General features: G+C 36.8%; 1 protein-coding gene and 1 long non-coding RNA gene across 2 annotated transcripts; both read right to left on the bottom strand.

Moving 5' to 3' along the window:
- Nucleotides 1-40,877: 40,877 nt before the first annotated feature.
- LOC132106727 (transcription factor SOX-11-like) lies at nt 40,878-43,438 on the bottom strand. The gene has a single exon (XM_059512686.1). The coding sequence runs from the start codon at nt 43,366-43,368 to the stop codon at nt 42,274-42,276; it is 1,095 nt and encodes a 364-aa protein (XP_059368669.1). The 5' UTR covers nt 43,369-43,438; the 3' UTR covers nt 40,878-42,273.
- Nucleotides 43,439-62,134: 18,696 nt separating this feature from the next.
- LOC132107271 (uncharacterized) lies at nt 62,135-62,989 on the bottom strand. Its single transcript, XR_009424261.1, has 3 exons — nt 62,759-62,989; nt 62,619-62,665; nt 62,135-62,464 (listed from the first exon to the last, which is right to left on the bottom strand). It is a non-coding gene; the product is annotated as an uncharacterized LOC132107271 (long non-coding RNA).
- Nucleotides 62,990-72,089: the final 9,100 nt, after the last annotated feature.

The raw sequence follows: 72,089 nt of genomic DNA, 5'->3' as shown, positions 1-72,089 counted from the left end.
AATGTCTGGACTCCTTTATTAATGGAGTATATAAACAGACGTTTCAATATATTGGTATTAAATGCATTTTCTGAGAATTCCTATTTTACGCTTTTACTGCAAATGTCGAAATACGTGCTCTTTGGTCCATCAGTGCTCGAGTCACTGATCACATTAGAATAAAATATATCATATTAAAATACAAAATTGACTGATTTATGAATGTATATGAATAGTTCTCTTCAGTTGGAAATACAGATAAACGCTTTCATTTGTTGTATTTTTGATCCTGAAAGAAAAAAGAACAACAAAAGAGCGAATCATACCACCGTCTGAGGTTGTGCTTCAAATCGAACGCACCCATTTTTAAATCGTCCACAGCTGAGCACCGCGAGAGGCGGAGCTGCACCAGAAGACAAAGTCATTTTCAGATGCATTTAAAAAGAACCAACAAGCCTGGATAGCCTAGATTACGCCCATATTCACAAATGTGTTAGCTATGGAATGAAATATCTGATATTCCGATTGTCAAATACATGCAAGTGGAAGTGTATTGTTGTTTAAACACCTTTATAACGATCGCGGTATAGTTGAGCTGTATGCGCGATATAATTTTATGACACAATTTTTGAAATAGGCTTAAATCAAACACATTTTAATTCAGATTCTATATATATATATATATACATATATGGAAAACAAAAACAATGAAAAAAAAAACCAGCTGGCTGATCTTTCACATCTGTTAACTAATGACTCATGCAGTCATTAGCGGTTGTGATTTTTTAAAAGTGGAACGTAGGCCTGTTTTTACATTTGCACGTGACTTTTTTGAACCCATGTTTAGACCCGTGTTTCCCCTGTGTCCGACCCGACCCGCACCCGTATCCGACACAGTTGTATATTTTTCACCGGTTTCAGCCAAATTTGTGCAGGACTCTAAGTGAAGCCACCGGAAGTGTTCGATCCACCATCTTACTAATCCTTACCGACAGAGAGCACCATTGAGTTACATTCAAACCGCTGTCCTAAAATCACCCGATTTGAAGCAAATCAGTCAAACGGAATTATTTTTTATGTTATGTGTATGTAAATAAACTTTTACTTCAGGTGTTATCTGCAATGTTTATGGTCTTTTTTGGCCACGTTAAGAGATACATTTAAACCGTTTAGGTGGGTGTGTCTGCTGCGCACTGCTGGTACAGGAAATTGATCCAACACAAAATATAACCAATTTCTTAATGAACATAATTATTCAGGAATTATTAAACATAAACGTATTAGTATCAGAAATGGATTTGAATATATTACAATGAATATACGGCATCTGTTAATATTGCTATATTCTGAAATGAAAAGATTAACTTACTACTGTATCTTGGAAATAAAGCCTTTAAATGTCTTTAAATCCGTCCCGTATATACGTTATTTCTCTGAATAAATTATGATGTGCATATTTTTTATGTCCTTATTGAGCAACATCTATTTCAGACTCTTCAAGATTGTGCAAATATGTTTACTAGCATTAACGTTACCGTTTCCATGTAAAATACTCTATGCTAAATTAATAATAATAATAAATAATAAAATAATTAATAATAAATTTAACCACCGTTTAAATCATTACCTGCTTCAAAATGAATGCTGTTAATGAAATCATTGTTGAAACATTTGCACTTAATGCCGGATTAAGAATAAAAACACTATAACAAAATTATATAAATAATGAATAACTGTATCCTATTAATTCAATAGACCATTTACGCACACTAGGGATTACCAATTTTGCCTATTTAAAAATAGGCAAAAATATATTACATAAATATATTTTGAAATATGTGTAGTTTTGTTAATAGTGTTTTATAAAAAAAAAATGTAGTATTAATATTTATTTTCTATTATTTTTTAAAAGTACTAAAAGAATCATGAATAGAACTATGCAAAGCAACCATTTAGTTCAGTGGTGGTCCACTGGAAGTGACTGATAAGATAGATACATACTAAGACAGTACATTTCTGTTAAAAAACTTTTATAGCAAGCTAAGCAGAGTACACACACACGCCCTCTTATTCTTTCTTAACCTGGCAGCTACCTTTACCAGGAGAGTTCTGGGTGATGTTTTAAGACTCTGAGGGCAGGAATCTGTCAATTAATGGAAGGTCCTGTCACGAAAGACTTGTCAGGCCTCTGCTAATCAAAGACCTGTTCCTTAGCAACAAGTCCAGGGTCTCTTCCATCAAGACATTTTCATTTGAGCACATAACATCACAAAAACTTTAAGAGGTCAGAACAGACCCCACAGTAAATGAGCTGTCGGCTACTTGAGATTGAAAAGTAGGAAGAAAGCTGAGAGAGAGTCTGTAAGTGAAAAATGTGACCATTGCAGTGATTTTAAAGAAAACGAAAAAAAAAAAATAAAATAATAATAATAATGATTGGTTGGATCAAACAGATGGGGCTCCATGTTACATTATCCTTAGTGTTGATTGTAGTGGGGAAAGACAAAAAAGCAACCAAGGTACTAATCAGTAAGTGAGAGCTATTCATTTATATGCTGTTATAAAAAGCACCAAACACATTTTTCATTTCTCATCCATTCTCTTCCTGCCTTGTTGGCTCTTGGTCTTCATGATTGTTTCCACACATGCAGCTACAACATGGGCTTTTGTAAACCATTTTGAGCACATTGTCATGTGGCCTGCATCATGTGACCCACAATCTAAGCATGAACATGTGGCAAGACTCACACTGTAAATAGCCTTTCAATGTAGAAAAAAAGCAAACATGTAAATAGCCAAATGGAAATGAGCAGATAATCGCTTGAAAGCATTTCAGTAATTTGGGTCATACCTTCAAGTGCTTTTACATGGATAAATGCTGTCAGAGCTGTTTGCATCAATCTCTGGGGGTTTGTTATGCCTGCCCATTTGAATGCTTTTAATAATTTATCTGTCGATATTTACATTAATTCTCTGGTTTTTGGTGTAAGATTAAGAAATTACCATAATGTTAATGGAAAAAGACTGTAAAAAGGTTTCGGTAAAAGCCTGTTAATTGGTTAAGTTTTCTTACTCTAGATACTTCATGTAATTTCACACTAATATACTGTTAAATATTCAATTTATGTAAGTGAAAAAGAAGTCTTCTTATAATTTACTTAATTTACTTAATAACTTACACAGATTTTGGTAACACTACAACAAGGGTACATGAATAATCATATACTAATGCCTAAATTAACACTTAATTCATCAAATATTAATGATTATGATTTGATTATCTATCAAACAGGGGGGCAAGTGCTGCATGTTTTTCTATTCTGAAAGCTTTTACAAAACTTATTTTTGCACGTCCATGGACATTTGCATGCTAAACATATTTGCCACATTGCATTAAAATTGATTAAAATTAAAATTGTGTCATTATGGCACATACATGTGTGTGTAAATCTAATAAGAAATGACATTGAATGAAATGTCAGAGTGTCCTGAGGATTTTTTGTCCTTCCACAGCACTCCACTGAAGAGATATTTAACCTGCTAGCAGTAACAATTTAATCTTGATGTTGCATGCTTATCTGAAAGAAGAATAACTGTTACCAAAGGAACATCCAAAGGCCAAATGTCTGGACCACCTTGTCTGGGTAAGGATATCTGAACTAAGAAGAACACACTGTCCAAGAGAAGCACATGGTTCTGGGTTGAGGATAAGGTTGAAGGTAAGTGATGTTAATGATGATAATCACAGTGATCTGGCAGTTAAGACCCAGCTGCACAAACAGAGAACAACCAAAGAAAGCTGTTTGTGGGGCCAGCAACAGGATCTCTACTTCATAGTGCCAAGTTCTATTGTGAGAGCTTTGATAAGAAACACATGGAGCAAATCAGCCTCGTCTTCTCACCTTCCGATTACAACATGACCCACATAAGATGTAATCAATAGAACCAAAATGGCTGCTTTAATTTATTTGATAAAGAATGTTCCCTGGTATATTCTTTTATCACATTACTTTTGGCCAGTAGTGTATACTATATATGTGTGTATAAACATATATAAAATGAAAATATATCACTTCCTGAAAGAATATGTGTGCATTTGTATTAATTAACACACACACACACACACACACACACACACACACACACACACACACACACACACACACACACACAAGAGAAATATATAGGTACATCATTTCAGCAAGTGATCACAGCCATTAACAAACAGCTATATCTATGTGACTCTACTACAGAATGGCCTTTTGAAGGATCTAGTCTCAACTTCAACCTATATTGGCCCCTGACCTCTAGACTATAATTATAAGGACTGACCTCTGACCCAGCAGACAGACAGAAATGGAGCAGGATGGGGTGACTATAATTATAGACAGGATGCCCAGCTCATCAGCCAAATGCACATAAGGACAATGGAGACAAATTTTTCCCATCTATGGGCTACATCAGTCTTGACTGTTAAACTAGCTGGACAAGTGCCCCCAAGTGGGTAGATGTGAACTGCTGGATAAATGTTCTGATGGATTCCCCCCAAAACAAACAATCGAACAAAAATAGCTTTGGCTTTATTGCTGTAAGGCAGGACACTTTTTTGGCTGGAAAGGATTTTTATGTGCACTTCAACAGCTGGAGCCAGCGCATTTTTAAACAGTTCAAGATGCGTTTGTTTTTGTTACAGGTAAATATTAAATGCAACAAAACAGGTAATCATTCCCCCAGTCCAGACTTTGAGAAACAAGCATTAAATATAATTGTATTTTATTTGTATAGTCTAAATACATTTCACACGCATTCTTTGATCATAAAGCCAAACCCAGAGTTAAAAGTTACATATCTATAAAACCTTGCATAGTTTTCCAGGAACACACAATCCTGCCTGGAGTGCCATTCCAGAGTTGCACTTTTGGACGAAGATGCGTTGTTGAGGAGGCCGGGGAGCTGTGATGGTCCCTGTAACAGTCTTATCCTCTCTGCACAACTGCATCCCTGAGTTATGGAGTAGCCTCAGGAGATTTCGATTAATCAATGCCAAGTTCATACAAACTAAGCTGTCGGGCTGAAAATTTATAGCCGTTCCCTGGATTTTCTTCTTCCTCCTTCCATTTTTTTTTTTTACTTCATGGCCCACAGGAATCATGATAGCCTTGTATGTGAATGACCCATTCTTTACAGAGTGGCAGAAGGATCATACATATGCAGCATCCCAACAGTCAACAGCACTGTAATGCAAAAAAATGATAGCCGGCTCACCGATTTGGAAGGTCAACAAATTTTAATGTCTGTCAGAAGGCTATTGACAAGCCAGTGACTGAAAATAGGGTTTGTCTGTGAAATAGGGTTGATTTTTTGGAGAAAAATCATGCTCAGTTTGGAAGGTTTTATCCTATGCAGCCTTTATGGCAATACTGTCTCACATGTGACTTATGGCCACTCAAGCCGTCAAAACAATGCTACAAGATATATCCATTATAAATTGAGAAAGCCTATTAAAGACAAGGTTAATTAAACAATATATGGTCTCTGACTTCATTGACGGCTGATTTGCTGTAAAATCGGAGAACAACTGCTGAGCAGTTCAAAGCAGAAAGGGCAGGTGGGAAAGAAATGGTGAGGTTAAGGGTCTTCAGAGACAGAGGGGATGCATTTAAGGTGCTGCTTTAATGCACATCGATGTATTTGTTCAGCGTGGCCTTCATTTCAGATTTGGTGCAGGTGGAGGCACAGGGGTCAACCCACATCTGGGGTTGGATGGATTGTGGAAGGGGGAATTGGGAGCAAGCGCTTTTTCTCCATCTAGTCTTTAGTGAATCAAGCCTGTGTTTTATCAAAGCTGTGAGGAGAGTGAGGAAGGGGGAATAAAATATGGGCAATTTAAAACCAAAGCTCCACTAGCTTTTCCAACTAGACTTGCAGATTTCAACCACCACTTTCCATCTCTTTCTTCACTTAGCATCTTCAAGCATGCTTTGGTTGTGATTAGGAAGTGAGTTGGTTGTTTTAATTTACTAAAAATAAATATAGTTTTGCCATGACAATAATAAATTACATATTGAAATATTTTTAAAATAAAAATCTATACATATGTTTTAAAACATTTTGTTAAAAACAGCCATGTTATAAAAAAAAAAAACTCAAGTCAAGTAATGTAATAAAAAAATGTATCAGAGAACTTTTTTTTTCTATGAAATAAATGAAAAAGTTTCATTTATTTAAAAAGTACTCATTTTAGTAATAACTGAGTTGAAGTTGAACTTATTTGCGCAGAAAGGATTCGTGCACATTTAGCTTTAAAAACATAAAATATTGTGACTTTTTTATTAAACGAAACAGTCTTCTTATTTTTATGCTGAATTTATTTTATTGATAAAAACAGTAATATTGTGAATTAAGATTTGAATATATTAGAATTAAAACGTATTTTATGGTAACACTTTACTTGAACCCTTTATTTATAATGCATTATAAATTATTATTAAAGGCTATAATGCATTCTAATTATTCATAATGTGCTCTGTAATACATTTTATCTTGTCATAAATAATTATAACCAAATATAAAATGCATAGTGCAACACAGATAAGTGTTATAATGTATTAAAGGGGTCATATGACGTTCCTAAAAAGAACATTATTTTGTGTATTTGGTGGAATTAAATGTGTTTATGCGGTTTAAGGTCCAAAAAAACACATTACTTTCCACAACCTGTACATTTTTGTTTCTCTTTATGCCCTGGCTTTCTGAAACGCATCGATTTTGACAAAGCTCAACGTTCTGAAAAGCGATGTTTGCTCTGATTGGCCAGGAATCAGAGCAAACATGCTGTGCTGTGATTGGCCTCAAGCATGTGATGGAAATGTTATGTTTTGTGATCGGAGAAACGACAAACAACCAGCGCTACCCTACACTGTAAAATTCTTTAAATATGAAAACATATTTACAGGCTGTGAGTCAAAACAGGAGCAGGTAGGCTAAAATGCTCTCCACACATCTGCATGTTTGGGTTGAACTTTTCTGGAACAGTGTTTTAAATACAACTTAACCTCTGATTTCTAGTTGCGTCCTCTTTTGGAAAACCCAAAAGAGAAAAAAGTTGAAAATTTTTTTCACTTTCGCATCTAAACATGCAGTGTCTTTACGATATGGCGACAGCAACAATACTACAGCGCAGAGGTGGGACAAAGTCATTGTTATGCAAGTCACAAGTAAGTCTCAAGTCTTTGCCCTCGAGTCCCGAGTCAAGTCTAGTCAAAGATGAGGCAAGTCCCGAGTCGAGCCAAAAGTCAAAGCCAACAAGTCTCAAGTCGAGTCCAAAGTCCTACCATTTTAGTTTCGAGTCATTTCAAGTCCTCTTACCACAGAAATAAAATTTATACAAATCATGTATGTCTGTAAGATTTGTATTTATTTAAACCTCATTTATACAATGACATTAATAAAATACAGTAAAAAACGGAAAATGTAAATTTTCACAAAAAATGCTTGTATTTCAACAGCATATTGCACTAGAACAATGGCCTGTTTTTGTCTCGTGTGTGGTAGAGACTGAGATATACATTTGTGTTTATCCGTCTAGCAGCAAGGTAGAAATGGTACTTTAAATCGGACGTTGACATGATGTTGGCGAGGTTTTCAATCTGAGAACACTCATGTACCTCATATAATCCGGGTTCAAAAATCCCTATTTTTGTTAGCATAAACCAGCAAGGGAGACGTGCCTTTACTGTCTCGTTGATACAATAGCCTATGGTACATCCGATAAGGTGCTTAGCATTTATTCAAAACGTACCTTTCTTTGTGCAACTTCAGGTGTCTACGGAGCCCGGGATGTCACCTATAGGAGAAAAAAAATCAATCCGTGGCGACGGTTTTGCAATCCGTCCCCTCAGTTTATAAACCGTACTCACAAATTCATAAACTGTTCCCTCGGTTTAACAAATCGTGCCCACGAATTTCCAATCCGTGCGCTCAGATTTTGTAAACCATACCCTCGGTTTTTGAATCCGTACACACAAATTCATAATCCGTGCGCACGCTTTCGCAATCCGTTCCCACGGATCTGTAAACCGTACTCACGGATTCATGCAGCAAGCTCTTACGTGTTAACATACAGTTTTATTGAATATTATTAATAGGTTTAATAATAAAAAAGGAATAATCTTATAATAGCACTTGATTATTATTGTACAATAAATCTGGCATTGTGACTTACTCTGGAGTAATTTTTTCCTCTGTTGTAAATTGTTTTGGATAAAAGATTCTTATGCATAACCTGTTAATAATATATAATAATGATAAAAATAAAAATAAAGTTATTTTTATAATTTTAATTTGTAGGCTAAATAAATGAGTACAAGAAAATAATTCATGAATTGCTTTATTTTTAAATAACCTTTGACAGTTTTGGAAATGCTTGTGTACAATCCTTTCTTAACATGCATGAAGACTTATTTTTGTGATTTTATTATACTAAGCTCCACCCACCCCACCCCACCTGCCGGAGTTAGATGCATGTTTCACTGTTAATGTTATTATTAAATAATGAGGCCAAAAATAACATTGCATTCAGTTAGAGAGAAAAGGAATGAAAACATAACCGGCGTATTATTTGTTTTGTATTGCTTTTTACCCTTATTTTCTTCTGCTTTTTAGCATTTATTTTTTTGGCCATAAAACACAGGCGGCTGTGTCCTATTGGTGATTAATGTAAAATAAACGCTAAAAAGAAGACTATTTTGTGAATGCTGATCGTGGACTCATTGGATGTTTAATAAACAGAAATGAATCTGCCGGTAGGGGTGGAGCCACAAATGCGTGTCAGTTTACAAAATTCGAGGGAACGGATTGCAAAAGCGTGCGCACGGATTATGAATTCGTATACGGATTCAAAAACGGTTTACAAAATCTGAGCGCACGGATTGGAAATTCGTGGGCACGGTTTTTTAATCCATGGGTACGATTTGTTAAACTGAGGGAACAGTTTATGAATTCGTGAGTACGGTTTATAAACTGACGGGATGGATTGCAAAACTGTCGCCACGGATTGATTTTTTTTCTCCTACAGGTGACGTGCGGGGCTCCGTAATACGGAGAGCGGCGCGGCCGTGTGAACATTTTTTCCCCCCAGGTTTTCATGGGAAGTAGCAAGTCTTCTCGAGTCAAAAGGCGCAAGTCCAAGTGAAGTCACGAGTCATTGATGTTAAAGTCCAAGTCGAGTTGCAAGTCTTTGTACATTTTGTCGAGTCGAGTCTGAAGTCATCAAATTCATGACTCTAGTCTGACTCGAGTCCAAGTCACATGACTCGAGTCCACACCTCTGCTACAGCGACAATCAAAGTTACACCTTCTTTCTTTGCGTGAACATTTGGGTGGTTTTATGCAAATCGTCCCACACAGTGACGTAGATATGTGGGGGCGTGTTTAAACGAGGAGTTTTAGGAGGGCATGGACGAGTCTTAACTTTTAGGGATCCTATTTATTCACAAACAGCTTTTAACACTCCAAAGAGAAAGGAAAACTTGAAATCGTATCATATGATCCCTTTAATTGTGATTGCAATTATTTATGAGATTGTATAGTGGATTATAAGTGCATTATATTGCATAATTAATGCAGTAAAACTACTTTTATAAAGTGTTAACATAATTGTATATTTTAATATTTTAAAATGTCATTTGTTTCTGTGATGGCAAAACTGAATTTTTAGAAATCATTCAGAAATGATTGACATGCTGATTTGAACAAAACATTTGTTAATATCATCAGTTTTGAAAACACACGGTCAGTGAAAGAGAGCCATTAAAAACCCTAAATTAACATTTTATGTGTGTGGCAAGTAAAACATTTTAATATCATTATCCCTCAGGACATAATATAACAAAGTGTGTCACTTTGAATCAAAAGTATCAGATTAATAAGCTACACAACATATAAATGGTCACAAACAGAAAAACACAATGCTGTAAAACATATTTACTGTGCAATAACCTATCACAAATTGAGCCGTAAAGCTGTCTGAATTTGTCTGCACTCCAAATCTTGCCTCCAGGAGAAAAGATGTGTGTTTACAAGCACAATTTGTTGGTCCCCCGAAGTATCTTACCATCTCAGATTGTTTTTTCAAGCAAATGAAACCATTTACTATATTTTAACTTTTGCATTTCAGCATTTGGCCTTACTGATAGCAAAAGCAAAAACGCTGACTGGTCAGGCTAAATAAAAATGTATATGCTCAGCATATAAATAATAAATGTTTAGTGAAGAAAAAAATGCTCCAGCCACCTTCCGCTAATTTTGTTTCACCAGACTGTGAGAACGGAACCCCTATTTCTCAATTATATTATACAACTCCAGCAGGTCCTCCTGAATAACAAAACCCTGAGGCCACATCTGTAGCCATGTGCCCTCCCTCTTTCTCAACATGGTTTCTATTGATCTGGTGGTCGCAATATCACACTCATCTTCAGCATGGGGCAAGGTCCTACTCCCACCTTAACCCCCTGCGGTCTTAAGCAGTGGCTGCCAGCAGGAACCCTGAACCTAGGGTCGCTCTGAGTTCTTCTACATCCATTGTATTCCCTCCTCCACAGCCCCATGCCCCTTGCGCCTGCGTTTCTGTGGCCCAGCAGGACCCCTGCTGCCGCCGTCTTCCATCTGCTGTGCCGTGCCTGGTGTCCTTCCTCTCAGCCACATTAGCAAGTCAATGTGGAGCAAATCAGAGCCTCATGAGAAAGAGAAATCTCCATTTTTGTGTGTGTTGATTTGGATGCCACTTTAATAAGCTGACTATTTTGGAAATATCAACTGAAGTGAATGGGAAATTTGGGCCATGGAGAAAAGTAATTCAACTGAACTGAACTATTGAACTGAAATATAAAGTGAACAGGGCACAGCCTGTTGATTAAAAATTTTCGTGTGCATATAAGGAGTTACAGGTAAATAGCACTTGCCATCTGCTGAGATAGGAATAGACAGAGAGAGACTGAACGAGCTTAACTGACACCTGTGGTCTCTCATAAGAAATGATCTCAGCGTATTCATTCCAGCACCAGGACCACGGCTGCAGAATATTGATTAGAGTTGAGATTCAGTGTGGAGACAAAGACAGAGATGTGATGAGGCCCTCAGAGACCTTCTCGAATGTTTCCATCCTGTAATGCAAGAGCTATATCCATGGGCATGAGTGAAGAATAGGAAGGAAAACCAAGAAAAAAGAACAGAGGATTCTCCTTTTAAATATTTCATTGGACAAGAGACCAAACATGAAACTTTCATCATATCCATGTGATATTTGCCGCTGTGCCCGTCCGAGGAGGAAATAAGACTGGCATGTGGCACATTTGTATTGTGGCATCAGGAATTTGGAATGATTTCATGATAAACAATCCAGCTTAGACCTGTATGTGTTTCCATACGCTAGACTGGTTTATGCTTTTAGTTTTGGTCTAACTGTGCCCGTGTCTCCACCAGGTTTCTTAAAGGGATATAGTTCACCCAAAAATGTAAAATCTGTCATCATTTATTCAGCTTTATTAGATATTTTGAGGAAACACTTTTATCAACTTAATGAAAGTATTTCACTGTCTAGAAAAAAATCTTTAAAAATCTTTCCTCTGATGTTTCACAGAAGAAAGAACATGTGATGACATGATGGTAAGTAAATGACTGAGTTTTCAGTTTTGGGTGAAATATACCTTACCAAAAATGGAAACTAAACGAAATTTACTCTCAAGACATCCAAGATGTGGATAACTTTGTTCGCTCATTGGAATAGATTTGAAGAAATTTATCATTACGAGAGTTCAAACAGCTGATAAAAACATCATGATAATCCACAAGTAATCAATACAACTCCTGCCCATCAGTAAATGTCTTATAAATTGTGCGAAAAGCTGTATGTTTGTAAGCAACAAATCCATTATTAAGGCATTCTAACTTTAAAACATCGCTTCTGGCCAAAATACCACTCTATAATAAATCTCCGATGGCACCCATTCACTGTTTCCTTTGTGAGCAAGTGATGTAATGCTAAATTTATCCAAATTTGTGGCCTGAGTAAATGTTCTTTTTGAGCAAACTAATCTTTTAACTAGCTTTGCCAACAAGACTTCTTTGGTCAATTAGCTTTAGGAAAAAGGTCATGCTTTTCCGTTGACCAAGGAAGTCTTGTTGGTTAAGCTAGTTAGAAAGACAACAGCACACAAGCTTCATATAAACAATACATCCATTAAACAGCTGCTTAGATGAGGCAGTTCACAGAGTTAGTTGCTTGTTTAATTTAAAAACAAAGAGATAGCAGGGGTTATAGTTAAATGATGGAGATACTGAGCAACCAGCTTATACAAAAATGCAAGGATCGTGGCTGTAACAAATTGGACAACATGGAGTGTGTGACAACATGTGTTAACTCACTTGGTTTTACTGCTAACATCCTGGTACAATTGTAGGGAGAGCAAGTGTGACCTCTTCATTCCACTGACAGGATCGCTTAAAACAAGACTGTATTTTCAAAGATATACAATACTTAAAGATTTACTGCACAGGACATTGTTTTGAATGGTAAGGATGAACGATTCAGAGTGTGTCTGTTACAACACTGGCCATAACCCTTCACAGAAAACACTATTTTCAAGACACTAAAAATACTATTTTCAAGTGTTTTTTCTTGCTCTCTCCGCAGAAAGTGTCCTTTAAGTGCACTTTATTGGTTTGATTTCAGTAGGACTACAGCAATAATTTGTCTTTTTGAAATGTAAATGCTGATGTCTAACCAAAATCATACTAGGTCGGTTTTGCAAAGTCAGACTAACAGACTTGAATGCTGGCTTCTCCCATACCCAACATGTTTGTGTTCTTGAAAATATTTGATTATGCATTTTGTCATGTGTACTTGACTGACACATGAAGACTGTTGTTCCACTACACAAATACCTGCTGTAGCTTGATTAGTGCTGAAAATATAAACATGCAAATATGTCTATATGTGAAGATGATGGATAAAACTAAACATAAATATTACATACACAACTGTTCAAAAAGTTTGTGGCCTGAAAGACTTTTTAATGTTTTAAATTAAAGTCTCTTATTTCTACTGAGTCTGCATTTATTTGATCAAATACATTGTGAAAATAATATTGTGAAATATTATTGCAAAGCAAAATAACTTTTTCTATTTGACTTTTTAGATTTTAATGTAGCTTATTCCTGTGATGGCAAAGCTAAATTTTCAGGAGTCATCACTTAAGTCCTCAGTGTCACATGATCCTTCAGAAATTAATCTTATATGATGTTTTTGGTCCTCAAGAAGCATTTCTTATTTTAATTTTTTTAATCAGTGTTGTGCTCCTGATCCACTTTTTGTTGAATAAAAATAACTACATTTGCTTAAAATATAAATCCTTTGTAACATAAATGTCTTTACTATCACTTTTGATCAATTTAATGCAGTCTTTGCTGCATGAAAAAAAAAATTCTTCCAAAAACACATATTAATAAAATGGAATTATTGGAAGTTGTTGTTTTTAAATACTTCCATTATTGGAATGGAAGTATTGTTTAGTGAGTCTGGGACTCTTTTCACTAACAGGAAGTGAGCGAGCAGTCGAGCCACGAGGCAAACATACCAACTGCCTTCATTCAATTAAAAGTTCCTGAGTTTATTTTCACTGTCTGATAACCACATTAAACAGTGATATGCACAAGTTTCAGATGTTTCATTGAGGTGCACAAGAATTTCACATTATGTTTGCTGTAGCCACATTCTGGTGCCTTTTAATAAGACTGCCTCCCTCGTCTTTCCACCACTCCTCCTTTCTCATCTTCGTATACAGTTTTGTTTATCCAGCCGGTGATGTGTAACCAAACAGGACTCTCACAGCCAGAGGGGGTGGTTGAATTACCGAAGATTGCAGGGGGTCATTGGCGGACACACTGTGTGGATTGGAGCCTTAGTTCACCTCCTGCTGCCCAAGAGGTTTAATTACCACAAGCAGGACTGTGTGGCGTTCACATTCACACAGAAAACCAAGTGGCTGGGGCAAAGGCCCGCTGAGCTCCACTAACAGATAAGGCGAGACTGCCAAAAAAGTCAATATGGAAAACGACCAAAACAACCCCATATACCTCAAGTGCAGAGACTGCAGACAAGGAACACAGTATTTATATAGGGAAAAGAGGAGGGAGAAAATCTGCACTCCATATCTGGAAGCTGTTACAGACTCAACTCTCGAGTGCCGATAGACCGTGCTGGTGATTGAAGTGCCACAGGGCATGAGAGGAGGAATTACTGAGCACTCTGACACGAGACACCCAACAGTCAAAGCCAACGCCGACATCAAAACACGAGCATCAAACCCCAGGCTTGCGGCAAAATGAGGGAAAAAACCTAAACAACACTTTCTCGGAGCAAGAAGCTACAAATGTAACCTTTTTCCGAATGCCAGGGGCAGGAGCGAGAGCCGGCAATGGCCGCAACAGATAATTTTCGAGCAACTGCCTGGGATAAATATTTAATAGAGTGCAGAAAATATAAAACTGTAGAAACAATCAAAGGCCTGCCTCTGTGTGCAGGTTATCTGTCTGCCGGGTGTTATGTGAATCACTGACCAGCAGATACTGGGGTCCCAGAGGGTCCCTTTCATTATCACACAGAGAAGAGCAGGAACACGGCCAGACCGATGAATTATTCAAGTCCACCTCCAGTCTGTACCACTGACTACTTTTTCCCATCTCTTCACAACTAAATACTTTTAGAAAAAATACAAGATTTAGCCAGCCTGTACTAAAGCAGTAGAACGACACTGAAATAAACAGGATTTACACAGGAAATTAGACACAGCTTTTGAGGGAATTTAACAACAGAATTCATTCAAAATATACACATTCTGTCATCATTTAGTTCCAAACCTTTACTGACACAAAACAGGGGTTTTATTGTTAACTAAAACTAATAACACATGCTCATTTAACATGTTATTTAGAAAAATAATGCACGCCCGAGGTGGTGATGCGGCCATGACGCGAAGCGGAGTTTTAAATATGTCTACATTCTAAACTGTGTTTGTGATCAAATTCATTTAAAGTATTAAGAAATACTATAATGGTATATAAATATTACTAAAATGATAATGAGACAAAAGCAGTAAAGTGTCTAAAGCTTTCACACTTCAACAAGACAGAATTTTTTCATAAAAGCAGTCAATTTGACTTGTACACTACGTTCCAAATCTTAAAACATTCTTCCATGAAAAATCACCTTCTGTGTTTGAGCCAAAAGGTAATGTCACCTGAATTTGGAACAATATAAGGGTAAATAATGGCAACATTTGCAAGCATAGGATTTGCATCATATATGAGTTATGTGACTCTCTCTATGTACTTTGTTCTCAGAAAATAAAATGTTCAGCCTAGAGGCCTCTGGGCATCATTCAGAGTACTTCTGATTTAATCTTGTTTTGTTTTGTGCACTGATGAAATAAGAGCTTTCAGTATTCTGTCCTGATTGGTTCCTCGCCATTGAGATTTTAATAATTTATCAGTTTAACATATGCAAAACAGAAGGCTACTTTCCTCCACTGAAAAGGGGAATGTCATCACATCCAGCAGTCCATGGTAATCACTCACTTTCAATTAGCGAGGAGCGAAGGGAGGTGAGAGCAATTCACAAAGTAAACTGTAAAAGAAGATCAAAATATACAGCAATCAGCCCCGCAGTTAAAACGCATCAACCATTTCAATTTCCCTGCTTGATTGAGCAAATAAATGGCTTATTTAACTCTGTGCTCCCTACATAAATGTGGTTCATAAAGCAGCATGTATTTTAGACTAAACAAGCTGCTATGCACACATTCTCAATCAGTGGTTGAATTGAAATAAGGGAAACAAAGCACAGCCAAAATGCATGTACCACTTTATATCTCAAAAATGAAACTTTATCATTTACAATATGCTTATTTTGAACTTTATCTCAATTTCAATTTCAAATTTTTTTTTTTTTTACTCTGAGGTGGAGGTGACTTCCATGAGTATGCCTTTTGGCAACACTTTACAGCTTTTTTATAATTTTGTGTCATAAACGGAAAACATGAACATTCATATCATCAGTTGTTAGCATAATGCTAGTTTGGGGTTGACAGAGTGCTTTTTCTACCCTGTCATTAGCTTCAGAGGTTAGGGTGGGGCTTTCCAGCTCTGTCCTGTGGCCTCTATGCTGCTTCGTTATTGTGTGAAGGGAAGTTCAGCAGGAGACGCTCAACACAGATTGGAAAAATGACTCCAGCATCTGAGGCTAAGCACATGAACAAGTAGTGCAACCCACCATTTGGCCAAGAGCACCAATGGCTGATTTTAGAAAACATATGGGAGATGTTAAATTTTCCTGCTGGACCTTTTTTTCCCTCTTTTCCCAATAGCTTAAGTACAGCTAATGACCGAGATCTTTCTGCACTGGGTAGCAGATGGGCTGTAGTTTTGAAAGGTAAAAGCTAAATGCAGAAAACAGTGTCAACTCAAAAAAGAGGACCTTCCTTTTTTTTTAGATCCTCATCTATAATGCGCACAAAAAAGTGTGTTTCGGTCTTCCCCTGGGCTGTCAGCACTATATTAATGAGACCTTAAAAAATAGGGGATTAAGTCTGTGAACGCTTGCCAGAAACAGGCTTCATAGAACCTACTAAAACGTCTCAAAAATCAATGGCTAAATAGACTTTGCATCAAGGGATCCACGTTCGTGAGAAATGTGAATTTGGCAACATTTTATTCCCTTGGTTGTTGTACATTACGGCAGCTTGGAAATTAAATGTCCAGATAGTGGTGCTAAAAGATTAATGCACTATTGCTCTTAAAAATAACATACCACCTACACTAAATGCTACCCTTAACCTGACTGTGCTAACAAAACGCTACCCTTAACCTTGTTAGTGTTAACAAAAGCAAATGTGAGATAAAATGCATTTTAAAGTCCATTTTGCTTTACGAGTGCAATATTGTACCAGGTGAGCAACTGAGCAAGTTTGCTATGTCAGAAAAGCCATTCATGTGTAGCTGGTTATGATGCAAACATCAAATGCATATTTAGCTACAAATCATGCACTATAGTAAAAATGTTTTGTGGTATTTAATGACCCGCCGATTCTATCCCTGTATTCATGATTTGTGTGAAAACGAATAAATGTTGCTGATGTTTTACTTTTACTAGTGGTCATTTCATCTGTAGTGATTTATATGTATGTGTATGTATTTGGAGTTGTTTTTTTTGTTTTTTTTAAATGTACAGCAAGCCAAGTTTGAATAAAACTCTGTGATTCAATTGCATGCTGAAAGTATATGATGAATAATTAAGTGAACTACCAAGCATAGTGATAAATCGACAAGTATAAACAGCTCATAAAAACATCCAAACAGTCTGGGATTAGAGAGCGAAGTACTCCAGGATGTTTGGGCCAGAGAGACGCCCCGCTCCCCATCTACAAACAAGTCCATTTGTTTTGAGAAAGGTGGTTTGTATGGGGTGCTGATCATCCTGTGGGGAGATTTCCCTTGGGAGCGGAGCATTCGATCACATCAGACAAGCAGAATCTGCCTCATTTGAACCAATCCCACCTCACCGCATTCATCAGTGGATGTGCCCTACATTAAGGGTTTGGATGTGATTTTGAGAAGCCTCGTAACACTGAGCTGTTTGTGTTGTTGCTGACTGGGTCCAGAGGGCCAGGGCCCATGGGCTGAAGGGATCACACTGGGCTGTCTGTTGCTGTGCACATGACCCTGCCAAACCCTTGCTCTCTCTGAAGAGGTCAGCCATCAGCAAGCTGATCATAATGTTAGGCAGGCGAGCAGGGAGCAGGGAGGAAGGGTGTCAGGTGTTGGGGTTGGGAGGTGTTCAGGAAGCAGGCATTTGGCCCTGTCTGACCTTGGCTGATTTCTCCCCTCTGTGTGTTTTGCTCTGTTAAGACTCTATTTTTCTGACTGCATGCCAGCCCTGATGAGCTGTTACACGACCTGCATTCCCGCTGAGGAAAGCGTAAGGGGAACGCAAGACTCCCATGATGCCCTTGAGACCGCCGTTTGGTTCTCACATTGTTTGTGTGAACACTAAAACAGCTCGAGCCAAACAGGGCAAAGTATGCTTTTTCATAATGACAGAGCTGTGGGTGTTGCAGTGTAAGCTTTCAAGCCTGGCCTACTTAGTCCAGTGTGCAGACGGACAGATCACAAAAGCCTTCACAAGGTATATTTCACTTGTTCCACTGGAGGGAAGCCATCTGAGTGTTCTCCGCTAGTAAGTAAATTAGCAATTTACTTAGCAATTAGCAATTAGATATCACAATCTGTAAAGAGCCCAGCAGATTAGCTCACTGGCCTTCTGGGAAATGGGAAGTCTCAAGGCAGTCAAAAGATCTCATTGGACATTTATCCTTCCAAACGTTTATTTCTACTTACACTGGGATACCAAAGTAAAATCAATTTAAGGAAAAAAAAATCAAATACTACAACTTTCATAATTATTTTTTTAAAGTAACTTTTCAATAAAACTGTTATTATAATTTAAAATAAAAAAAAGTAAAACTAGCCTTATCAGATGTTTGGACTTTTCTATGTACTGTATATTGCAATAACCCATCTTTTAAAATCAGATCCAAAATTCAAAACTAAACACAGATACCGAAATGAAACCTTGTGAAAATCTGATTTAAAATTCTCATTTGTGGAGGCAGTGGCAGCAACTGTTCATGCGAGGCCTCCAGCACACTTGCTCGCTCGCTGTTACGATCAGAGACCCAGTGAAACACAGGAGACGAGAGATACAATCGCAGTATGGGTTTTAATGGGTAATCCAAAGAGAAATCAACAAGCAGGGGTCAAAACCATAAATCCATCCAACAAATAAACAAACAGGAAAGGAACAGGAACGGGAACAGGGACTCGGAAGACGAGCAAACTGAGTGACGGAAAGAAAGGACTCCATGCAGACAAACAGAAAAGGACTGGTTAATATAGGGAGGATAATGACTAACAAGTGAAGACACCTGAGTGCAATTAACAGGAGTGCAATTACTGTGATGAAGGGATAAGGCTTTGTGGGAATTGTAGTGCCTACGGTGAGGTGCCTATGGGGAAGTGAGACCACTAGTGGAGACTCATGGAAACAGAGACCAGACAGCGTGACACTCGCTCACTCACTTACAGGGCATCAGTCGACTCCTGCGCCAGCATGCAGTCAGGCAGCCGTGCCTTCTGAGGTTATTAATGGGCCGAGCAACATGCAGACTGCAGCCCTGCTGGAAATGTATAGTAGAATCATCTGTAGCCATGATTAACATGTCTGCAAGAGCAACCACACCAAAGCCAGAGTCTGCGCCGGGGACGGCTGCTCTGAGAACAGCCCTTAAATCAAACTCTCATTAATCGCCAACCCGCCAGTCAGTGGCACCACATGCCCCTCTGAAGCAAAATCAAACCCAGAGTTCTTCCCCTTCCTTCCTTTAGCCTTTATGTCACTCAATTTCCTTCCATCCACAGACTCATGGCTGGCTGGTTGTCTACCAGTGTCTCTCTCTCTTTCTGTGTTTTTCTGGAGTGCTTTTAGTCTGTTCTTTCTGTGACATCTGATGTTGTACTTGTGAAACAACTGTGCATATAAGAGCTATCCTTGCATCCATCACATTAGCTGATTTACTTCTGGGAAGTCATTAGTCAAGTATTTTATGGTCACTATGGAGGGAATGATTTTTAAAGGTACAGTTCACACAAAAACATATAATTATTTTCTCAAAATCATGCCATTCCATTCTGTATGATACAGCTTTCATTTTTGGGTGAACTATTACTTTAAAACTGAAAAGACAAGAAATATATTTTGGATTCAGTTTTTCTAGTACACATACATTTTTGAATGATTGCTATGCAAATAATAGGTTGATTTAAATTTATGTATTTAATGATATTAATAAAAATGTTTAATGCCATCACATTTATTCAATGCATTGGTTACACTTTATTTTTAGATGTCCTTGTTACAGTGTAATTATACATTTAAGTTCTGAGTAATGTTAATTAACAACATGTTTTTACTAGGGTTAGGGTTAGGGTTTGGCTCAGGGGTACTTGCATGTACTTATGCATAATTTATTGTTATTATAATAACAAGTACATGTAACGTGCAACAAAGACACCATAAAATGAAGACATGACATTATTACAGTTTCAGTTTCTGATCCCGGTGCTGTATTCCAAACTCTAAACCTTAAAATGCTCAAATGAAATGGACTGGTATTTAATCATTTAATTTTTAAATTATAAAATATATTTTTAATAGCAAAATTTAACTAGTATATTTATAATAATAATAAAAACATTTTGAAAAATTTGTGTCTGTAAATGTGTATTAGTAAATTACTTAATACGTCCATATTGTATGTTCCAGAGGAAATCTTAACATAGAAAAATGTATGTGTAAACATAACGTACAAATACTTATAAATACTAATGAGATCAGGTTTCTTTTGCATAAGCAACTCAGCCTGCAAAGAGGGAAGACTGGCCAACAAGCTTGCATATTTCCTGTATATAAATATAACCTTTTGACTTGTAAACTTGTGCATTGTATCAAGCATATGTTATCAACAGATTCCAGAACAATTCATTTAGAGACATGAAATCTGTTTGTGATCATATTTTGCGATAATAATGTCTGATCAAACCATAACAAACCAGTAACTTTAATAATAATAATAATGCTTTTGGCAAATGCATAAGGCAATAATATTCAGACTGTCTCACTGAGTTGCTAACAAATGTGCATGAAATACCTCTATTGATAACCTCTCAGTTAAATTCAGCCCAATTATAGGCACAGCACGGTACAATTGGCTCTAAGGTATGCTACATAATTCATCTAAGTTTCAATACAAGAGACTAGCAGTGGAAACAGCTGTTCCGTTATATTCTACTGAATATAAAGCACAGAAATTGAACTGAACCATTACTGAGAGTCTAAGGCTTTCTATAATGAGTTGTCATTCCCAAGATTTCAAGGAGAATCAAGATTTAAGATCAAGACTGTTCAGCAGGAATGAATGACAATAAGCCTCTCTACTGATATCAGTCATTAATATAAACCTCAGAATTACCTCTACATCTACATCTTTTGCACGTAATAGCTTTTATGATGTTATGCTGTATTAAAATAATATAGCTCCACCTGAAAATGATAGTTCTGTAATAATTTACTTACTCCCATGTTGTATGTAAAACCTGTATGCATTTTTTTGTTCATAAAACAAAAGTCAGTGGGGTCCAGTGCTGCTGTTTTGAATCCCATTGACTTCCAGTGCATGAAAATGGTTGTGTTTCACAGAAGTAAGTCTATCATTCAGATTTGAAACAACCTGAGGGTAAGATGACAGAATTTTGGGTGAATTGCCTCTTTAATTGTATATGCGATAGCCTTCATATCATATCGTCTCTGTGTGGTCAAAAGGCAGTGGCAACAGATGAATCATGATGAATCATAATCTGAAAGTTGTTTTGAAAGTGCAAATGGATGGATCCACAATATGGATGAATTTTGAATTCTGTTTCTATGGAAACAGATTTACATCATGTTTTTACATCATGTTTTTACATCATATAATCTTAACTGAATAAAATAGAAATATACACAGATAAAGCAAAAAAATAAATTGTGTTGATGGATTGTGCTGTGAGAAGACAACAGGGGATGGACTTTTTTTCACTGGAGGAAGCATTATTATGGAATCCTATTTTGGCCAGAAGCAATGTTTTAAAGTTAAAATGGCTAAATGATGGATTTGCTTTTCACTTCACAAGACGTTAATTGATGCTTTGCACTTGTGGATTACTGTACTTGTGGTGTACTGTGATGTATGTATCAGCTGTTAAGACTCTCATTCGGACGTCACCCATTCACTGCAGAGTCACTGTAAGTGATGTAATGCAAAATTTCTCCAAATCTGTTCTGATGAAGAAACATCTTGAGGAACATGAAGAACAAACTCATCTTGGACAGCCTGAGAACTATTCCTTTGTTCAAAAGCAAGCAATTTGTTTGCTCCCATAAAAGAGACACCAGGATCAAAGATGTGTGAACTGAAAAACTAAATAATGTTATCTCAGAAAAGGCATGCCATGGTCCTGTTTTTCCTCTGAGAATAGCTAGGAATTGTGGTTTGGAGGCTTAAGCAGCCTGCTGTAGTAATATGACAGCTTTAGGAGACATGAAATGCCATGTCACTGACCTATGATGTTACTGGAGAACCTTAAAGACTACCCTTCAGCAGCACTGTCACCACGGCAATTAAGTGCAAAATAACCTCTCACTTACTACAGCCTCCCATGGTGCATTGAAGGTCATACGTCATGCTACAGAAAGAGAGAGAGTTGTTGATGTAGAGGGAAAGAAAAGAGAGCAAGGAAGGAGAAAATTAGACCTACATTTGATAAAAGGAGAAAAGGAACACAGATGCAATAAATCCAAACACAAGGGGAAAAAAGCGTCTAGATACAGATCATTAAGGGGATTAAAGTGAAGTGACATTCAGCCAAGTATAGTGACCCATACTCAGAATTTGTGCTCTGCATTTAACCCATCCGAAATGCACACACACACAGAGCAGTGAACACACACACACACTGTGAGCACACACCCGGAGCAGTGGGCAGCCATTTATGCTGCAGCGCCCGGGGAGCAGTTGGGGGTTCGATGCCTTGCTCAAGGGCACCTAAGTCATGGTATTGAAGGTGGAGAGAGAACTGTACATGCACTCCCCCCACCCACAATTCCTGCCGGCCCGGGACTCGAACTCACAACCTTTCAATTGGGAGTCCGACTCTCTAACCATTAGGCCACGACTTCCCAATTCTGACTACTATATTGATTGTACTGAATGAGCTTCTTTTTCTTTCTCTTTCTCTCTTTCAACACTCCCTGAACAAAGATATCTTCCTTTCTGTCTCCCCACTGTTTCTATTGACCTAACCGCTTTTATTGATCATGTTTTAGGTGCAGATGAATGCACCCTTTGACCTGACCTGCATCGGAAAGTGGTCATGTGGATATGCTGATCTTTCAGTAAAAGTGCTTACACAACCCACACTTGTTTTTTGTCACAAACTAGTCACAGATTTCAAACACCAAACGGTGATGAGCTTCCGTCTCATAGTGTGGAATTTTACTATACTGCAGTAACTGATTTAGCTTGAGGTAAATCAAGCACTGATCTCAGGCCTAAAGCTGGAGCATTATTCGCATCTGTCTTTGATCATTTTAATCTGCAGAAATGCCAGTCTGCGGGTATTGACAGTACTCCTGTAAATGTAAAACCTATCAGTCTGCAACATCATGGAAAATATTTCACAGAAATGGGAATTATGATTGGGAGTCAGTGTAGCATCATGATTCTGCTTCAGTCTAGTGTGTATGTGTGTGTGTGAGTGTTAAGTGATCCGATACGCTGGTGGGAGAGTCAGACTTCTGATCCTTTGGCTTTCTCTCTAGCCCGTCTTCCTCTCTGTCTGTCTGAGTCTCTGATAACACCTGAGACATGCTGACATCACCATTTGTGGTTAATGCCACTGCAGAGGGCACAACCAGCAGAGCAAAAATAGCACAGATGGGGGGAAGAAAGATGCTCTCTCTTTCTCTCTCTCAATTTCTTTCTGCATCTCTTCCTGTCCTGAAATTACTTACTCTTTCATTTTACAGGTATAGATCAGTAGTTCTATTCTTCTAAACGTTCTGTTCCTCAAAGAATCTTGAAAAAATTATGACAGTTTCTGCAAAAATATTAAGCACAATTGTTTTTAACATTGATGATGATAAGAAATGTTTCTTAAGTCTAAAATCTGCATATTAGAATGATTTCTGAAGGATCATGTGACTCTGAAAACTGTAGAAATAGCTGCTAAAAAAATTTAGCTTTCCCATCGCAGGATAAATTCCTTTTTACAAATACATACATACATAATATATATGTGTGTATATATATATATATATATATATATATATATATATATATATATATATATATATATATATATATATATATATTCAACCGAACAGTTTTTTTATTGCAGTTTTTTTACATGTATTTTGTTTATCAAATAAATGCAGCCATAAAACAAAAATGTACAGATTAATTTTTTTTTTGATGTATGACTGAATCCACTTGACTAATAACAATCATTTCAAGGAAAAGATTATAACTAGAAATAACCTGTTAAACACTGCACCATTTTATTGTATTATTTGTTAGCTCATGTTAACTAATGCATTTAACTAATGTCAACATACAAGCATATTGTAAAGTGTCATATATTTCTCTTCTAGAACAAAGCGCGTCTGGAAATCAAGATTTTTCCTCCTCTCTCTCTGCAGGGCCAATACATAAAGCTAATGAAGGTGATCATCACAATCTATCAACACTGACAGTAATGCCTCTGTACCCATTGACCTTTAGGAACATGCTAGTTTGCCTCATAACAAGTCTGTACGGAAATCCAAGCACACAGAGACATCCACAGCTCCCTTCCCCTCATCTGATGACAAGAGAACAGGAAGGAAAGCTGTGTCCATGGGGGGATGAACTGCTTTAACCCTGATATGAATCAACTAATTTTGCAATTGTTTAGTTGATTCATGCATCGTGTGTGTTATAATCACAACAAATCCATGCTACCCACGGTTCTAAATAGTCTACGCTCGGTGAACTGATTAGCGTTGAAGTGCTAAAATGCATTTTAGATTTGTAGGCGCACACTAAAAGCTGAGATTGAAGTCAATAAATAAATAAATAATCATACTGTTAGTGGCCTGTAGCATATGATGATGATTTAGATTGATTATTGTAGATATAAACAATCTAAATCACACTTTGTTTTCTACATTTGATCAATCCAATCAAATTGCATCTTCGCAGATACATCACTTTAAACTGAACCTTTTATCAGCATACCATTCAAAACCTATATGGCTTTTTTTCATGTGGGAAAATGTTTCCAGGTACTAAAAAAAACCCCTGCTTGTCAAATTTTATTTTCCAGCTCAGTTGCAATTTTGCTTGGTTTATTAAGAAAATTATAAACAAGATTAGGATTTGCAGCCAGGTCCCCTTGCATGCTAATTGAAAAGTGTTTTACTAAAATATCTTACATATTAATAATAAAATACTAAGATGTTATCGTGGCTCAAGAGATTATATGCATGACATACCTGATTCTCCACACCAGTATTACTTCTCAAAACAAGCAGAAGGAGGAGACCATCATCCAGCAGAGCTCTGATAGAGATGATAATTAACGAATGTTCTTCATTTATATAAAATCTACACCAAAGAATGTTCATATCAATCTGACTCATAGAAATGTCTCATCAGCGCTACAGCACATTCAAACGGCCCAATGACAAGAATGCACCAGAATCCACAATCTGATAAAAACAGGGATGTGATATGTGGTGATAAGATAAAACCTCTGCACAACCACAACCACAGACAAACAGCCACAGTATCTCAGAATTCTGCAGCACCTATCAGTCCATACTGAAGGTTATAAAAGGATAGAACCTGTGAAAAATCTCTTGAGGTAAGTGATCTGAATTGGTTGGCAATAAGACGTTTTACACAAAATAACTGATCTGTGACCAGAAAATTATTGTGCATGGAAAAGCACAAGAGACTTTACTGGAAGTGAGCTGAAGAATGACTCCTTGTCATGTTTAAGGGTGTTAAACCCTGTGCTGTAGTCTTTTCATTTAAACTGTGGTTTCTGTACTGGTGGCCTATAATCTCTAGGTTCCTTTCGGTTTAATTTGTCTGTGAGGTGGATCATTTAGCTTCCTGCTACAGGAACACACACACACAAGCCTTGAAAGTTTTCATTGACATCTGCTGGATTGCCTGAGAGGGTAGACAAAATTTCTCCAGCTTTTGCAGAGCAAAACATTTTTATCTGTGAGAAGTAATGGACCTACCCCCTTTTTTTACTGCTGAAACTTGTCTTTCTTTCTTTCTTTCTTTCTTTCTTTCTTTCTCTGCCTCTATCAACTCAGTATTCCAGTAACTTTTCCTTTCCCAAACATAAATGCAAAACCATTACAGATCTGAAAAAGCCACAGTCTGCCTGTGGATAAACACAGGACTGGTAAGACAGGGAAGGGTCCCTCCCTCCTCATGCCCCCAAAACCTGAGCAAACAAAAAAACACACAAGCTCCATGAGTCAGCAGATGAAAGACATTGGGGGCATCACTCACACATACTTCACCATGACAGTGACATGCACTAACGGGCAACGTGTACTCTTAAGCCAAAAACAGGTTGCACTCATCAACCTTTTTTCTGAGTTGTCAAACAGAGAAACATGCCGTTTTTCTTTTGGTCTGTGTGTGTTTTGTGTAGGTGGTTAGGAGACCACAGGTGCTGAGAAGATCAAAAGGCATGAAAAAGTCTGTGTTCTTTGTTTCTAAACATGCCCAGAAACCTCTGCAGTCAGAGTACACTAATTTCTCAATGCTTTGACACCAGAATGAGAGGAAGTGAAAGAACCATGGCCCCTCAGGACAGACTGTTTTTAAAACCCTCTTGAGACTTAACTATTTTTATATTTGAAGTCCCAGAGACTTAAATGACATATTTACATTATTTAATTGCAATATTTAATGCGTACACAGACATAAAATATTTATATGGAGGATGATTAAACCAAATTATATAGTAAAGCTATTAACATGGACCTGGCTGGGACATAAAAACAGAATATAAGTTACAAACTTAAATAATATATAATTTTTTTTCATGTTTATGAATATCATAAATATAATTAAATTTGTATAAACATAATTAAGAAATATATATTAAAGATGTTTAAAGCTACTAATATTGGCCTGGCTGGAACCCCAAAATGTAACATATGAAATATTTTTTAAATGCATATGAAACAGTATATAAGAAACATATGAAATATTTTTAATTTAAATAATATAATATAATATAATATAATATAATATAATATAATATAATATAATATAATATAATATAATATAATATAATATAATATAATATAATATAATATAATATAATAAATAGTTACAATAGTTTATTTTACAATGGGTTCTTATAATTAAGGTTGATTTTATTATAAATTAGAAAATAATAATAATAATTATGGATAACCTTAACATATATAGGACTGGACATAAAATTTAAGGAAAAACCATTACAACGCATTACAGAGTGACATCAATTAGTGAAGTTCATCAATTATCACATATGTCAGTTGTCAACTTCTAAAATAACCCCTCTAACAATTGTGCTGGTGGCTGAGTGTTCGTAACACCTGGAGGAAAAGTGGATTTTTCAGTCTCTTTTTGACACCCTGCAGATGCGCTCAGGAACTTGAGATGCTTAATCCCCTTCATACATGAACTAGTGTGTGAAGGATAGCAAAGCTGTTCTGTTTAAGCCCTGTTTTTAAGATTCACTGAGAAAAATGTGTATGTGTGTGAGAGAGAGTGCAGAGGCTCGTTCAATAGTCTGCCTTCTTTTCCTGTCTGTCTCTTCTACCCTTTTGCTATTGTACGCTGGTCGCAGAACCATGTATTACAGCCTGCAGCTCATTTTTTCTCTGGATCAGATTTCTCAGAACACAGATGCTGCAAAGACTCACAACAAAAAAGGCTTTTAAAATAATGCATCCTTTGATTTCCAGGCAAGCACCAGCCTCCTTGATTCCAGTTTGACCTCGCCCTTCCAAACAGCTTTGAAAAACAATTTGGCTAAGAAGTCAAAGCCTCTACGCACACATGAAAAAGAATGCATTTGTGATTGGGAAACAAGAAGCGCCATGTTTGTTTGGGGGCAATGTAATGCTAGTTTACCAGGGTCATCTTTACTGTAGGATCAAATGAGGAATGCTCTCCCTCTGTGGCTTTATAGTTCGAATTATGCTGGTGAAGTATCCTATTATGACATCTTGTTCCTTGATCTGAACACGTCTGCCGCTTTGATATGGGCTACGATCATGTCATAATGAGATGGCATCATAGGAAAGGGATCGGAGAGGTACTACATCTGGGAATGGAAAGTATTCACCACTATAACCAAAACATCAGAGCCTGTAATCTCCCTCCATGGTATAATGTTTATTGTTTTTCCCTTCATTCAAGCTAATTGGATGACAATGAAAGATATGATAAAGAAGACTGACGATGACTAGTGGAGTGAGTACTGGCAGAGAAGCTGACGTCAGCATGGGACAGACATGCACATGCATGAATACTGCCACTCACTGAGATGACCTCACAATGACCCACACACACAATCACTCACCAGCTCTTTCTTTTCAAAAATCACAGACAGACACACACATATTTATATGCAAATCAATAACCTCAAACCAATGCAACGCTGTCAATAAAGCTGAAATTGAAATGTTAATTGCAGTAATGCTGACATTTGTTTGTGCAGTTAGCATGTTGTGATATGTGTCTCAATATTTACACAGAGGATAACTATATGGTAAAATTGTGTTCATTGTAAATGCAATTTCAGTGACTATTTTATTTAGGGTAAAAGTTAATTTACTGCTAAATTATTTAGAGACAACTTTAGCATTTACAGGATGAAGATGCATGCAGATGAAATATTTGCTAATTTGGTTGCAAAGTAGAAAATTGTGAATTAATTAACAATCAAATAATCTATCGAATCATTACAAAATAAATGAAATAATAAAAACACTAGCAACAACATTCTGCTCCAATGCGAAGGTGCAATCTTACAGTAAAGGAATAACATTCACTTTTCACCTCAAAATAAAAACATTTCTTAATATTACTATACACTGTAAAAAATATTCTTTTAAATGTACTGTAAAAAATTATTTTTATATGGGATAACATTGGTTACTGTATATTTTACAATGTAACACAATATTTTTTTAAACTGATATAAAATATACAACTTGAACTACTGAAATCTGCTTTTTTACTTAAAATGTAAGCGAAAATAAATCCTATATATATATTTATCATTATTATTATTATTATTATTATTTATTTTCTTTTTTTTTAAAGCACAGGCTTAATCAAAGTTCATCATAAGTGGCTGGTCCATAAAACACGGCCAATACTCATATATAAACAGTGCACACTGTCAAATTAATATTAACTAAATAACAAAAAATGTGACACAAAATACCCTAATATATATTACTAAAAAAAAAAAGAAAAAAAAAAAGAAAAAGCTATTTCAATTCAATCTAATCATGTTTGATAAAGGGAACTTCAGGGCATTAACTTTTCACTACACATTATAGGGTAATTCATAGTCTCTACTTGCAAAAATCATACATTTGACTGCATTGTACAGTAAAATTCAATTTAATATGATGTTACATCATTTACATATTTTCAGTCCCCTATCCTGCATTGATAAATAGACCTAAAAAAAATAACGTAAAAAAAAAATGTAGAATTACAATCAAGACAGACATGATTGAGGGCGTAGTCGTTCAGTTAAAAACACAGAGGGGGACACTATCTACAACTATGTAAAGCATCTAATGTGAAAGTTCATGAACATTCACAATGACAAAAGCTCTGTCAATCATCAATAATTAATTATTGCAGAGCAATAAGAACAGTATATAGCCCACTAAAACACCTCTTCACTGAGGCCTCGTAAGTGCATGTGACCCCGACTCACCCACCAGTCATGGCTGTTTATAACAGTCCCCATTAGGAGCCAATCTCCGCTCGAGAAGCAGGCAGAGCGCTTGGGCCACTTATCGAAAGACCTCTGGAAAACTTCAGCCATTAGCATGTGTGCGCATGATGATTTGTAGCACAGGAAGAAGAGGGAGCGTAAAGGGGGAACATGGCAGACAGCTCCTTTCACAAGATTGGACTTTAAACCAGCCAATTAGTCGTTTCACACATTGGGAGCATTGTGCAGGTCACACATTAATTTGAGAAATGAGCAGGAAAAGTGGAAGCTGGTGATGTGGAGAACGAGAAAGAAAGAGAGACTGCTGCTTTAATTATAGCAGAATTGCATTTCACAGATTTCCAACCCCTCTTTTCTATTTCTCCTACTCTGTCACCACATATTTCACCCAAAAAGCTGACAAGTTTTTTCTTCAGCTTTGAATGTCCTTCATTGCCTCTCTGTTTGCTCTTGTTAGCAGAGCTCCAACAAGGATTTGACAGCAAGTAAATTCTCAGCTTCTCCTAATTTGACAGGGAATCTGGTGATCTGTATGCAGGGATTTTATGATGCATTGCCAACTGTATGCACAACCATTTGTGTGTTCAGGTCTGCCTCTGTATGTTCTTATATGTGTGCAGGCATCTAATTAGCCCTGACTTACTCTCATGGTGTATCAAAACATGAAGAGTTATCTCTGCTATATTGTTACATTAACGAGAGTAAACAGCATAGGAATAAAAACTATATTTCTCATCTGAACTCTTATTTTATTTTTAAGGAAGCTCAGGCAACACAAGGTACAGACAGTATTTCACTGCTTTTTCGCTAACTGTGCATTAGTGCGCTAAAATAACATGAAATTAAAAGCATGAAATTAAGTCACACAGCTCTTTTCTATGCAAATGAGGCTTCACAAACTTCACCACTGATTGCCTAGCACAATTAACATCGCAGAAATTGGCGGTAAACTTATTTTTACTTAAAGTGTAACTAAACCCCTGCTCAGAGCCTGACTCCACCCACTGACAATATTTGAAAAATGCTGAAAAGTGGGCAGATCACAGCGGAGATAGAGGGGACAAGCCTAGAACGGGGCTGAGCGAGCGCGACGTGAACATGAGACTCGCCAGGATGGATTGATTGACAGCTGCTGTCAGAGACGCTAAAATGGAGAGTGACTGTAATGACGCAAGTAGCTTTGCAACAGAGCGATCATTTGAAGTAGAGGACTTTTCTCCCCCACTTTTACCTGAAGTGGAGGGTGTCGAGGTGTCTGTTCATATCAATTCGAGCCGCTGGCTCAAACTGTGGTCTTAACTCCCGCATCGCGTCACTTTTCAGCACGAGCTGTGTGGAGAAGCCCATTTCCACCTCCATTGCGTTGGAGAAGCAATCCCGTGTAAAACGCAGTTTGTACACTCAAGCTCTAGGCGGGAACTTGCAGTCTTCCAAGCCAAATGCATGCAACCACTGGCGCTTAATTTTAAAGTCTGCTGGTAAACTATGCAGTCCAGTAGTGCAGTCGCAACCAGCAACACACCTCCGTACCATCCTGACCACTGTAGTAAATACAGATAAATCTACGCTAACTTGAAGATCTAAATAACTATATAATTGCTATGCTAAATAGATGCTATATTAGTCTATCCTGGTCGTTACCAATACTCGCAATTCCAGCTCCTGACTCACTACAGTGATTTTGATGGTTTTATACTGTCAAGGGCAAGGGCGTGGTAGCTCGAAACTGCCTACGTCACCTGCCACCGCTTACGTCACTTGCCACCGCAACATCCAATAGGAAAAATCAACTGCAGTAGCCACCGTTCAACCTGAAGAGGGCAGCACTCAGACGTTTTTACACCATATATTGTAGAATTAAAACACTTTATACTCAAATGTCAAAAAAGTTACTCGAATCAATGAACAGCACTAATAAAGCCCCATTCTTATAGATCATTAACTAAAAAAAGTTGGTTTAGGGTTTAGTTACTCTTTAAAAGAGACATTTGTGATTTTTTTTTAACAATGATTACAGTACACAATATTGCAGTAGTCTGCTGATAATCAATCACACCATGAAAACTGCCCCATGCAAATTGCATCTTGGGCAAATTTTGAGCATGTTTGCAACAATACTTCTGTTGCATACTTAATTTTGTGCATTATTAATTTAAAGTAGCTACTAAATTAAATTTTAAATTAAATTTATGCATTTAGCGGACGCTTTTATCCAAAGCGATTTACAGTGCATTCAAGCTATCAATTTTTACCTATCATGTGTTCCCGGGGAATCGAATCCCCAACCTTGCGCTTGATAGCGCAATGCTCAACCAATTGAGCTACAGGAACACTAAATCACTAAACACTAAATCAGCTTAAACAGTGCAGTACACAAGATCGCAATAGTGTGCCGAGAATTGCTTGGACATGGGAACTGTCCTGTGTTTGGGGTGTTTTGCACCAATACTTATTTTGCATAATGAATTTGGTGATTTGTATATTTAATTTGTGCACAGTTAATTTTAATTACTAATACAACTCCAACAGCAAAGCACACAAGACTTCAATATTCTGCCGAGAATAACCGGTAACATGAGAACTGCCTCATCCAAATTGCATCAGTTGCTAAATTTTGCTAATAACTCATTTCAAATTACTAAAACAACTCACATATTGCATTTAAATAAACAATGCCATCAGTAGATCCGCTTCGTTTTTTGGAAATTCCCCAGCTATCAGCTCCTGTTGCATACAGAAAAATACAATGTACAGTGCTACAAGAAAAAATATTTTTCTTACAGTGGATTTATCTGCAAACTTGTGGCAGTACAGCTTCACTGAGGACCTGGAGAAAGTTTACACTGTGGGAGAACGAAGCATATATTCCATCAGAATCAATCTAATCAATCCACTAAACCACAATGGCTCTCTGGCAGGGGAAAGTAGAGGAAATATAGATTGTTCAATTATGTTGTCAGATATGAGAGCAGAGAAAACAAATAACCTGAATCCATAAGTGCCTGAAAACTTTAGCTGGGTAATACATGTACTCATTTAAGAGCATTCGGCCATTATCTTGTGTGACTTGCATGGTAAACACAACAACAGATGTATCAAAAACCTATTAAGGCTTAAGAATGTGAGGGGAATATTTACATCACTATTAGTATTTACATTTAAAAAGACATGCTTAGCTTGAAAACGCAGAGCTGTCGTATCTAAGGCACACCGGCCGATTGTATTTCCAGGAATAGATTGATTTGAGGGCCACACTTAAGCACACACTTTTAGGTTAGATGTCTTGGCATCTTTGAAAGCTTGGTGTCACCATCACTATAGACCCATTCAAATACAGAAATGTGTATTTGAGAACAACCATCTATCAGAAAAATGAGCTTTTCAAGATATTTTTTGAGGCCAGACACTACAGATTGATCTGACATCTTGCTTTGAAGGCCTCATTTTGAAAAGATGAGACCTCTGCTCTCTTTAAGAATTTTAAGAAATACAAGAGCTATTCACTGCAACAGTGTGAGAAGGAAAAGCACACATAAGTGATTGACAGCGATAGCTTTGGCCAAAACAGGTAATGACATCTCCCTGAGTGGTTTAGTGCTTTTGCAGCAGCACTGAATACTTATCAGTCTACGGGATCAGCAGGAAGTAACAGAAAGCCAGGCTTATCTGTGTTTTGGTCTGGAGCGTTGGGGGAAGGGATGAGGAGGCGATGAAGGGGAGGTTTGAAGTTAGTTGTACTGTTTGGGGTGAAAACATGCCACAGGGCACTAGGCTTGCAGAGGAACTGAATACTAGTAATTGCATTACATAACTAACATGCAGTTGCATAAAAAAGATTACTGATAGCAAATTTTTTAATATTTGCTATATATTTTTCATATTTGTTATATATATATATATATATATATTTAAATGGCAATTATTTGCATATTATTTTTTCTTATGAAAGCCGATCCTTGCATATGTGTTACAGGTTACACAATATTTATGGCACTTCTTAGTTCTGTATGCCACTTTCATCAAAAACAATTTGTTGATCAAGTACAATGCAATGGATAATCAAAAGTTCATCTAATCTCTTAATTCCTACACCTCAGTACTAAAATTACATCCGCGTACAGTTGCTTTCTTGATCGCCATGGACAATAATACTCTATCTACACTGCAATAAAAGTAGAAGAAAAACTTTAGAATTAATACAAATTTGAAGTTTACATCGACTTTGCTGGGGTTATTTTAAATTGTAACAATATTTTACATTTCTTTAAAAATAAATTAATGTTTTTTATCCAGCAAAAAATAATCAAAAGTGACAGTGAAGACATTTATAATGTTACAAAATATTTTTATTTCACATGATGTTGTGCTGAACTTTCTATTCATCAAAGAATCCAAAAACAAAATGGATTCACAAAATTATTAAGCAGCACTACTATTTTCAACACTGGCAATAAAAAGAAACGTTTATGAAACACAAATCAGCATATATAAGAGTAATGGCTGCTGACAATTCAGCTTTGCCATCACAGGAAGAAATTACATTTAAAATACTGTATTTAGTGTATTTTTGACCAAATAATGCAGCCTTGTTGAGCATGAGAGGCTTCTTAAAAAAAAAAAAGAAATTATGCAAAGTCACATTTTTAACATGATGTAATGTATTATCACATGAACACAGGCTTGATTCAGATGTGCTCAGACCAATGATTCAGTTCCTAAACTATCTCAATGTCTTTAAAGAAAAAAAATGTTTGATTGTGTTAAAACTTGCCTTGACATGACAGAGGATCTGTGAACCGAAGAAATGCCTTGAGAAATGGTGGAGTGAGGGACAACAGGACGTACAGATGCTATGCAAATGAGAAATTAGGAAACTGGGCCAAAAACTACACATGAGGCAGATCCTCAAGTTGGAAAGACCAATGAACTTCTTTCTTTCAAGCCACTCAAAAAGCACCATGTGATCTGATGTGACATCTCTCTGCATAAACATGACAAGCTCAATTACAGGAAATTGAAGATAACAGAAATTGCTGAGAGTCAGTTAGAGAAAAGCCAAGACATGCAGACGTACAGTTGAGGGCTGAGCTGGTTAGTGACTTATCGAATGACTTCTGAAGGCTTTCTGGCTGAACAAAAAACTATCTCTCAGACCTGAAAAGATCATAGGACTAATAAATAGTCTGATAGCATGTGGTCTTGCTCTTCCAGTTGTTCTTATGTGTTTTATTTACATTTATTTGAGGGACCTTCCTTTGAACATTCATCCCACATATGTGACTAATGACGGGCCAGGATGTCTGTGTGCTTAGAAAAATAAAGTCCAGCAGTATGTGTCTCAGGCACAAGTGTCAATCAGAAGATTTATTAAGGAGGAAAATAGATAAAGGCACTTGTATCTTCATCTAAAATTTATAATGTCATTTATCTTCAGATGAAAGCATCTTCTAATAAACCAATCTACAAGTAAACAGCATGTTTCAGGTATCAAATGAACACATTATTACATTCAAATGTATAAATTACTCATGTGTAAGCAAATTGTGCACAGACACTGCGCGGCGTCAACAGAAAGAGCAAAGGGGGGGGGGGTCTGATTAATCCTCAGCCTATTTGATTGCATCACTGCCGATTTCCATCAAAAGGTATTTTAACATGTTCAGAATGGGATTTAATGGAGGTAAAGTCTTTACAATTACATATGGTGCTGGTCAGAGGTGCAGAAGACCCATGTTAATAGATATCCAGGTCCAAAATTCACAATTTTTTAATATGGTAAAATTTTATTAAAAAAAAAAATCTTGCAGTTGTGAGTTTATATTGTACAATTCTGACTGTTTTTTTGCATTCCAATAAAGAAAAGTCAGAATTGTGACATCTATACCGCAATTTCAAGAAGAAAGTCAGAATTGTGAAAAGTTACCTTTTTTTCTGTGGCAGAAAAACAATACAATTGTGAGTTGTACAAGTAAATCAGAATTTTAAGGTTTAAACTCTTTTTAACTGACTAATGAAAAGTGGTTTGAATGGTTTCTATGATTATTGAACAAAAAATAATTAATCTCCTAATTAATATTGCTCATCGTCGTGAGGCTTAATGAAAACTACCATAATCTGTTTAGATCATATCTGTACCATAAAATGAATTTGTGACTGTGGAAATCTCCTTGTGAAGACTTAAAGAAGTCCTCAAGTTCTTTGTGATAAATGCATGATGGACACAACCCATTAAACCAGTTATAATCATCATTGCAAGGCAGAGACGAGCAACCATTAATGAGCAGCTGAAATGTTTAAACTTTAATGTTTTCATTCGTTTATGCAGATTGTCAAATTAGCACTAGAGAGTGTGAATTTCATTTTATGCTTTTCAGAAGCCTCCCACAGTGAATATATATAACATTTTATAATAATACTCTTACTTCCATTCATACAGTTTATGGGTCCATAACAGATACTACAGAGTTCTTTCAACTAGTCCAGACTAAACATGTACTGTAGTAGCACAGAGTGTGCAGATCCCAAGTTTAATCAATAAAGCACAGTGGCATACGGTTTAAGCTGCAAATCCAGTTTGTCTCTCTGTTTGGCTTTAATTAATGGCAGAGACATAAACGCCAGTATATCCTCACACCAGACCGCCATCTGTGATAGTGGGAGGTGAGCGATTTGACAGACACATACTTTGTGTTGTATGAGTATGTAAGCTGCTTTGCTTGTTATTCTCTGTCAGAGATACGGCTCCAAAGCAATTGAGTAAGACCAACAAAACCACAAGCATAAATGAAGTAAAGATTTGCAGGGAGGAGATGGTGGGGGCACCCAGCATCCCAGAGATGAACTGAACTCTACCTCAATGCTTCTCAACCGATTTTACACCAGCCATTAAGTGACCAACACCATGCACCTAAAAAAAACACAACTTTTTTTTTATAAATATAAAAATATGTTACTTAACATCACTAAATCAGCCTAAATACATTAGATTACATAAAACTGCACAGAAATCAATCAATCAATCAGAAAATCAATCACTGCTATTTAATAATATTATACACATAAATGCAGTGTCTTATCAGGTTTGCAACTAAGATTTGCTATGCTATGGATTCTCTGTTTAATACACAGATGACTTCATATTTTTTAACCTTTAAAGGGATGGTTCACTTTGAAAAATTTTTTTGGTATGTTTTATCTTATCTCAAAGGCATCCAAGATGTAGGTGTCTTTGTTTCCGCAGTAAGCCAGAACGCGCGCACACGTCACACCAGGGGTGGAGCCAGACAATGTAAACATTCAGGGCTTAGCCCAAACCTAGGGGGGTCCACGGGCAGACTCCCCCAGGGAGATTTTTCCCCCATTTACGTCAGCTAAATGCACTATTTTTCAGGCTGTTTGAGATAATAGAATGCCTAAAAATCTATACACTATCTGGGAAAATGATGATGGTTATTCAGTAAAAAAAAAAAAAAAAAAAAAAAATCACCCAGTAAAGCCTACAACCTATTTTGTATTTAATTGTTTTCCAGCTATATTTCTCAATTAATCTCTCTTCTTATCCCACTAATGTGCCGAGATTAGCTGTAAAACATGCCCTGAGATAACTTAGCATTTGATACAAGCTGTGTGTTTTGGTTTTAAGAGAAAACGTAACCCCCCCAAATCGACTGATGTTGCTTTTGAATCCCTTTCTGGCCGGTGAGGTTTACTGTTAGTGTTCTTTTTAGTGTTCAAAAAAAATTTGTTATGTCCATAATGTTAATTTCAGCCGGTTAGCCAGTGAACTCGCTACGACACCGGTGAAATAAAAAGCCCGACAGCCCCTAATGACAATGACGAAGAAGAAGATTTATATTTCTTTTTATGTTTTGTTGTTTCATTTTTTTGCCGCTCCAGTCTGAAAGACTGAGAGGAAATAAAAACAACGTTGAAGTTATTTTAAAAAAACTAAAAGATTCGAGGCTTTTGACAAAACATTCGGGGCTTAAGCCCCATTAGCCGCTCCACCTCTGCGTCACACACCAGGAAGCACGCGCGCCCTCAGATCACTTGGACGTGGTTGTATGTAAGAGGTAAAACGTTTTCTCACACAAACCACTCGTTTCGTGTCTTAGACCATCAATGTGTACTTACGATGGGGAATTGTTTAATTTGGACTCCTCTGTGCATGCTCTTTGAGGTGGTAACCATAGACCTGCATTATATGAGTGACAGACAATAATGGTTCGACCTAAAAAATATCAAAATTGAAACTACTGCGGAAACAAAGACACCTACATCTTGGATGCCCTTGAGGTAAGCTAAAACATACCAAATTTTAATTTCAAAGTGAAATATCCCTTTAAAGATTTTAATTCAGGAAGTCTGTTCTCATCTTTGTAATGCCATAATTAATTTCAGAGTCACATCATAAAATGGAATTCACTTGTTACGAACCTCACTATTAGTCTAGGGATTAAATGAAGTCGTAACAAAATGTAAAGATAAAAAGAAAGTCTGACGGTCACATCAATCCCCTGATCCAGAAAAGCACAAACACAAAATTAAGCAAAATAACTTAATTTATTAATAACAAAGGAAGCAAATCTTCAGGAGAGGGCCAGGCCAACATAACAAACAAAAACCTCTAACTAAACACGGAAACTCTAAATAACCTTAACTAAAAAAAAAGAAAAGAAATGACAGAGTCTTACCTATCTCCCTGTCTACCATAAACATAAACAAAATTTTATACTCAAAGAAAATGGCACCCTCTCCCTACCGCTTCCTAAGAAAGATAAACAAAGGTATTTACATAACTTAGAAAATAACACAAAAGAATCATAAACACACCCACCATAACGTTCACACGTTCTCTCATAGTTTGTAATTGACAAGTTCATTCACAAAGTTAAGAGGTAATAAAGACTTTTTATGGAATGGAATAAAGACTAATGTAGTAACACCTTCTGGAGATATTCACTGTGGTAAGATGATACATCAAACATAATAATTTAAATCTGGAATACTCATTTTCAGTGCCTTAATAGATAAGATAGAGCAAAAGTTTGCATTCGATTTTCAGCAAAGATTCCTATTATAGGCATTACGTGGCACAAAGAAATTCAACTCAAAACTTGCCTGCCATAATTAATCTTCCTGTTTGAATCAAGCAGCAGGCCAGATGTCGGAAAAACTTTCATATTTGCCCTAATGACAGCACTTCCTGACCAGCACTGAAAATATGTAGCCAAACTACAAGACTGAAAATATATTAGCGGAAAAAGAAAAACTGAATATCTAAGCCAGTTTTCAAAAACATTGATTACTTAGGCGAACAACATAAGCGATTCCTTATTATTTAAAGCTAAATCAGAAGAGAATCCTCAAAGAAAGCTCTTATTAAGTTGATCGGCCTGGTAGACGTAGAGAAAGGAAGAAAAGAAAAGTGTTTTAGGTCAAAGTGGTAACAAAGTGGTTTTTACCAAGGTAAGTTCACGTTTAGTTGGAGCAAACTCTGAGTTTTTGGGCTCAAAAAGGTGGGTTGGTTTTCAGTGGGTTTTGTCGCCATGGTAACTTACGCTACATGGCTACCCTGCTCTATATATATATATATATATATATATATAATTGTTTTTTTTATTGTAATTGTTTATAATTCATATAATTATTATATGAAGTGGCAATTAATTTTAAGCTTCGTATTTAAATTATATACAGTAGTCAACATTTGAAGTGGACCAAAAAAGTTAATAAAAGTTGGTCTAAGACAAGAAAATGTATCGTTCTGAAGTTATTTTATATGAATTATATAATTATATGATTTATATTATTATTAATCGATTACACACAAGCAATTTTAGTTTAACAGTTATTATTAATAATTTATTTTAAATTAATATTAATATATAAAGATCGTATGTAATATAAATAAACTGTTGAATCAATAGATAATGCTTTAAAAATGACTACGTGACCATACATGTTTGAGTCGATGTTTATAACAAGTTTCACTCATGTGCACGTGCTCCAATCCTGAGTATCAGGATCAAATCCTGAGTTGACAAAGAAAGTTGATTATCAGCATCATTGTACCAACAAAGCCGGATTGGAGTGGTTTGTCAACTCCAAACTAATCTTGTAACTCTGAATATGTTCATCTATCATCATGGTACAGGCCCCAGGTTGGCTTTATCGGGTTTTGTCAACTCAAAACTTACTCTGCAAATCTGATTTTGTTCATCTCACTTCATGCCAGAGGTCACTGGTGTAAATAAGACAAAAGTCAAGAACTAATATGACAAACGTAAGAAAAATATAAGCATGCATATATACTGTATGAATATGTATAAAAAAAAATGTAGTCATGCAAATGTTGAAAAGTTCTATAAAATATATATAGTTTTTTTTGTTGAGTTTTTCCTTTACATGTTAACCGTAACAATTATTTGATCATTACCTTGATTGTAAACTAGTCTTACAACCTACACACAATCGGTTTGGGCTGGGTGGCACAACTCATTAGTTATGCAGAAACAGATAGTGAGTACCAGAAGCACAGTTCCTGAAGCCTATTATTAGATCCTCTGCTACTCACTAGAATAAAAGCTGAGGTAATATTGCATCATACAAAGCCAGATTGCAATGACACAATCATTAATAACATGCAGTGCTGGAACGGGCCTGTATCTATCCAAGTAGGAGGCTTTCCATTTGAATATTCTTTGAAATAACCTGTGATTTGTGCTATATCAGTACAAAATGCAGTTTGTAGAAATATTGAGTAAAAGATTGCAAGTTTTTGTGCATTTCCAGAGCAGAATACTTCCCAGACTCTGCATTAAGACTAGACTTGAGAGGCTTGCTGAATGAATGCAGTTAAGAAAAGAAGGGGGGGGGGGGGGTAATGGTTACACCAATCAAAACGGGCCTCATCCAGCAGAGCGAGATTTGATTTCTTAAAGGAGCGGATTTTTTTTTCCGGTCCAGTGGAGAAGGAAAAGGGAAAAAATAAAGCCATTACTCAATTTGAAAGGAGGGGTGGGAAAATGTTTGCTTGCATCTGGAAACACAGACCCTTCTGAAGGAGCCCAATGGCAAGATCACAAATATCCTTGCTTTGATCACTCAAACACACACGCGCACACATGCCATTAAACAGACATACATTTTCTTATCAGTTCCAGCTGATTTATTTGTGTCAGATACAGACTTCAGCATGACGACATGTAACTCATTTCCTTTGCTACAAAACGCAGATGGTCAAATTTGAGAGTATATTGCACAAAATAATGAAAAACAAATGTGCCATTATAATGAAAATAAAAAAGCAAAACAAAATCCAGTTTTACACCTGCTATTTGGGACCCATTCAAACAGATATACATAAACTCCTAGCTTTACTATATTACAGAACATATACAATCTTCAATCTAGTACCAGAAATGAGGCTCATGTGTTCCCCCAATTCCATTGTACACTTCCCTATAGAAACGCTTCAGATCTACAGCTGTACATTTGCCTGGAGTAAAATAACCAGACATTTAAATGCAAGTCGACTTTTCAGTTTAATTCTTGCATGCTTTTACAAATAAAACCGGGTTGAAGTGCCTGAAAAACCTTACTTAAAGCACAGTAAGAACATTCCCTTTAACTGTACAAAAATACGCCAGAAAATATTTTAATTTTTTTTTTAAAAAGATGAGGTATGTTGGTCATGTATCAAAATGCTTCCTGTCATACCTGTGTGTTCTAGAGTGGTTATCTGCTTAAATATTCCCATACTTGGAGGGAAACGGAAATGGTTACACACACACAAAAAGAAACTTTTGTGGCGTAAATAAAATCACACAAGACCTCAGAATAAGTTCCATCCTGAACAGCGTTTCAGAATTGCCTCCATTCGGTCCAGCAACCGTTTGCCAGCTCCCTGTAGAGATATGGGTGGGATGGGAATGCATAGTTCAGATTTTACATTTTGCTCTCCACCACAGTTTAAGCAGTTTCACTGCAACCCCACAGAATAACCACACTATGGCAAGCTACTTTAACATGTATTTCTTTAAACTAAATGATATCTATTTTCATTTAACTAGCACTTATTTTAATTACCATTAAGTGATTCAATAGTGGTTAGCATCTCAGTTTCAATCAAAATTGATTATTTATATACACATTACTCCTACTAGTTATTATCCTATACTAGTACATATCGGAATGGAAAAGTAGATTTTTATACTGCCATAGTGACTAGCAGAAAAGACATGAAATTTACAGTGATCTTAAAAAACAAAACAAAAAAACAGACTACTTATGGCTTAAAAGGATAAAAACAACTGCTTGTCAGATAAAAGTAGAAACTATGTAATTTTAAGGAATATATGTTAAAAGCGCTTGCCATACACACACAGCCCTGTCAATATGTTGACAATGTTGTCATTTTTTTTCTCCTACGTTACAAATCTTGTAACACAGGATCCACCGTCTTAGCCAGGACAACCACGGAGACAGAGTCCAAAAATAACCTGAAGATGCGAGATGCCCCCTTGGTTCTGGAGGAGTTTGTTAGTAAGTGAAAACCAGGTCTGAAAAGTTCGCCTCCAGCCAGTCTCCCGCAATCATCTCACTGAGCTCAGGAGTACAATAGTCCGGGAATTCGAAGTGAGAACAGAGGCTGCCCTCGCTGTAAGAGTCCAAATCTTTATCCACCAGAGAGAGACAAAGGTTTCCTGAAGTGTTTCCCAAGTCTGTCGAGTGAGAGCCCGCAGCTAAGTTCAAACTGAAGTCCACCAGCAAGTCATCGGAGTCCTCGCTGGAGCTGCTGGACGAAGAAGAGACGGACCTGAAAGAGGATGCTGGTGACACCGAGGCAGGGTAAGCTGCGCTCTGTTTGGTAATGTTCTTGAAGTTGTAAAACAGTCTGCTGCCGGGAATCGCGCTCGCGTGCCTGGACTCCTCGTACATGCTGGCGCCCTCGGACTCCGCGGCGGAGCTCAGCGTGGGGCTCGCGGGGACGTTGTGCATCCTGACGTGCTCTTCTTCCTCGTAGTCATCCTCCTCGTCGTCGTCGTCGTCATCGTCATCTTCGTCGTCAGTAATTTCCCTTTTGATAGACTTGGTCACTTTTAAGTTTGTGAAAACATAGTTGTACCTGCAATCTTGCGAAGAAGCTCTCGCGGTAATGTTCCCCGGTTTGCTCGGCTTGAGTTTCGCGCACTTCTTCCCTGCAGCTCTGACACTTTTACCGATCTTCTCCGGCGACTGCACCGCTGGTTTCGAAGAACTCGTGTCGAGCTTTGGTTTTTTCTTGGGTCTGTATTTGTAGTCGGGGTAGTCAGCCATGTGTTGGAGCCGGAGCCGCTCGGCTTCGCGGATAAAGGGAATCTTTTCACTGTCCTTCAGCATTTTCCATCGCTTCCCAAGTCTTTTGGAGATCTCGGCATTGTGCATGTCCGGCGACTGCTCCATGATTTTTCTCCTCTCGATCTTGGACCAGACCATAAAGGCATTCATGGGTCGTTTAATGTGGCCGGTGGCTGTCTTGCACCAGTCCGGTTTTGGTGGCACCGGGCTGCACGCCACCAGTTCGTTCTCCTCGGTGTCTGTGGTCTCTCGCGACATGCTGCTCTCTGTCTCGCTGTGCTCCGTCTGCTGCACCATGGTCAAAGATACTTTTCTCCCTTGATAGACTCGCAGCTGCCGCACTCTAAGACAAACCTCTTTTAAAAGTTACCGACTGCCTTCTTAACTAGTTCCTAGGTTTCTCATGTCGACTGCGTCACGAATAATTATCCAATAGCCTGCCGTGGCTCCGCCCACAAGCCTAGATATTAACCCTTCGCGTCCAACCAGACCTTGCCTAGGCGTTGATTTAAATGGTGCCTTCATAACCAAAATGCTGTATGATAAGAAAACAGACATCCTGATCTAAAACAAATTCAAGTCAACTATATAATCAACCAAACAAACAAGTGAAGACAATGCTTATTTGCTTGTGTTCTCAGTACAAATTAAGTTATGAGTAAAAAAAAAATCATGTACATTTATAAATGAATCGAATCGTTCATCTAATGTTTTTTTATTCTTTCCTGCACATACAGGATAGTGGTATATAATGATACATATGTTTCTGTCAAAAACTACCCAGATGAAGGCATCTTACTAGACAGCATGCTATGCAGATACTGGATTCGGACGTGTCTTGTTGCCATCCTGCCTCCGTACACAGCCCAAGATTGCATTCGTGTGCACGCCTGTGGGAGGGATTTTCATTACGTGAGCGAGACAGGCATATTGAATGAACACTGGGTTCGTTCAGTGCAACACAACAGGGGACAGAGATAAAGTGAGAAGAAAAACATATAGTGTATCTGTATTTAAAAGATCAGAGCACGTCCTAGTCATGCACCAACTACTAAAGCATTACTTATGAAAATACCTGTTAATAAATATAACTAGTACAACTAGGACAGAATGATTATAATATGAATACCTAAATTTTAGCAGGTTTTTAACATGACAATCTGCAGACATGTCACACACTGCTTAATTCCCACCACCACCCCCCTCCCAAAATAAAATTATTAATTAGTTTATTTTAATTAATTTTATTTTATAAATGCAATAAACAAAATGGGACTCCATCCGTTAAGATTTTTGATTCCTCAATTTGAAAACTACATTTACATTCACATCTTGACAATGTTTTGCAACACTTGTTTCTTATTTGTCTGTGCAGGTTGGTTGAAAATATTCAGACTGATACACTAAAAGTTATGATCAATAAAACTAATTCCTAACTTTCCCCCTCCTTTTTGGAATTAGAAAAATATACTTGCACATTTCTCAACATCTGTGCAGACTTTATTCAGTGATTCACATTTTGACGATATAATGCCAGTGCTGGTGTTGATTATACCCCTGTCCCACTTACTTTATATTATGCAAGGAAAATGTATGTAGGTTGTTACTCTGAAGCCTGAGCTCATAATAGAATAATGATGTTATATGCAACCCAGTCGTCTTGACCTATATATAAATTTACCTTGCATATTGCTCTATATAATATTATGAGTCCAGACAGCAGACAGGAGTGTGCAAAGATTTGCTGTGTCAAGGAGGTGAGCGACTCTCTCTCTCTCTCTCTCTCTCTCTTTCTGTGTAGGCCACCCTATACCACAGCTCTGGCTGACAGCCAGCTCCGTCTGTGATAAACCTCTCTGCCATTCTCTCATTTCTCCTTCCCCTAGAGGGCAATCATTTACCCCTTTGAATCAGTCCTGCCCTGCCCCCACGCATCACTGCCTCCCCCACCTCAGACTCATGCTGTGACACATTAGAAATGCAATGAGAGGATTTTGCTGGGCAGTTTTGCATTGAGATATTGATATACAGCCTAAGATTAATTTTCACGGGCAGCGTCTCCTACAGTCCAGACCACCCCCTTCCCTCCCATCACGTCTTCCCGCTGGGACTGGCTGCTTCCTGAGTGCTGTCTGCCACAAGCCACATGTCTTTCCAACTCTGAGCCATGGATCATAATATTCTGCTGCCTTTTCAGCTACTGTGTATAGTCTAATTTAAACCTGACAATGTCGCCCCAAGACCTGGAGTTACCAAAGGCTGACATGCTGCTAATGTATGAAAGAAACAAAATAAGCTTATTATCTACTTCATCCATCATGCAAACAATAATTTCCACTTGTTCCATGTTTCTTAAAAAAAAAAGAAAAGAAAAATAAATCTGGGTTACAGTGATGCACTTACAATGGACGTGAATGGGGCCAATCGGTTAACATTAAATTGCTCAGTATAGCCACAAGACATGTACGAAATGCACGTTTACATGATTATAGTGTGAAAATTGCTTAGTAATCTTTTGTTTGCAAGGTTAAATCCAATTGTACAACTTTGTTGCCATGACAATGCATCACCATAACCCCTAAAACTACAAAAAAATGGCTTAATAGCTCAAGTTTTAACAGAGGAATTAATATAAGTGGTTTTATAAAATGATACGCTTCGCATTTCAGCTTTTAAATCCTCCAAAAATTGGCCTCATTCACATCCATTATAAGCGCCTCACTGTAACCTCAGTTTTAGCCTTTCTGCACAGAAAATGAGGGATGAAGCCAAATTATTCTTTGTTATAATCAACATTATGCCACAAATGGTGTCGAACGAGTATAACATTGAATATTCCTTTAAGCTTCTTCAAGCCAGGAACATTCAAGAATTCTTGCTGCACCCATTTTTCCCATTTTATTTTTATAATAACACCCTCCTGCTCTCAAAGCAGTGGTGCATTACAGTAAATTAGATGAGGCTTGTACAGTGGTAAAATGGGTCTGGCGGAGGGAAGAGGTGAAGAGAAGATGATAGAGAGACAGAGAAGAGCAGACCAGACAGGAATGACTCATCTCCTCCAAGGCGTTTATCTTTCTTAGACTAGGAGCTGCCACTCACCCACTAGAGAAGTGCTAAAGCAATGGATCAATAGATAGTCCTGACTAGGAGCTATCTGATATTGAAGATGCAGGGACGTATACCTTCTGAATGGCCCCTGGATGGGCTCGTTCAATACGCCTTCAATCTCAACTGCACACAAAGGGCCAAAGTCAGATTAGGTGACTGCAGGGTTTGAGGGACACTTGCAATGGGTGGAGTGCCACATTCACATAAAGGAGTTAACAAGCCTAGCATCCTGGACATTGATTGGTAACTCGATGGCAAGCTTTGGTCTTAGGGTCCGTAGCTTACCTAACGGCTGCCGTTCTAGATGTGTGAACTCAAAACACTGTTGAGTAGGCGTGGAAGCAGACTGTTGCAATTGTTTTGTAAAGCTGTGCAGATTGGTTGGAAATATTTAGTTTAAATATACTGTGTCAATTAGATTTTTTATTTTTTAAATAAATTAATACTTTTATTCAGAAATTATTAATTAATTTTTTTTAAATATATATTTATATATTAAAAAATATTTCTGTTTCAAATAAATGCTGCTCTTTTTGAACTTTCTATTCATCAAACAATCCAGAAAAAAGTATCAGTTTCAGCAAAAATATTAAGCAGCACAATTGTTTCCAATATTTATAATAAGCCCCAAATCAGCATATTAAAATAATTTCTGAAGGATCCTATGTGAGTCTGAAGACTGGAGTAATAATGCTGAAAATTTAGCTTTACCATCACAGGAATATAATATATTTAAAAATAGATATATGCATAATATTTCACAATGTTTTTAATACATTTTTTTATCAATATGTGCAGTCTTGGTGAGCACGAGAGACTTTTTTCAGGAAAATCTTTCCAACTCCAAACATTTGACCTAGAGTTTTCATATTTTGATGCAGGGACCTCAAATAAATGACATTTAAAGGAATCCCCTTCCGACAGCTTTATTTTCATGTATCCATTAATCCATGAATATAATACATAATATTGTGTGATACTATATTTCTTTCAACTATTACTGTTAGTTTAACAGTATACATTTTTCGACAAAACAGCAATCTTGCAGGCCCCAGTTTGAAAAACCCTGGTTAAACAATTATTTCTGTTTAGTTAGAAACTAAACAGGTCTTTAACTTCAAGCTGTTAACAAAATATGGAAGTCAGCGGTAGACCGCACACCAAAAATGCTGTATTAGATGATTTTCAAAGATGTCTAGAGGGAGCCTTTTTCTGTCATTTTGCTCTTTATTTTAAGGACATTTCCTCAACTCACCATGCATGATATTTGATCTAATTCTGCTGTTTCCGAAACATTTTTCCTCATCCTCTAGTGAAAATACCACTGTCGCTGTGATTTGGGTATGGTAAAGGATTTTGTTATCAGGGTTAGATAAGGAACCTCTGAAGTGGAATACATACTGTAATGCAATTGACCCCATGTCTCCACACTTTCAAGGTCTGATGCTTGGCAGACAGGAGTGACTTCACGAGAAGATACACAGAGAATACTTAACACGCTGGTGTGTGCTTGTGTTAGACGTTGTCAATGCAGCAAATGCAATGGCAGATTACACTCCAACACCATAACCTTGTTCTCGTATTCTTACAAAAAACATCTCTGTGTGAATTGGAGGTGACTGTTTAAGTTATTTACAGGATTTCACAACACTCTCTTCAGTGCCTCCGTGTCAAAATGATGAAAGTACTGAGGTAAACGCCAAAAACAACTTACAATTCTCAAGTTACACTACTATTGACTTTGAAAAAGGTTACCAACTCAATTTATGTTAAAACCTGCATGTTTATGGTGTTGTATTGTCAAGCAGCATAGAATCAAGCACTTGGCATCAGTTGTCTAACAAACAAAACTTGTCTTATAATAATGTATAAAGAAGCAAAGAATGTGCAAAACTACATGTGCTCAAAGTCAACTAGTTGGTGGGTCAGCTGAAAGAGAAGGTAACTAGTCAGTTTTAACCCAATAAAGGTTGACATAAAATAACAGTCAGAAAAATATATACATTTTAAATATAATTATAATATACAGTACATTTTAATATACAAAAAAGTATTGAATATAATATAATATAATAACGAGTAATATGGAGCTCATATTTGAGGAGGGAAAACACCTCAATTTTATTCCAAGAGGCCCAAACTAAGATATGCATTCTGATGCAGTTTCTGATATTTACAAGACTAACATGTAAGATGAAGTTATGGTAATTTGTAAAATGCTGATATCTTTATAATAATATAGCAGACTGCTTACATAAAATGCATATAAATATCTCCTCTCTCCCAATAGCTCCCAATAGTATGTCTTAGAAAGATAATATTCAAGTGCTTAGTTTTAAGATCAAAGTTCTGAAGATTTCATTGTGGGAGGCAAAACATATTCATAATGCAATGCAATACAAGGATGACTGGGGGATGTATAAATAAACGTTCCTCAAATGCCTACTGTATCATATTTAATACTCACATTTTAATGTTATTTTCCTAATATTGATGATTTATGGATAATCAAGTAAACCTAAGTTGCGTTCATTATAAAACAATACTAATGGTTTAAAAGCTGTTCTTATGTTTACTTTATAAAAAATACATTTGAACCACAAGCTGAAAGTCATTTTACTTGCTAAAAGGTATTACTCAGAAGTTATGTAGTAGTTCGTCAACAGGTTTTTCAGAAAAGTTTTGATCGTGTTTTTAATATGTGTATCAAATATGATACAGTAGGCTTTTTTTCACTGTCACTATAGGGTTAAAGTTAGAGCTGCATAAACGGACTGGTTTTAGGTCCACTGAACACATTGTTAGGAGGCATTTACACAGCAACACGATTTTGCATTAAAAAAACAGCTTGACTGTGTGCAATGAATCGGAACAGAATGCAGATGTGCTTTTTAAAAACATGTCAGCATGTTAATTAAAGCACCAAAACTACAAAAAATGTATACAAGGGAAATCTAAATAAACTACGTGGGCTCACTAATCAACTAGTTGGCTGTTGGGCTGTTGATGAACCATCCCTAAAAGCAACAACATAAAACTGAGCACTGGTATGTACGGTGCACTTGCTTGCTCTATTTTGCAGTAATAGTAAACATGTATTCAGAGGTTCTCGTGGGGCCCTGACCCACTATAATGAGAGTGTGTTTAGTCTGAAGGCCAGGCCCTGTGTTGATGGATTGCACTGCCTGAGGGAGAGTTTTTTTTCTTTCTTGACACCACAGGAAGGCTCGACAAGGTGCAGGGTGGACATAGATTTCTGTGCGTGTGTGTGTGCCCTTTTCAAACTATCGATTACTGGAGCCGATTTCATGTCATAGCTACAGGCCTCATGTATATGTGGTGTCAAAGGGCAAGATGAAAGGCATCAATCAGACAATGCTGCTTTATTATCTTTCTACAAAACCGTGTAAGGTATATAAATAATAAACATACTCATGCTGATCATTTTGTGTTGTGCCTCGGGCGTTTTATTAAATCCAAACTACTACCTGAGTTGTACCATTAAATTGTGTGGAGAGAATGTTTGACCTAGTTTTACAGATTTACAAGGGCTGGAATCGGTCCAGGTCTTTGTCAGAATCAGAAGTACAATCTTGCTTTTAACTGAGCAGCCATTTTTAGAGCAACAAGAGCTGAGCTGCTTTCCCATAGTGTTGAGCAATTTACTCTTAATTAATAGTTCACTTAAAAAATTACATACTGTCATCATTAGTATTTTCATGCACCTGGCAAGTTTGAGATTTTGGCTTTTTGGTTTAGTTTTTTTTTTTTTTTCTCAGACTAATGGAAATAAAACATCTAAAAGACACCATTAAGTGTTTCTTTTATAGCACTTTATCTGTTTGTGTCAATAGATTTTAATTAAAATACATATTTTTAAAGGCTGTTTTTTCAAAATGAGTTTTTTCTTTGACACTGAGCAATAAATCTCCACTTCAGTAGCACTTACACACACCAAACTTTACAGTTTTATTCAAGTCTGTATCCTGAGGGTTGTTCTAGAGGGATTTGTTCATATATAATTTGCTTGATTATATACAACATATTATTCCCCCCAAAATTGTGAAAATATATTGTTTTCTGTCTGAAAAAAAAGGTGTTTGAAACTGGGTTCATCCAGTGTTTAGATTTTTGTACTAGAAATATGTAAATTAGTGCATATTTAATTAAATAATGCCATATTTGCATATTTAAGCACCATTTTAGAAAACTTTTAATTCAAAACTGTTTGTAATTATCAATGTAATCAGTCAACTGGGTAAGTTAGGTGATAACAGTTAGTAATTTTTTTTTACCCTTTTTACCTCCGGTGTCCCACCTTAATATATCAAATAATTAAGTTCTTAATTCATAAGGTAAAAAAAGACATATCCATTAGTATACACAAGAAACCGACTGGGTCTTATATGTCTTTGACTCATTAGTAAGTAAGAAGTGAATAATGATTTTAATTCCACTCTGTCATGTGGCTTCAGATGAACTGGAACATCATGCACGAGTCAAAATGACTTATATGATACTTTCACATGCTGTTTTGAAGCTTAAAGTCTTCAATCCCCATTCATTGTTATTGCATGAATAAGAATGCCTTATGTGTTAAACAAAAGAAAGTAAGTAAGTCAAACAGGTTTGGAATGACATAATGTGAACTATTCCTTTAAGAGAAGTTCAGCTCAAACATGGTTTCAGGTAGTTAAGAAATGTTTCCTCCTTAGCACTCGACACTTCTTTCTGTGAATTTTTACAGTGCAGCCTTGAAACTCCAGCTGTTACCAAAAACCCCTGAATTAGTAAGCTGTCACGGGTTTGCTCGCAAACTGTTCACAGCTACTTCACAGAGTTCTCCTCTCCTTGGCAAGCCTCTTCAGATCCCTTCATCCTGAGGGCAGACTAATTTAAAGGTAAGTAGAGGATGTCATCAATTGTGAACAAATAAGACAATGGTGAGGAGGGGCCGGGGTTTAGGGGTGGATGACAGTGCTGGAGATGGGTAGGAAAAGAAAAAAACAAAACAAAGATAATAATCGCGACTCCTGGATAAGGAGTCTAAGAAGCTATTATTTCACAGCAGTTCATCTTGTGTTGACATTCCAGTTAATTACCTGGTGCGGCGGGAGAGAGGTGCGCTGAGCCCGAGCATGACAAACACTGAAAGGCTAAAGTTGAGGTTGCAGGTGGGCTTATTCAGAACAACCTGCACGTAACAAGATCCACAGCTTGCACTTTATCTGAGGCACCACGTCAACATCCATTAAGGGCACTCACACTCCTTCGCTGTTTAATGAACAGTGAGACACCACACGAATGAGTAAGAGGGGAAGGGGATGGGAGGGTTTTGCTGTTGGATTGCGGTATTTAACAAAATTGGAGTGAAATGTGGAGAGCTCTTTCCTTTTGCAAACTTTAAAAAACACCAAGGGAGACGTGCTCCCCATGGCTGTTGGGAGTGAATAATGTGATGATTACAAAGCCCTTTCCGATTACAGAGCAGCACATAAATGCAGTCTTAAAGTGATGCAAATTTCACACTCAATTATACACACAACTATCACTGCTGTCTGCTGATTTTTAAGTATGTTTTACTTTAAAGATGACAAGAATTGCACTGTTTTGTGTGCATAATGTGATATTAAAGGGATAGTTCACCCAAAAATGAAAATTCTGTCATCATTTACTCACCCTCAAGTCGTTCCAAACCTGTAAGACCTTCGTTCATCTTCGGAACACAAATTAAGATATTTTTGATGCACACTTTGACCCTCCCATAGACAGCAAGGGTACTACCACGATCAATGTTCAGAAATGCAAGGATGTAAAATAGTCCATGTGACATCAGTAGTTCAGCCGTAATTTTATGTAATATTAAATGGAGGCAAGCCACAGCAGACAACAAAGTTGATATTTTAGTTTTCTTTGCACACAAAAATAATTCATGTAGCTTTGTTAAATTACAGTTGAACTACTGATGTCACATAGACTATTTTACTGACGTCCTTACTACGTTTCTGGACCTTGCTGTCTATGGGAGCTGCTGTCAACTCTAAGTTGATATTTCAGAATTTAACATTTTTTCTCTGAGTGTAGGACCCTGCAGTCCTGTTTTGTCTCAGAATTCCATGTTTATATCAATGTTTATATTAATATATAAACAGGTATATATCAAGTTTATATCTTGTAAAGCACAGAACTGTGAGATATAAAGTCAGATTTAAACTCAGTTGAGGTAAAAAGAAATAAAAAAATCAGGTCTAAAAGGGTCGCAGCCTATAACCACTAAACTATGCATCATTGGTCATCATTATTAAACATAGAAGAGACCTCATGTCCTCAGAGTCCCTACAGTCCTAGTCAAGTACACATCATTCTGTGAGATGCTGTGTGTGGTTGTGGAGTTCTTTTTCTATACAGGCACCTCTACGTCCAACCCCCACGTCCAAAGAGCCATGCTCCCATCAACTGGCCCTAATGAGCCTGAAATGAACCTGATGAACCTGACTGACACACAGCTCTGAGGTGCTGAAAGGCTGCCTGCAAAAACCTACCCAAGCAAAGAGAATTCATTACACTAAGGTGCTCTTTGCTCTTCTTTTTATGGGATTTAGCTGAAATCACAATATTTTTTTTCTGCTGCACATCTACATTCGATAATAAGATTAAGTTTTTTTCTGAGCACAAAACCAACAAAGGATGATTTCTGAAGGATCGTGTGATGCTGAAGACTTGAGTAATTCAGTAAAAAATTCAGGTTTGTCATCACAGAAAAAAAATTTATTCAAATAGAAAAGTGTTCAATTTTAAATTGCAATAATATTTCACAGTATTGCTGTTTTGTGTATTTTTGTTCAATAAACTCAGCCTTAAGAGATGTCTCTCGAAAACATAAACATCTTACTGACCTCATAATTTTAAACTGTAGTGTTTTTGTTCGTCTCATGCAACCTCACAGAAGGTTTGAAGAACTTGTGTAAAAAAGCAATGTTGACAGCAATAAGGAATATAATTTTGTCTTCCTCACTACCTTCAGAATAAAAGTAAATTTCATTCAGACATTCTCAATAATGTATATCCACTAGACCAAATTAAATTTGCATTTGTTACTTCCCCAATTATAATTAAATAATAGTTTGTTTTGCATTTACAGATAAAGGAATATAAATATAGGTCTGGTGATATATTCTATGCATGACCTTAAAATATGCACATATAGATCGCTATTTTCCACCACTCCATATCACAGATCTTCCTTTGCCTTTTAAGTGTCTTCCCCCTCTATATTCTACAAATGTCAGTCATTCTGTTTTATCACATAATCTCAACAGCCACACATTTATTTATGAGGAAAGGAGGTTCTGCCAGAATGGCATGGCAAGTCAATGTCACGAAATGAAATACTGTATAGAGTTCCACGCATTTGCTCAGAATATCAAGTATTTCTAGAATAACACAGCCCACTTTTCCTGAAACCTTAGATGTTGTGGAAGAGCTAAGATCTTATATTTATACGACTTATGTTTAGAAGCCCCTTAATCTCATTTCCTGTTTCCTAGTCATAAAAAACTGTATTTTTCAATATACCTTTGTAACAGATGTTCTTAAACGGAAAGGGCCTTTCTGGAAGCTAAATTAACCACAGTTGTTTAACGACTGCTTACTCTGTATTATTTCTGAAGTACATTCAGTTCTCAGTAAAATAATCCTCCTTTTCATTTTCAGAAGCACAAGACATGGAATAGGCAATAAAATACTGCGCATTCACATCCGCATCCACTCTTAACCTGTGCTTTCCTTCTATTTTGAGGCTGTTCAATATGTCTTTATTCCTCTCAGAACATTTAAGAAACATGTGTTCTTTTTCACCACTGTGCTCTAAGTGTTATCTTTAGGTGTGAAGATACTAGTATTCCCTGACATCTATTGACACAAAGCACACACATCAATGATGAATGGCCGCTATTATAAGGCAAAGCCCCTGCTACCCCTCAGAACAGGCAGAGAGGCAGGGATTAATCTAGCCCATTACATTTTGGGGGGTGGGGAGGTGGGCACATTGACTCTGATTAGACACACTGAAGACTCCTGGAGCTCTAGGGCCCCGTTTCCACCTGGCATTAACATCCGTCTTGGATGATCTGATCGGTGGACAGAGGTAAAACGAGGTCCAAAACGTTTTGTGCTGGCATTTTGCCAGTTTTGGCAGCTTGTTTTGGCACACTGACATAGCACGTGATGTATGCGCTCATGAAATCCCCTTGATGAAATCTGATCACAAGTGGTCACAGGAGATGCTTTTGAGTCACGTGGCAATACCAGGTGTAAATGGTCTGTCTTACTTGATGACTTGTGAATGCCTCACCTGAAATGGTGTTAAAGATGTTATGTTCCTGTAGCTCAATTGGTAAAGCATTGTGCTATTAAGCACAAGGTTGGGGGTTCAATTCCCTGGGAACACATGATAGGTAAAAATTGATAGCCTGAATGCACTGTAAGTCGCTTTGGTGTAAACTGGGCCTAGATGTCTTTGATCTTGCCCTGTAACATCTAGGCCTGTATATGTCTACCGTTTAGTTGAACTTTGTGTGTGAGTGTATGTGTATGTTCTGTTTTCATGTTACATTAAAAAATTTCACTATATATTAAAGTATATACATATTTAAATATATATGAAATATTTAAGGTATTTTAAACAAATTATTTAAATGATATTCAAGTTTTTATAAAAATATAAAAAATATGTAGGCTTAACAAAAACTGCTTTTGTTTCATCTACGTACAAATGTCACTGTTTTATATATTTTAATAATTTAAGTTAAATTATTAAAATTAATGATATACATTTCATACAAATATCAAATTATATAAAATATAAAAGCAGCCTTTAATGTTACATTCACAAATTTTATATAATTTAAATGTAATTATTAACATTGTATCAAAAATATAAACAATATATAAAATATAAAATTGCTACTGTTACATTAACAAATTTCACTATACATATTAAATCAATTCTTTAAATTAAATTAATTCAGTGTTATTAATATATATATATATATATATATATATATATTCAATTGATTTCAAGTTACATTTACAAATGTTACTATTTTTAATATATTTTAAAATAACTTATTTAAACACAACTGTGTACATTTTATATATGTATATATATATATATATGTATGTATGTATGTATGTATGTATATATATATATATATATATATATATATATTTAAGTGTAAAAAAGAAAATAATTTTTATAAAAATAAAATATATATATAATAAATATAAAATTGTTTTCAAGTTACATTTACAAATTCCACTAAATTTTAACTATTTTTTTTAAATAAATCTATCTTTCTTTCTATCTATCTATCTATCTATCTATCTATCTATCTATCTATCTATCTATCTATCTATCTATCTATCTATCTATCTATCTATCTTAGAAAGTTGGGACGTTTTTTAAATTTTAATAAAATGAAAACTAAAGGAATTTCAAATCACATGAGCCAATATTTTATTCACAATAGAACATAGATAACGTAGCAAATGTTTAAACTGAGAAATTTTACACTTTTATCCACTTAATTAGCTCATTTAAAATTTAATGCCTGCTAGAGGTCTCAAAAAAGTTGGCACGGGGGCAACAAATGGCTAAAAAAGCAAGCAGTTTTGAAAAGATTCAGCTGGGAGAACATCTAGTGATTAATTAAGTTAATTGATATCAGGTCTGTAACATGATTAGCTATAAAAGCTTTGTCTTAGAGAAGCAGAGTCTCTCAGAAGTAAAGATGGGCAGAGGCTCTCCAATCTGTGAAAGACTGCGTAAAAAAATTGTGGAAAACTTTAAAAACAATGTTGCTCAACGTCAAATTGCAAAGGCTTTGCAAATCTCATCATCTACAGTGCATAACATCATCAAAAGATTCAGAGAAACTGGAGAAATCTCTGTGCGTAAGGGACAAGGCCGGAGACCTTAATTGGATGCCCGTGGTCTTCGGGCTCTCAGACAACACTGCATCACTCATCGGCATGATTGTGTCAATGACATTACTAAATGGGCCCAGGAATACTTTCAGAAACCACTGTCGGTAAACACAATCTGCCGTGCCATCAGCAGATGCCAACTAAAGCTCTATCATGCAAAAAGGAAGCCATATGTGATCATGGTCCAGAAGCGCCGTCGTGTCCTGTGGGCCAAGGCTGTGGAATAGTGGAATAGTGTTTTATGGTCAGACGAGTCCAAATTTGACATTCTTGTTGGAAATCACGGACGCCGTGTCCTCCGGGCTAAAGAGGAGGGAGACCTTCCAGCATGTTATCAGCGTTCAGTTCAAAAGCCAGCATCTCTGATGGTATGGGGGTGCAAAAGTGCATACGGTATGGGCAGCTTGCATGTTTTGGAAGGCTCTGTGAATGCTGAAAGGTATATAAAGGTTTTAGAGCAACATATGCTTCCCTCCAAACAACGTCTATTTCAGGGAAGGCCTTGTTTATTTCTGCAGGACAATGCAAAACCACATACTGCAGCTATAACAACAGCATGGCTTCGTCGTAGAAGAGTCCGGGTGCTAACCTGGCCTGCCTGCAGTCCAGATCTTTCACCTATTGAGAACATTTGGCGCATCATTAAACGAAAAATACGTCAAAGACGACCACGAACTCTTCAGCAGCTGGAAATCTATATAAGGCAAGAATGGGATCAAATTCCAACAGCAAAACTCCAGCAACTCATAGCCTCAATGCCCAGACGTCTTCAAACTGTTTTGAAAAGAAAAGGAGATGCTACACCATGGTAAACATGCCCCGTCCCAACTATTTTGAGACCTGTAGCAGAAATCAAAATTGAAATGAGCTCATTTTGTGCATAAAATTGTAAACTTTCTCAGTTTAAACATTTGCTATGTTATCTATGTTCTATTGTGAATAAAATATTGGCTCATGTGATTTGAAAGTCTTTTAGTTTTCATTTTATTAAAATTTAAAAAACGTCCCAACTTTTCTGGAATTCGGGTTGTATATATATATATATATATATCATTTGAAGTGAAAAAAAAAACTATGTATACTCTGAGATGTCAATGCTTGAAACCAAAAGTACTACGCGACATCAGCTTCAATTCACCCAGCAGTATGTCATTGTGGTTGTTGTGGTGACGGCCCTGCACCACAATATGTTAAGCTATCATTTCATCCCACATATCTGATCTTACACTGGTAAAATCTGCTGTGTATCAAGCGATCTTGCTATAAGAGAAAAAAGCTGACATGATGACAGATTAAGTGTCTAATAGCGGAGGAGAAGAGATAGATGGGGATCTTACATGTTCGTGTGAAGCACACCAGTAATTTCCCCAGGTCATTTACACTTACATGTGTACATTTTTCATGTGCACTGAAAGAAAGAAGGGGGGGGAGCACTTTATAATTTCTGAAGAGGGTAGAATGTGAGAGGTAGTTAGAGAGATAGAATGGTGACTAATATTATCCACAAATCTATTAGTGCCAATTTATTGCACAGAGGCAACTTGGACACAGTTTCTTAATTTATCACACTGCAGATGAACAGACCCAGAAACTACACTCAACTGAATGCAGTGACAGATCCCAGTAAAGTGGGGCAGAAAGAGAGATGCAGAAGAAACGGCCTGAGATGAAGAAAAAGTAGCTTGACTCAACATTGACATTCCTAGAAAGACTATGCCTGGAGATCAGTCTTCTCCAGTATGGCATGAAACCTACTTTTAATCATTGTCTTGGAAGAATCTTTATCAAGAATGCTAGTCAGATGACTAATTCCACTCAAGATCTCTCATTTAGTAAAACTGTCATTAAGTCATTCCTGTTATGCGGCACCTTACAAACTCTGAAAGAGTAAATACATTTGAATCTTTTTCAATGGAGAAAGGAAAAAGGTGTCAATAACTCCCTTTTCATTTCAGAATAACCATGCCAACAACATAAAATTCACCTCCATGTTCACTTAAATGTGTGTTAAGAGATATAATAGAGCCAATGAAAATGTACCGCATAACTGGATGGATCTTATTATATTTTATCTATGTGCAGTTTAGTGATGAGTGAGTTCAGGCTTTATACGCCGTGCCCTCTGAGACAGACAAAGTGTTCGGGGGCATACACTATGACATTCTCATCCACATCATACTCCTGGCAACCTGTTATTATTTATGGAGATTATTAATAGCATGCCTTTGAAGATGAAAAGGCAGAAGAGCCCTTGCCGATCACATCTCGGTTGCTTGGAAGTTCAGATTCAAAAGCGAAAAAAGAGTTGTGTTTTTCTCGTGGCAGCCACTCAGATTTGATAGCTGAAATTTGCAAGCGTAGTCATGAGAGTCAGAGGTTTATGGCTACATCCTGTATTCAGATTTACACATCAGAGAATCAACACATCATTTTCAAGGTGAACTCCTTCAGCGGCTGATGAGAGCAGCGCTTCGACAATATTCAAAAGCTTTTTTGTATACGCTAAAACAGTTAACCGTCTGCTGGGCTCACTGCCTGAAACCTGTCCCAATAAAAATCATTCCTACATGCCAGGTCATGCTGGCCTCAAACATCCTTCTTGCCCCAGAGAGCTGAAGAAAGGTAAAATGAAATGAATGGTGAGGTTTCTCAATTGGAATGTGGACCGTTATGTGAAAGGGATTTCTCAGCCACATGTCTGAGATTCTCTGCTTATTTTTGGAACTGGGATCTATTTGCTAAAATCTAAAATCTAAGCCTGTGGTTTAAAAACAATACCATGGCGATAGCAATGCATGGAAAGGTAGAACTGATATAAAGTAAATGTATACCTTGCAATGTAAGTTTGTATAAATGTGTCTGCCAAATGCATAAATGTAAATGTAAACTCAAATCAATCATTTTAATTGCTATAAGATTAACTTTAATTGAGCATTAGATGATGGAAAGTTACAACAGAAAAAAAAATAGCATGAATAATTAATTAATTGGAGACTGAATTATGCAAGCTTATTTCTCCTATTTACTAACTTTACGTAATCTAATGCTCAGTTCAAATAAAAAAAAATATCAGAGTTTATATACAATATTAAAGAAAACATCTCTAATATTAGTTGGTATCCAATATGTACTGATAAACATCAGAAATAATAATAATGACAATGATATTAATAATAATTATATATATATATATATATATATATATATATATATATATATATATAGATATTAGGGGTGTAGCGATACGCGTATTCGTATTGAACCGTTCGGTACGAGGCTTTCGGTTCGGTACGCGGTACGCATTATGGACCGAATGGTTCGTTGGACTTATTAATTATATTTGGAAAATAAAAAAAAATGTGAAATATAATGATATGCGTTCAACAAGGTAGCCCAATAACCCAAACGACGTAACAGGCAACGCCCCTGACACCCCCGAAGAAGAAAAAACACCAACTTATATGTTTATGTTAGGCTACTCAGTCAGGGGCTCGCTCACTCAGTAATACACGCTGAAGACTCGTTGCAAAATGGCCAATGCGTTTAACAGACCAGAAATAGAAGATCCTCCAATAACCTACAGGTCTGGTGTTTGGGTGCACTTTGGATTCCCTGTAAGCTATAATGGTGATGGCAAGAGAGTGGTGGATAAAAAAAACAACGATATGTCCGCATCTAGGGTACACCAGCGGGAATACAAAAAAAAAAAACACCAGCGGGAATACTTGAAACATGTCAACTCATTTACGCCTACATCACCTTAGTGTGTCAGTATCTGGGAAAAGACGGAAAAAAGGAGAAACATACATGCAACAAACTATTTAGACAAACATTTCCAACGGATTCAAACAGGGCAAAATACATCACCACGGCGATTGGTAGGCTACATTTACGTTATAGCCGCGGATATGAGACCTTACTATTTACCATTGATTCTATCATCACCATTATAGCTTACAGGGAATCCAAAATGCACCCAAACACCAGACCTGTTAGTTATTGGAGGATCTTCTATTTCTGGTCTGTTAAACGCATTAGCCATTTTGCAACGAGCCTTCAGCGCGTACTGAGTGAGCGAGCGCCTTACTCTGTAGTGGAAAACGTAGGTTTTAAGAACATGCTTAATGTAATTGAGCCCAGTTACAATATCCCTTCACGAGCCCATTTCAGACAGACCGTAATTACTGCTTTGTTCCAAAAAACATAAGCCCTATAGAGAACCAATTGAGTAAAAACACACTCAATATAAAGAGTTATAGAGTTCCATATAAAAAGTTACATCTTTGTATTTTATTTATTTATTTTAATTATTTATTTTATTTTATTTTATACAGTATGCTGCTAAGAAAACACCATAGAAGATGGGTAAAGAATAGCTCCATCATTGTTCAATGTAAAAAAAAAACCATACTTTGTTAGTTTTAATAAATGAAACATTTTTTAAAAATCAAGGAAATTTATCTGCCAATTTTTTCTTTTTGCTGTATCTAAAACGTACCGAACCGAACCGAACCGTGACACCAGTGTATTGTATCGAACGAACCGTTACACCCCTAATAGATATATATATATATTTATAACACACCCACCCACAGATATATTATTATATTATATTTGTATAAAAATTTGGGCACTATAATTATCAATATGAAGGCATAAGGCAATTTTTTTTTATTTTATTTAAAAATGTAAAAATACATGTTATTTATTTTATATATTTAATACAGTATATACAGTATAATATTTTTAGCTAAACAATATAATTGGGCTATATAAATATAATACATTTAGACTGAGAATATGAGGAAAAATACGTTTTTATTAAAAGCATTTATTAAAAGTAAATATTAATGTGGGCTGTGGGAACGAAGCGAGGCCGGTGGAGTAATTGATAATGAGTGACACCTGCAACACTCACCGGTCTTGAGTCCCACAGAGGAGCTCCGGAAGGATAAAAGGAGGAGTAAAAGACTATGAAAGACGAAAGAGGACCAGGCCTGGATTTTATTTTGTGTTTTATCTGTGGCAGTCGTCCGAGAGGTGCTGCCACTTTACTTTCATTTTGTTTATTTTATTATTAAAGCCAATGTAACAAAGTGCATTGTACGGGAAGAAGGAGCCGGGAATCGCCGTACATTCAAATTTTTTAAACAATTTATCATTTTAATAATTAAAAAAAACATACAATCTTTTTAGAACAATTACATTAAGTATTCAGATTTTGAGAACAGTGACCTGAGTTTGGAGAAATGTGTCGATAAACACATTTTTAAAAAAATCGATAAACATTTTTTAAAACTATATCTGAAAGTGTATTTTTTTCTGGGTTTACAGTGCATGCCATCTATATCAGGGATTCTGCATAATAATATTGAGTAAGATCAATGTAATGCAGTCATTATCTGTTATAACTTGTACCAATCCACTGCAACCTTTCTTCTGAGTATCTGAACACTTCCAGCTGCTGCTATGTATTTAATATCCCCTGTTCTTCGGCAGAATGCATTCCAGTTGTGCCTCCTCCCTCCCAGGGCTACAGGCCTGCCTGCTATTTTATTTTTCCACTCTCCTCAGAAGGATGTGGGTGATGATTTATAGAGCATATCCAATTGGTTACTGTGCACCAGCACAGGTCATAGTGTCACAAGTGTTGGTACATTAGGTCAAAATCCAATAAGGAATAAGGTGGGGATGACCGATGTGGGCATAAGCCAACTTAGCCAAAAAATAAAAAAAGACATGTTGAGGAAATCAAGTTCACCATCAAAGAGAGTTTTATGCAGGGGCCCGGTACTGGAAGATTTTCAGTCTAATTACCATGGAGACTGGGCAGCCCAGCGTCAGATACCAGGAAAAGAGGCAGTGAAACATAAGACGTTTCAGGTTGTGAGACCTGCTCACTCTGCTACAGGCTTGTTATAAAACCCCCTTTCTCTACCCTTTTCAAAAAAAAAGAGAGAGAGAGAGATTGCTTGCCTTTGGCAAATGAAAGTGTACTGGTACAAAAAGAATCTGTGTGTCCTTTTTCTGAGATAATAAAGATATAAGAAACACTCTTTTCACTTGAGAGAGCCCTGCATTAAGCAGTCTTTGGGATGGAGAACGGGGATTTCTGTCAGTGAAGTGAATGGGGGTTAGCACAGCTGCTGAGGGCTTGGATCTGGTACCATGCTGGCTGCCTGTTTGAAGAGGGCTGCAGCTTAACAGGGCCTTCTAATACCTCCATTGTTCATCATGCAGGGGTGCAGACCTCGAGTACCAGGCTGAGGTGAAGAGGTCCACAGCTGCACTGAGTCTGAGAAGAGAGATTGGTGTAGGGGAGAGAATGGTGAACTGTTTCAATTTGGTTTGGAACTTATTATAATAAACGGGTTGCAAGTTATAGTGCTCATTACCGGGCAGTACAACAGCTCTGGCAAAATATACAAATTCTGTCACCATTTACTCACCTTCATTTTGTTCCAAATCTGTATGACTTACTTTCTCCTGCAGAACACTGAAGTAGAAAATGTGAAGATATTTATCCATATATATTAATAGTTATTGTAATGACACATGGGTGAGGAAGAGATTAAATGCCCATACTTACATTTGTATCATTCTTGAAATTGTCTAAAATGCAGAAAATATTATTAAAGAACGAGTGAGCAGGAGTGTCTGGAGTGATACACACACATAGAGAGAGAGAAAGATGGATGGATTGATGAATAGATGTTGTGGTGTAATCCTATTAACATTGGGTGTGAGACATTGACCATTAACAGTAACGTGCACTGAAAAACAAATTTGCACTTGCTAATGAAGTTATTACATAAATCATCAGTTTCAGTAAGATAAAAAAAAACATATTCAGTAATGATGCATTAAACTGATGAAAAGTGACAGTGCAGTATTTTGCATTGAAACAAAAATTATATCTTATATACATTTAGTTCTTTTAAACTTTCTATTCACCAAAGAATTCTGGGTGGAATCCACAAAAATATTAAGCAGCATAACAGTTCTCAACATTGTTAAAAATTATGTTTCTTAAGCAGCAAATCAGTTAATTAGAATGGCTTATTGAGTGATTATATTTAAAAACAAGTTATTAAAATATTACTGTTTTACTGTATGTTTAATCAAATAAATGCAGCTGTGATGAGCATGAGAGACTAAGCTTTTAACAACATAAAAAAATATTACAGACCCCAAAGCTTTGAATGGTAGTATATGCCTATATGATATACTTCTGTCTTCTTCTAGTCGATCCAGAAACCAGGCATGATTAAAAAAAAAAAAAAGAATACAGTGCATTGCATAGACTGAGCTGAATCATACTTATCTATGAACCAACAGGGTGATGCAAGAGGAAGAGGAGGAAACATACAGTCCTTCCTTTTTCAGAGAAAAGGGACAAGTTAAAACAAAACTTGACAAAACAGAATCAGTGCTTTAGTGACAAAGACATTGTGAATTTCAAGCAGCAATGCACCATTGCGTGAGCATCTTTCATTGATTGTTCATCACTGGGATTAAGAAGCCACTTTACTTCATGCAAATACTTGTATGCAAACTTTAAAATCATTTTATGACATAAAAGTTCAGACAAGGCAGCTGCATTCAGTTTTTTTCCTGTAATCTGAATTTATCCAACATCTGAGACGTTAGTGGGTGGAGCAAGCAGCCATGAGAATAATCGGTCTATTGATCTCTGCCGTGTGTGAATGTCCCTCCTATTGACTTCCTCCTTTTGCAATAGCACAAATCTGGATCACAATAGGATCCCAATGCAAATTCTAAGCACTGTCAAATGTCCAGGCCAGAAGGGAGTTTACAGTTCACTGCGTCCAGCACCACTAACCCGTACAGCAGGGTCTGGGCAGAATGCAAATACTATTAGACTCTATTTTGGGCAAGACTTGGGTGGATCAGAGTCAGAGATTGAATCTGACCTCGGGTCATGTGGCTGCGTGGTTCTACAGAACATGGTGGAGAGGCTTCCTGGAGTGAATGAAAAGGGAAGTGCGTGGGTGTAGTCGTGCAATCAGAGTTGCAGCTTATAAAACTGTCACAAACAAGTGGAGAAGACTTTATAATGCTATTTAATGTGTACATTTTGTCTCCTTTTATACTATAACCTTAAAACACACACAATAAAGATCGAAATCGTATTCCAGTTACATTCTTATGGGCTGTTCACAGGTTTTTCCAATTACACTACTCTACTTTTCATTAGTTTTTTCATGTAATCATGCTAGATGGACATGTTTGACCGTTGGGCTTGCATCTCCTACAGTGGAGCCATAATTAACCAAATCAAAGACGTCTAAGCAGCACATCAGGGCCTATGTCAACCTGGTGAGGGCTGCACTGGATTCCATTTTTAGTTCTCACCTCAAGCGCCCTTCTTGCAGCATTCATCTTTGACTGGAGCATTGTTAAACAACATTAAATCAGGTAGACAAGCGAGACAATTTCATTATGTGTCTAGATGGAGGTGGCAGACAAAAGTGAAGGCGGAGATGAGATCTACTCGATGTAATGCAAATGCAGAATGGGGACCAGCTCAGCAGGGGGACTGGAGGGAGTAGATCTGTAGTATGTGTTTGGAAATGCATTGGGGAAAAAAAATGCTGGTATTCAGAGGAGGAAAAATGGTTGATTTATTTATTTATTTATTTCGAGTGAGTGCTGATGGATTTACCAGTGGAATGTAAAATTAGGTGCAACAAGAAAGAGAAAAATAGTTCTATATTTTATAGAAAGTAGGCAAAATTCTATATAATTGCATGTGCAATATAATTTTTTATGTATATATATTCATATTTAATGAAACTGCGTGTATATACTGTATATCATAAATTTTCAAAGCTAAAAGATCATATTACAGACATACATCCAATCAGGTGTGAATGTTGTAATGCATCTAACAGTTCAGTAAGCCTATAGCAGACAACCATCCTAATAAACAAGTTTTAAAACCCCAGTCATCAGAGAGCTGTCTGGACTTTCAATTAAACTCCACCTAATAAATATCCTCAGCTCTGCGGAGAAATAATGAACCAGTTTCTGTTTAAGTCCAGACTTGTAGGAGGAGCAACCTAGTTTTTACACCGTTACTTAAATTGCTCTTTGATTTTATGAAGCGGGTTTGACACAGTCCCATCAGGAGAAGGGCATGCAGAGGAGAACTGACTTTCCCCTCTCAACTGCCTTATACAGGGAAGCCAAATGAAAGTAACATGTTCTACACAAGCACATATTAAAGATAAACACCTTAATACTATCATTCATACACAACCATGCACATTTTATATTTCCTCTTTCTTTTTCGTTCTATCCACCATATTTCTTTACTTAAGTCTCTCAGCTGCCCCCTGAGGTCACTATAATTGGACCCTCATTTCCTGAGCATGAATCGTCTGACTTCACATAATGGACTCAGTTCTCCTCATGGCCTCGTAATGTTCAAATAGGAACCAAATGCAAATAGCCAAAGAGCCATGACCATCAGATAAAAGTTCATGGCGACAGACAGAGACCTGGACAAGAAAGTTTAGGAGCCACTCCACGGTTGTTCAAGTGTGTTTTGAGATAACATCAACAAATCTGGAGGTTTTACCCATTTGACCTAGAATACCTGAGAGCTAGCTAGCACTTATCCCATTATACTTTGCATAATGATAACCTAAAATAGCTCAGAATCTTTTGCATAAACATTTGTTCCTATTGCCAAATGTGGACTGCAGTTATATATAAAACAGATTTTATGATGGCATTAACTTGATGAGCCTCTGCATAATGCTAATATGTTAGTGTAAATGGCTGGTGCTTTGAAATCTCTACTGACATTCCAGATTCTGTTGATAATAAACCAGTTCATTTTATTTTGACCACTTGCATTTGAACAGGCTCTAGTCTGGCAACATTAGATCTTTCCCTCCAGCCACTTTGTTTGCTTTTCCAAAATTAGCATATGACGAAAAGACTTTAACAAGCTTGCAAGACTGCTGCAGTTATCTCAGGAAATGAAATAATCACTTGATTTTGAAATCAGATAACTTTAGAGTTGAGCAAATAGGCCAGTATAAGGTCACTTTGTTGTTTTATTTGTGTTCACTCCCTTTTGAGATCAATTGTTTTGCTTCAATACTGTCTTCCTGTTTTTTTGGAACTAAGTTTGGTTGAAGGGATAGTTCACCCAAAAATAAAAATTACTGTCACTGTTTACTCACCCTCATTTTATATCTGCAGACAGATCTTTGTTCTGCACAATCCTAAAGAAGGTATTTTGCAGAATGTTTGGTTCCATTAAACAATATTGGAGCACACAGACTTTAAATTTATAGATAAAAAACATGGACACTTGTGTTTTTCTAAATATCTTTATTTCACACAAGAAAGTAAGTCATACAAGTTTGGAATGACATGCATAAACCCCCTTCCCCACCCTTCTATTTATTTTATTAATTTCTGAAGGCCTTTCTAAAAACATATGCTATTGTTCACAAGTTTGGAATTTGTAAGATTTTTTTTAAGACATTGGTAATTTTATGCACCAAAAAGTGATAGTAAAGATATTGTTGCAAAAAAAAATCTATTTCAAATACATGCTGTTATTTTGAATTTTCTATTCTTCAAAGTATTTTGAAAAGAATCAAGGTTTACAAATATAAAGCAGCACATCTGTGTTCAACACTGACAATAAGAAATGTTGAAACAAATCAGAATATTAGAATGATTTGCGAAGGATCATGTGACACCGAAGACTGAAAATTCAACTTCACTATCACATAAATAAAATAAAATATATTTTAAAATATATTACAATTGAAAATTTTTATTTTAAATTGTAATAATATGATTAAGTAATTCCAGCCTTGGTGAGCATAAGAGACCTCTTTTCACATCATTTAAAATATCTTACTGACCCCTGAACTTCCTAATGGTAGTGTGTGTCTCTGTTCTCTGTGACTATGGCAATATTTTATAGTGAGTCTGCCAGTGTCGTGACAGTTGTCAGGTAAACAGGTGGTCTATCTCACTTGCCTTCACCCTCATCCTGAAAGCCCTCATGTCTGACCAGCTCAGGATCTGTCAGCACTTCCTCTGAGCTGATATCATGCCTGTCATCACCTGGATCTCCGCTCTGGCCTACAAGAAGACTCTTCCTGTAACAGACCCGCACAAACACACTGAATGACTACCCAAAACAGAAAGGGAAGTTTAAAACCTGCCATTACACATCCCGTAAAACAGTTTTAAAAACTAAACATGTTTGAACATCAACAGGTGACAGTAAAATAAGCATTAAAAGACCTTTAAAAGTCATTAGAGAGACATTACAATCTGAGCGGCGGCGTGCCTTTGATGCCATTGATTATTAGTATGCAGTAAAGCCCTGAATAAGGGGTTAGGTTGGGTTCATGTCTGGGATGCAGGTGATTCATTTTCTTTCGGTAGGAAGCCTTTGGCTCTCTGACATGTTTTGTGTGACCTTCTACGGGCCAGAGTATCATTAATTACTTACTGAACTTTTACAGGATGGATCAAAGCTGGAATGGAAATAAACTGACACCCTATAATGTGTTCGAATTAATTATCTAAAAAAAATCAGTGTCGGTCCAAATGGTTTTGAGAAGGTTTTAGCTTTGAAGCGAGGGAAAGAGAAAAATCCACACCTCAGGCCAGCCATCTGTTACAGAAGCTGGGGGAAAAGACAAGAGGCCCGTTCTGACCAGTCAACCCTCTCTGTTTTCACACTCTGTCTATCAGAATGTATCTACTATCAACAGCTGGCCATTACCTCAGGCTAGGTTTCTGCTTCGTTAAACATCTGGATCTTGCTTCAGGGGTTCAAATTGGTTTGTCCGCCTCATATTAGGCACTCGAACCTTCTGGGTGTGTAATCTCATTTATTGTATTTAATTTTTTTATTAGCCAATTAATAGCAATATTGTAGTTTAGTGTAACTGAACACATCATATTATAAGGTTTGTGCAATTTTAATTGTGTTTTCTCTTTAAAGCCACTAAAAAGTAAATGTTAGTAATAATAAAATAAATAATACATTATGAGCTGTATTATTTGAACAAAATACAAATAACAAAAATATTTTTGACAATTCTACTGACAAAAATCAGACAAAAATCTACCGAAAAGAACATAATAAGAAAATACAATATAAAAAATAAAACTGCAGATTCTCTATAGTACCAAGTAGTGCTTATTAATGAATACTTCTTCTCTTTAGTGTTTTAAATGAAATTTAAAATAAAATAAAAGATAATAAAATAAAATTATGAAGATTCTCTCTAACATACTTCAGCAAAACAATCTAGACTGTATATTTTAATGAAATTTGTTAATTTACATAGATAACCAATTTTTTTTTTTTTACTAAAACACCAATTTTTCTGAATTACTAAAGAGATAATATACAAACCCGATTCCAAAAAAGTTGGGACACTGTACAAATTGTGAGTGAAAAAGGAATTAAATAATTTACAAATCTCATAAACTTATATTTTATTCACAATAGAATATAGATAACATATCAAATGTTTAAAGTGAGACATTTTGAAATGCCATGCCAAAGGAACAGCTGGAGGACCAATTTGCATCATATTACGTCAATTGGCGACATGATTGGGTATAAAAAGAGCCTCTCAGAGTGGCAGTGTCTCTCAGAAGACAAGATGGGCAAAGGATCACCAATTCCCCCAATGCTGCCACAAAAAATAGTGGAGCAATATCAGAAAGGAGTTTCTCCGAGAAAAATTGCAAAGGGTTTGAAACTATCATCATCTACAGTGCATAATATCATCCAAAGATTCAGAGAATCTGGAACAATCTCTGTGCGTAAGGGTCAAGGCCGGAAAACCATACTGGATTCCTATGATCTCCGGGCCCTTAGACGGCACTGAATCACATACAGGAATGATACTGTAATGGAAATCACAACATGGGCTCAGGAATACTTCCAGAAAACATTGTCGGTGAACACAATCCTCCCTGCCATTCGTTGTTGCCAGCTAAAACTCTATAGGTCAAAAAAGAAGCCATATCTAAACATGATCCAGAAGCGCAGGCGTTTTCTCTGGGCCAAGGCTCATTTAAATGGACTCTGGCAAAGTGGAAAACTATTCTGTGGTCAGACGAATCAAAATTTGAAGTTCTTTGTTAGAAAACTGGGACACCATGTCATCCAGACTAAACAGGACAAGGACAACCCAAGTTGTTATCAGTGCTCAGTTCAGAAGCCTGCATCACTGATGGTATGGGGTTGCATGAGTGCATGTGGCATGGGCAGCTTACACATCTGGAAAGGCACCATCAATGCTGAAAGGTATATCCAAGTTCTAGAACAACATATGCTCCCATCCAGACATCGTCTCTTTCAGGGAAGACTTAGCATTTTCCAACATGACAATGCCAGACCACATACTGCATCAATTACAACTTCATGGCTACATAGAAGAAGGATCCGGGTATTGAATTGGCCAGCATGCAGTCCAGATCTTTAACCCATAGAAAACATTTGACGCATCATAAAGAGGAAGATGCGACAAAGAAGACCTAAGACAGTTGAGCCACTAGAAGCCTGTATTAGACAAGAATGGGACAACATTCCTATTCCTAAACTTGAGCCACTTGTCTCCTCAGTTAAATTATCTGTTAATCCCATCCACATTCACAACCGTATTTGTATCGTTTTACCAAAGGGGACTCTGAAAACAATGATATACTTGGGCCTCATAAATAAACCAGCCTTGAGCAACATTGCGAATGTGGTTAAGCAGAGTAGTATTGTTCTTAAAAAATGCTGACGACCATCTTAGTTGCCCATATAGAAGCACAAAATAGCAGAAAGAACGGAGGACAGAAGAACGAAAGGGTGGGGCGGGGATTGAACCTTGGCTATCCTAGAAGCCTTCCGGGGTGCATTCATTTGCAAAACACTTTGGAATGGCCCATCCATTTCACCCTTGCCTCTTCCAGACCCCCCACTGGAGAGATGGTATCTTGTCACCTTAATAATGGCTGTGCATACAAAAAGTGGCTTGAGCTCCACTGCGTCAATTCAGTGCTGGAGGAGGGGGGCATAGATAAACACCTAGAGAATGACTTGAATGATAGCACCAAAGGCCAAAGCTTTGCCTTGGGATTCACTTATCTGAATAGTAATAAGAAATGCAAACAGAGCGGAGAGTGCAAATAAAAAAGGGCACTGTCTTCATTGCTCATATAGAAAAAGAAAGAAAGAAGAAAGAAGAAAAGAAAGAAAGAAAGATCTCTACCACCAGTGTCTACTGAATACTGACTCTCACAGAAGTGACGTATTAAATCCTGACTCCAGAAAGTTCTGGAATACGAGCTGTGTCCACATGAGGCCACTCTGATTCTGACTGCTTTGATTGGCCTCCTGCCTTCCTGAAAGCTCGCTGGATCAGTTTGCAAGCGGGAAGGAAATACCCCTGAGGAAATCAGGTTTGGACTAATGAAATCCACGGCTATCAAAGACCTCTCCCGCTGGTCAGATACATGCATATACAATTGGGAAAAAGGCAGCTGCAGGTGACAGATAAACCACGTATGCATTCAGCATTTTCAAATCTCACTTGTCAGTAGATGTAGACCCTCAAATATTCACTTAATTACTGCGAGGTAGTGAATAAATATTTGATATCAATTCAGTGAGCATGCTTAGTCATATCTCGTGAAACAGGCGAGGTAACTCCAGGCATTGTGCCAAGCGAACAATCAATGGTGGGCCCATGAGCTCTGTGTCCTGCGGAGGGGTCCTGGTGAGCGCAATCCCAGCATGCACTTAAACGCACACCACACTGAGCCTCTCACCGATCCCTCCTGCCAAAGCCATTCAAATCTGTACAATAGAAGATGAGGGAAGTACGAAGAGCTCACAGTTTTAGTGAATAAGATTAGTATATATATTTTTTTCAGTTTAATATATAAAGGGGCCAGTAAGATTTTTTGAAAGGAATGCGTAATGCTATTCTGCAAGAATACACTAAACTGATCAAAAGTGACAGTAAAGACATTTATGATGTTGCAACGGTTTTCTGTTTCAGATGAATCCAGGACTTTTGGACTTCCTATTTATCAAAAGATCCTGGAATCTAACATTGATAATAATAAAAATGTTTCCTGAACACCAAATTAGCATGACACTAGAGTGACACTAAAGACTGAAGTAATGGCTGCTGAAAATATAAACAAATATGTTGTTTATATATTGTATTGTAATATATGTAAGAATGTTTAAAAAAACTTAATTTTATTATTGGCTGTAAAAACACTAAGGAACTTAAAATAAATTTTAGACTTTTAACACCACAAGGCTATAATATGAGTCTCTTTTAACTCTGGTAACCATCTGTTGTTTAACATGTCTGTCTAGCAAAAATAATGCAATTATAATTCTGAACTGTAAACAAGCGAACACATACTCTTAACAGTAGTTGGCAATTCTTTTTGGTGGAAGATGTGGCCTAATGGTTAGAGAGTTTGACTCTTAACCCTAAGGTTGTGGGTTTGAGTCTTGGGCCGGCAATACCACGACTGAGGTGCCGTTGAGCAAGGCACCAAACCCCCAACTGCTCCCTGCACCACAACATAAATGGGTGCCCACTGCTCTGTGTGTGTGCACTTTGGATGGGTTAAATGCAGAGCACGATTACTAAGTATGGGTCACTATACATGGCTGTATGTCACGTCACTTATTCTGATTGTAAACAAAATAATTGTGCAGCTTTGTTAGGCAGTTAATTTAATATAGCAGATCAACACATGGCACTTTTAAAATCTATTTTATAGCAATTTTATTTATTTATTTTTTAATGTTCATACTGAAAACGCAAACACTTCCTATGCTTTTACTACATAACCTTTTAAAACGCCATTAAATTATGATTATA

The sequence above is a fragment of the Carassius carassius genome, chromosome 27 (genome assembly GCF_963082965.1).
Source record: "Carassius carassius chromosome 27, fCarCar2.1, whole genome shotgun sequence".
NCBI classification, from domain to species: domain Eukaryota; kingdom Metazoa; phylum Chordata; class Actinopteri; order Cypriniformes; family Cyprinidae; genus Carassius; species Carassius carassius.
This window is presented reverse-complemented; position numbering and strand designations above follow the sequence as displayed.

Bases quoted from the DNA above. Each gene is read 5' to 3' on its own strand.
- LOC132106727 (XM_059512686.1), bottom strand. From the start codon at position 43,368: ATGGTGCAGCAGACGGAGCACAGCGAGACAGAGAGCAGCATGTCGCGA.